This window comes from Periplaneta americana, chromosome 2 (genome assembly GCF_040183065.1).
Source record: "Periplaneta americana isolate PAMFEO1 chromosome 2, P.americana_PAMFEO1_priV1, whole genome shotgun sequence".
NCBI lineage: Eukaryota > Metazoa > Arthropoda > Insecta > Blattodea > Blattidae > Periplaneta > Periplaneta americana.
The window spans coordinates 85,118,510-85,190,598 of record NC_091118.1 but is presented as its reverse complement, the minus strand read 5'-3'; positions in this window follow the sequence as shown (position 1 = coordinate 85,190,598).

Here is a 72,089-nt window from a genome sequence, read left to right as displayed (position 1 = left end):
GGAGTCTTTGAGTGTGCAAATATGTGATTTGTTCCGTAAAAATCAATCAATTTCCGCATAGGTCAGGTGAAATTATATGTGAAGCCGGTAGTTCTTGTGATATTAATAAACATGAATCAAATGAAAGTGCGGACAGAGAAAGTGATTATCCCAGTATTTCTTCTAGCAGTTCTATGGATACAGTGCTAGAAATCAGTAATATTGAGGAATTAAACAAGAGTTTGATGTCAATAGAATCCTCTATCAAGATAAGAAAGATACAACAAAACGATATCCCCGTGAAAAGTTTCAAAAGTAAAAGACTCCCTAGCATGTTAAGTTTTTCATGTAGAAGATGCATCATCATCCATTCAAAAGTCAGCCATATTTTATTTTTGACGGAATGCAAAGAAAGTACAACCTGAAAATTACATAGTTATTGCAGACTTTTCTGAAAATTATTCATTTGTAATACAAGATTCAATACAAGGTGTGCATTGGAACATATGCCAAGCCACAATAAAGTACAATTTTAATTTTACTTCCTACTTTATTTTATTTTATATTCTCTTATAGGCCTATTAATATTATATCTGAACTGTGACCGAACACGAGCGCTGCTCATTCGATCTCAAATTTTGTTAATACTACTGCATCTCCTTTTTTTACATTGATTGTATTATTTTATTTCTATTTCTCTTATTTGTAATTATATACTTTATTCTGTATAAATAAATAAATAAATAAATAAATAAATAAATAAATAAATAAATAAATAAATAAATAAATGAATAAATAAATAAATAAATAAATAAATAAATCCTTTCGTAGTACATTTCAAAGAAGATACAGAAATTCGTTACAAAAGTAATGTCATCTCAGAAACCATGAAACATGACACCGATCCCTTTCACTTTTTTCAATCCGAAGTAATCAATTTCTTAAAGCAAGAATTCAACGATATGAAAAAAATCATCTACTTTTCAATGGATCAAGTTCACAAAAAAAAAAAATTAAAAATAATTGCTTACATGAAGACGATTATGGAATTAGTGCTGAATGACACTTCTTTGCAATGTCGCATGGTAAAGGTCCATGTGTTGGCATTGGAGATACTGTTAAAAGACTTGCCACGAGAGTTAGCCTATACAAGATCCTATAACAACACAAAAAAAAACTGTTTGATTAGTCACAAAAAACATTTCTAACGTGTCATTTATATTTTGTCCATTCAATAAGCACAAAAACCACACTGAAAATTTGCAGGCCAGATACCATAATCTAAAACCAATAACTGGTACATTAAAATTATATTCTTTCATTCTGTTGTCAAAAACTGAAGATTTAGTAAAACAATTTTCTTTCAAGAAAGAAGGTAGGCGAATGAAAATTTAAAATGTGAATGGAAAGAAACATTTGAAAAGCATAATGTACAATTATTTGAAGATATCATAATAAGTAAATTAGCAGTGTGTCCTCGAGTAACTTGATCCGTATTGGGTGTAATGTTGCAACGTTCAGTCAATTATCCAGCGCCGATAAACCTCTTAGCGCTTTAACGCTTCCCGTCCACTGCTGCTGCGCCGACAGCTACACATTCTGTCATAAGTAATTAAATTTCCATTAAACTATTGGAGATCCCATTCTGATTTTTTCTGGAATTATTAAGAATACTTCAGTGCACCTAGTAGGCATTTTTTTAGATTTTTTAATAGGGCTATTTCACATTGATATATATGTTTTAAAAATTGAATTATAAAAAAATATTTGAAATAATTATATAAAAATTAGTTAGTAAATATTTAATAAAAGACAGTACTTTTAGCTTTTAAATGCATTTTTCAAAAAAAATTTAACATCAATATCGTCAGAAATATGACGCTTTAAATGTTGCATTGTGCGACATTTTTAACGTAATGTAATATTTTAAAAACATGTGGACTTAGGAGGAAATAAAAATACACTTGTTGGTTTATGAGACCCATAGAGTTGGTAAAAAAAAATATAAACGCAATCAGAAATATGAAGGTCAAAATTTGTATAATTTTGTGCGATTTGACGTGGAATGACTCATGATTCCGCCACTGTTAACTGAACTTTCTGCCCACACCAACGAGCTACGAGTAGAGGGGAAAGGGGAGTAAGACCCTTATGTCAAACAGAGCGATAAGCATTGCGAGAGCTGTGAGACATTAATTCTCAAGTGAGTCACGTTTACCCATCTATGCTCTAAATGTGGTACAACGCTGTATTACATGTAATATTCAAGTAGAAGTCACTATCGAAAGATATCTTTCAAGTAAAATAATAACAAAAGAAACTGCAACACTGATGACAAAACGCAGTAGGCCTATTCTGTTATTTTCATATTATATTAAGTCTTAGTTAGGCCTACTCGAAAGTGGGTAGTAGTTAATTGAGAGTAAAACTTATCTCCGTAATAATAATAATAATAATAATAATAATAATAATAATAATAATAATAATAATAATAATAATAATAATAATGGTATCGTTTCGTTCTGCGTCGTGCGTTCAGCGATACGGAATGAGAACTAGATTGAGCTTCATGGGGAAAAAAATTTCCTCACAAATTTCGGCCAGTTTATAGAACCGCAGTGCTCACCCAGCATCGTGATAATTTTGAGAAGGTACAGTTGAGTACCAAATTCCGATATCCTAAGTCAGCTATAACGGCTGAGGACATCATCGTACTTATCATACGTTATCTAATTTACATGCTGCAATCTTAAAATTTTACGTTAGCTATTGATCGGATTCTTTTTAAGGAAGATTAACTACCTTACCGCCAATGCGTCAGTAAAGTTGCTTATTTTATGGCTCATTATCTCCGGAACAACTGAAGATATCGTAATGAAATTTTTATAGGATATAAATACAAGGTTTTTAAGCAAGCTGACGCAGATTTATCAAGAAATTCATATTGTAAAAATACTTGAATTTTGTAAATAAAGTAGATGTTAATATTATTTTTATGCAAATGCTCAATTTTCTCAGGCACTATGAATGATATAAGCATGAAAAACATATGTTGATAACAATACAATAATGAAATGGCAGCATAGTAGGTTATACGTATATTTGATCAGATGAAAATATTTTTACATAAAATACAACAAAATGAAATCATTAGCCTATATAAAAAATATATTTATTTTACAACTTGTATTCTTCTATAAATCTGCGTCCCCTTTGCTTAGAAACCTGGTACTGATATTGCGCGTTTAGCCAAAAGTTCCGGGTTCGATACCCGGCCCTAGAACACTTTTCCCTTGAAATTATTCAAATCAGCTTCACAGAGAGTTAGGAAACTTGAAAGCTAGATTTGTAATCTGACACTTCTCCAGCACTGAAAATAGTTTCTTTTCATTAGAGGTGCCATAATCAAAGAAAAGCAGACGAACAAGGGAGACAAACAGACAATACCACTGTGAACACGAACAGGTAGACTGAACTGATGGGCTAGTGTCTAGCAGGGTGGATATTGACACTTTTTGGTCCAGTACCGAGTCCTGGCATCAATTATGCCAGACCGCATGATATTCTCCTGGAATTTGTCATTGTACTTTTCTAAGAAATTTTAAAGAATAAATATTTTAGTTGAGTGGTTGAGTGTTAGAGAAGGCCGTATGGCCTTAACTCTGCCAGGTGAAATAAATAAATAAATAAATAAATAAATAAATAAATAAATAATAAAAATAATAATAATAATAATAACAATAATATTTATTATTATTGTTGTTATTTTATAGTGAAAATAAACGTGATTTTGTTGAAAAGCGCAGATCCAGATCGTCTCTAAACTACAATGTAACTAAATAACATCTGTGTAGCAAATATAATTGACCAACCCACTTATTTTTAAATAATCACGAATGTTTCAGGCTTAGAAGCCTTTAAACATTCGGTAAAGAAAATACCGCTGTTTATGCCCGGTTATAAAAACTGTCTGTAAACAAGCGATTAAAACATTGAACGGTGAACCCTCTGTTCTCAAAACTGAACGAAATAAAATATGTGCAGGTATCAGTGACCGATTAACTGGGAAGTATGAACAATTTTTCTTTTAGAATAACTCTTCCATCTTCTAGCAGGGCAGAGCTAGCCACCGAAAGCTTGGAAGCAAATCTCCAACTCACCTGGCTGAAAACCCGAGAAGAGTTATTCTACATCAGACGCCGGGAAAGTCTCAAGTCATACAATTTTTCTTTTGTCTAAATTGAAGATAAATACAGTTTGTATTCAGTTCTCGATACTGAATAGTCATAGTGAATACTGTCTCTTCGCAGATGCTCATTGCAGTCTGTAAGTATTTGTTTCAAAACCCGAGTGTCGTGTATTTTTTTTAAGCAATAGGCATACAGATTTAAATATTGATATGATCAAAAGACAAGGGAATTTGCTTAATTTTTGTATTAAGAAATATCATATTGAAGGTGTTTGTGACGCAACAACTAGTGATGTGTGCACCTCAAGTCCACAGAGTGATGTCCTGGATAAGCAAAAGAAGGGAAAAACTACAGCATATAGAAGAAAAAGTCTGCATTCATTTGTAAGTACATGAACAACTACTTAGAATTTAGTTTTGTACAATATCCTGACAATGATAATTGCCACGATCAGAATGTGTCATTTGTGCTACTGTTCTGGGAAATGAAACTATGAAGCCGTAGCGACTCATTAGACAACTCAACGATTCAGTCAACAGATTCATCGAATTCTTCAGGTGTATAAGAGATGCACTTAAAAGAGAAAAGAAAATTACTGTACTTCAATTGTACTCATATTATAGAAGCAGACGATTTAAATTCACTGGAATCAGTTCACATATTAATTCAGATCACTTGCAGATGTTGCTATCGTTTGAAAAGTACAATCCCGAACATGAGGGTTCCCGAAGACAAAACATGTGAATTGTGAACCCTTTTGTTGAACACAAGGAAAAAGTCCTTTTCCATGAAGAAACCATTCAACTTCTTGAATTATCATCAGACAAACGACTACAAAGTACTTTTAAATCTATGAGCAATTCGAAATTCTGGATAAGAATGAAAACTGAATATCCAAATTTATATGAATAGCAATCAGATTTCTTCTTCATTTTTCCATCACATATCTCTGTGAAACTGCATTTTCTGCCACGATTACGTAGAACGAAACTGTCCGTTTTTCTACCACATCAATTCATACTAGATTTAACATGCTGACAGACAGAAAACAGCAACAAAAGGCTCACTAGCATCACTAAAACCTTAAAAATTGTCAGGTGTAATGAAAAATAAAATAAACTAAGCACTAGCCTAAGATTCACTTCTTCAGTAACTTATAATAATTCCTGCGTTTTAAAATTTATAATTAATAATGTTGGAATTAATGTTTAGAATTGAGAAATTCATATATTTTTATACATAAAATTATCTACATTGCATATAAAAACATTTAGAGTGGGTATGTACGATAAGTGTTTCACCGAAATGCTGGCATCCTTCTGCTGCTTCCCCTGCTCAGAAGACTTCTGTGGTGAGTTACAGTGCATAATCATTCTTCTCATTACCTTTTTCTCCCATCTATGTCTCAGTCTCCCGAAAGGTCTTTTTTCCTCCGGCCTCCCAACTAACATTCTATATGCACTTCTGGATTCGCCCATATACGCATACATCCTGCCCATCTCAACCGTCTGGATTTATTGTTCCTAATTATGTCAGGTGAAGAATACAATGCGTGCAGTTCTGCGTTGTGTAACTTTCTCCATTCTCCTGTAACTTCATCCCTCTCAGCCCACAATATTTTCCTAAGCACCATATTCTCTGTTCTCCTCTCAAAGTGATAGTCCAAGTTTCACAATCATACAGAACAGCAGGTATTATAACTGTTTTATAAATGCTAACGTTCAGCTATTTTGAGACCAGATTGGATGACAAGGTCTTCTCAACTGAATAATAACAGGCATTTCCCATATTTATTCTGCTTTTAATATCCTCCCGAGTATCATTTATATTTATTACTGTTGCTCCAAGATATTTGAATTTTTCCACCTCTTCAAAGGATAAACTTCCAATATTTATATTTCCATTTCGTACTTGTTCTGGTCACGAGACACAATCATAAACTTTGTCTTTTCGGGATTTACTCCCAAACCTACCTCTTTACAAGCTTCAAGTAAAATTCCCGTTTTCAGTAATAGATGGTGGATTTTCTCCTAACAAATATTCAAGTCATATGCAAAAAGAAGCAGCTGATGTAACCCGTTCAATTCCAAACATTCTCTGTTATCCTGGACTTTCCTATTGGCATATTCTAGAGCAGGCCTGCACAAGGTTTGCGCTCTCCGAGCCGGCTCACAGCTCATGAGCGGAATGCAGATATTAGCTGCTCTCTGTTATGAGGGTGGACTGGTAGAAGGGGTCATCTCGTATAAAATGTACACAAAAGAAAGTACTATTACGAGTACTTATGAAATAAATTCCCGTTCAGTGTTTGCAAAACTATCTTGGACTATTATTAATTGACTAGCCGTACCCGTGCGCTCCGCTGCACCCGTTAGAAATAAATATAAAGTAATTACATAATTAAAGTAGGACATTTGATCCAGGACATATTCGTGTTTGATAGAAGGATAAATCGTTTAATATGTTACTTAATTTAAATTATATTTAAATAATAAAAATGGAATCATTTTGGTCCAGAGAGCACTCATTTGGTGCAATGACAATTCATTTAACATGTTTCTTAATTTTTATTACATGCATCCATAGTTCAATGAACATTGACATAATTTACATTTAATGTGTATACTTTATTTTACTTGTTATATGTTTCCATTGAATTATAGTAATAACTTAATTTTAACTCTTGTTTTCTACGTATTCAGTAAATGGCGCTTGGCCCACTATGGTTCTGAACCCGTCAAATAACTTAAATAACTTATATTATGTTATGTTATGTTATGTTATGTTATGTTATGTTATGTTATGTTATGTTATGTTATGTTATGTTATGTTATGTTATGTTATGTTATGTTATGATGTTATGTTATATTATGTTATATTATATTATATTATATTATATTATATTATATTATATTATATTATATTATATTATATTATATTATATTATATTATATTATATTATATTATATAAAAAGTGTGTTGATAACGGATGTACCCCGATAAGTAAGTTTTCAATTTGTTATGGGGGCTCTTGAATCTCAGGAGGAACAAATTTTACTTTACAACAGGGCAACATAATCTGCTTCGCTCATTACCCAAATTTTTTGCATTGCATTTATTGCATATGTATTTTATGTATTTTAACTCGATTCAATTGAGCATAGTTAAAATTTGGATTATAAAATAATGAAATGCTAAGCTAACATATTATTACTGCATACTAAATCAATACACTCTCGTTGTTCGTTAATTCTCTGAGATAAACATTATTTTAAGAAATACAGGAAACGAATATACAGAATAGCCTATCAAGTTTTCTCTGCATAAGAAGCTATTTTAATCTTACCTGTCCTCAATTCACTCAGAAGTTACTGTAATAACATTATAGCATTATGTCCATACAGAGAAACTACACTTTCCAATGGTGAAATAATAATTAATTATACAAATCGGTTAATTTAGCTTCCGATATTGCTTCATACAAACACAGAAACATTTTCTGTAGGCTATGATTCATAGCTTTCGATTGTTGTTGACCAAGGCCCCTTATAGACGAAGTCATTTGTTTATTTCATTACACGGCCTTAGATGGCAGTTATTTTAATTTTAAAACTCATTTATTTCATTAAATATCAGTCCTATCAAACTTTTTCAAAGGATAAAACTTATCGGAAATGATTTTTAAAGAAATTTTTGTTATGTAACATTATTCATAAAAATCAATAATAAGCGAGATTTTTCGATTTATTTAATTCAGGCCCCCTTATAACCCCGCTTTTAAATAATGTATTTTGAATGCCATATAGCCTAAAATCTAAGTTACAACGAACTTAATTTATATTCCAATTTTCATCGAAATCCGTTCAGCCATTATCGCGTGAAAAGGTAACAAACATACAGACAGACAGACAGACAGACAGACAAAAATTTCAAAAAAGCGATTTTCGGTTTCAGGGTGGTTAATTATATATGTTAGGACCAATTATTTTTGCAAAATCGAAAATTACCAGAAAAAGTTCGGCTACAGATTTATGATTAGTATAGAAAAAGAAATATTTATTTTACAGAAGTAATAGAAATTCTATAGCTACTTAAATGTACAATATCATTGTATTATTTTTTTATTTATCAGTACATCAAAACGAGGTTTTATGCTGTTGGCAGCTGAAAGGAACAGTAGCCTACTGATCGTAATGAAACATCAGTTAAAGATGTTCGATGCTGCCTTTATTAAAGTTGATAACAGAAAACAGTTGCTCACAAATATAAATGTTGAGCCAAACAAAGCAATCATTTTCACAGCCAGCCTGTGTAGTCGTGTATATTATTGCTAATCTTTAGTCTTGTAAAACTCAACCAGGCTAGTAGTATTATTCAAAAGATCTTTAGCTCTTAGGTCACATTGAAGATCAATAAGTTCGAGCTGTAAATCGTTAAATGTTAAACGTTATGTTCCGTCTTTTTGATTCCTCCATACTGTACTGTAGCAGTAGGTAAGCAACGTGAAAAGTCCACACCTGCGGAGTAACGGTCAGCGCGTCTGGCAGCGAAACCAGGTGGCCCGGGTTCGAATCCCGGTCGGGGCAAGTTACTTGGTTGAGGTTTTTTCCGGGGTTTTCCCTCAACCCAATACGAGCAAATGCTGGGTAACTTTCGGTGCTGGACCCCGGACTCATTTCACCGGCATTATCACCTTCATTTCATTCAGACGCTAAATAACCTAGATGTTGATACAGCGTCGTAAAATAACCCCCCCCCCCAAAATACCGTGCAAATTAATTTATGCCGGCCCGGATGGCTCAAGTGGTAGGGGCACGGCATGTCCCTATCGCTTGGTCCGAAGGTTTGTGGGTTCGAGTCCCGCCTCGGGCATGGTGTTGTGTTTGTATTAGTGTAAGTAAAACAAAGGAAACAAATGAAAACGAAAACAGAAAACAAAATAGATAACTTTGGTAAACGGCCTCTGGCCGATTTAAATTATAAAAAAAAAAACAGTTACTGAGAATAGGCCTACACACTGCACTCCACTAGATAGCTGAGTGGTCGTTTCCCTCTCCTCTACCTATAGCAGGCCTGTCATTCTGACGTATCTTCCTCCCCGTTTCGGCGAGCAGTAAACACCGCTCTCCCGCTCTGAAAGAGCTCGCGCGCTCGTTGAGCGCTGTTTGTGCAGGCCTGTTCTAGAGCAAAGTTAAAAACTAAAGGTGATAGTGCATCTCCTGGCTTTAGCCCGCAGTGAATTGGAAAAGCATCAGACAGAAACTCGCCTATACAGACTCTGCTGTAGCGTACGTTTCACTCAGACACATTTTAATTACTCGAACTAGTTTCTTAGAAATACCCAGTCCAATAAGAATATTATAGGCTATAAAACTTCTCTCTTAACTGAGTCACATACCCTTACACTCCCATGTTTTCTCCTATATCTCTCAAATACAAAAAAATCTGATCAATATTCAATCTATCACGCCTAAAACCACACTGATGATCACCAATAATTTCATCTACATAATTATGAAGTTAATCTTCTCAAAAGAATATTGGACAAAATGTTGTACGACGTGAACAAAAGTGATATTCTTCGAAAGTTACTACAGTTAGTCTTTCCCCCCCTTTCTTAAGATAGGTACAATTATGGAATCCTTCCATTGTTCTGGTACAATTTCCTTTTCCCAAATAGCAAGTACAACCATATAAATTTCGCTAGATAACGCGCTTTCATCCCTTTCTATTAATTCTGCTGGAATTTAATCGATAGCTGGAGAATCGTACTTTTTCAGATTTTCTATCGCAATTGCGACTTCAGAAAGTATGGGTTCGGGTATAAATTGCTCAGCAATTTGTAGTTGAATTTTGTCCCTATTATTTCTATTTGCCTATGTACATTTAGTAGTTGTCCAAAATATTTTTTCCATCCGTTCAAGATTGAATTAGAGTCTGCAAGCTGTTCACCATTCTCATCCTTGATCACGTTTACCCTTATGTGATATTCGTTCTTAAATTCCTTTATATCCTTAGCCTATAATATATAAATCTCCAATGTTTTTATTATTACTAAGTTATTTCTTTCTACCTCATTGAATTTTTCCTTCAAGTAATCTCTCTTTTATATTCCTAAGTGTACGACTTGCTTCTCGTCTTTCATTGAAATAATTATCTCTATTCGCCTCAACTGGATTCTATAAGAATTTCAATTTTGGCTGTTTCTTCTTTCTACTACCATGGAACAATCTCCATCAAACCCGATTCCTTTTTGTTAGTTTCATAATAACCTATGCTCTGCTCAGCTGCAATTTTGATACTATTTCTGATCTTTTCCCACACATTATTAACATAACTTCTCAAATTCGTCGCAAGTTGCTAAAACGGCAAATCTATTTGAAATTTCGAAATGATAATGTTGCTTAGTTTCCTATTCTTTTAATTTCGGAATATTGAATCTCCTAATATAAACTTGTTGCTCTACTGGCTTGGCTACTGATACTCTTTCTCTTAATTCTCCAATTCCAAATAATGGTCAGAATTACAGTCTGCCTCCCCTGAAGGTTCAAATGTCTACTATACTAGGCTAATATGTCGTCGTTTATCTACAGTGTCAAGATGTGATCAACTTTGTTGTGTGTCAATCCATCTGGAGAAGTCCGAATATATATTTATGCATATCCTTATGAGGGGTTGTTGTACTTTTGAGAGTTAAATTTTTTGATGTGACAAAGTTGACTAACCTAACTTCATTATCGTTACTAGTTACGTGTAGGCTCTCTTTTCCAATAGTCGGTTTAAAAATATCCTCCCATTCTACTTTAGCATTGAAATCCCCCAATAAAATTTTCATGTGATATCTAGATAACTGATCAAAAGTGTGTTCCAATTCCTCATAGAATTTATCCTTTAGATCATACCTGCACAAACAGCGCTCAACGAGCGCGCGCTCTCCTTCGGAGCGGGAGAACTGTGTTTACCGCTCGCCGAATCGGAGAGGAAGATACGTCAGAATGACATAGACTTGCTATAGGTAGAGGAGAGGGAAACGACCACTCAGCTATCTAGTGGAGTGCAGTGCGTATTCTCAGTAACTGTTTAACGTTGCTTACCTATTGCTATAGTACAGTATGAAGAAACCTGTAAGACGGAAAAGTGGTGATCAGGAAAATTCTTTCAATGTTGCATGGAAAAATGCTTATTTTTCATAGCTGCTGGAGTAAATACTCAGTGCTTTCTCTGCCACACATTTTGAAAGGTAGAAAGAAACGTAACATAATGCGCCATTACGAGTCCAGACATAAAGATACTAAAGATATTAATCTTCAAGAATTTAAATATCTCTCTTCAGGGAAAAGGCGAGCTCAGTGTTGATATGTTGAATAAATTACGGGATTTCAGTCGTAAACTTACACTTTTCCTAAGTCAGTTTCGGGAAGGTAATAAGGCTTACTTTCCAACGATAGAAACTGCTCGTGATGAAGCCATGTTAAACGATTACGTGCGAATATTAATTGAAATTCAAAATGAATTTAATTCTAGGTTGCAGATTTGTCTTAAGGTCCACACCTGTGGAGTAACGGTTAGCGAGTCTAGCCGCGAAATCAGGTGGCCAGAGTTCGATTCCTGGTCGGGACAAGTTACCTGTTTGAGGTTTTTGCGGGGTTTTCCCTCAACCCAGTATGAGCAAACGCTGAGTAACTTTCGGTGTTGGACCCCGGACTCATTTTACCGACGTTATCACCTTCTCATTCAGACGCTAAATAATATAAGCTGTTGATAAAGCGTCGTAAAATAACCTACTAAAAGTCTTGTCTTAATTGGAAAGAAGTTTAAAGTTATAATAAATTCCTTCAACAGCAGTTGAAACAATGTCATATAAGTTACAGGTGGGCCTGGTTGGCGCAATTGGTATAGTGCTGGCCTTCTATGCCCGAGGTTGCGGGTTCGATTCCGGGCCAGGTCGATTGCATTTAAGTGTCCTCATATAACGTCGGCAGTTGCGAGCGTCGTTAAATAAAACATAACACTTAACGATTTACAGCTCGGACTTATTGATATTCAATGTGGCCTAAGGGCTAAAGATCGTTTGGATAATACTACTAGCCTGGTTGAGTTTTACAAGACTAAACATTAGCAATAATATCCACGACTACACAGGCTGGCTGTGAAAATGATAGCTATATTTGGCTCAACATTTATATTTGTGAGCAACTGTTTTCTACAATCAACATTAATAAAGGCAGGCATCGAACATCTGTAACTGATGTTTCATTACGATCAGTAGGCTACTGTTCCTTTCAGCTGCCAACAGCATAAAACCTCGTTTTCATGTACTAATAATTAAAAATGTAACAAAATGATATTGTACATTTAAGTACCGTATTATTTCTGTAAAATAAATATTTCTGTATTAATTAATAAGTTCAAGATAGTTTTGCAAACACTGAACGGGAATTCATTTTATGAACCTCGTAATAGTACTTCCTTTTGTGTATATTTTGTACGAGATCACCACTTCTTCCAGTCCACCCTATACAGAGCGTAGCTAATACCTGCATTCCGCTCATGAGCTGTGAGCCGGCTCGGAGAGCGCAAACCTTGTGCAGGCTTGCTTTAGATAGTCGTCTTTCTCCCCTATAGGAACGTGAGAATTTATAATTACGTAATTATTAATACTTATTTTAGTTAAATGCATAAACTTAAAGGAATTGGAAAGGTATTTACGAGTAAATTTGTTGGGACCGGGCCCTCGTCTTATATAAAAAGAATTTACCGGGCCACGGTCACTCTAAGGTTGAGAACCAGTGTTCCAGGGTTTTATGGATCGAAATGTTTTGCCTCTCCCCGACGATTTCCGTATTGTACAGACCCACAAACAAAATTTGAGCCACCTGACTTTTCTAAGTTCCAGTTATAGGCCTAACATACTCCTCAGCTTGCGCAGTATGTTATAACTGGAACTTTTTTCAAGTTTCTAACAAGATTATACATTATAGGACGAACTTCGACACCTAGAGAAGTATCTACTAACCGTCTTTGCACTCGTAGGGATAAGTCAATAAGTATAGAGGAATCATAAATAAACACCCGCAGCCGTATAGTAAACAGAGAAACATTCATTTCAATCACAAGATTACCACAAAATAGATTCGCTCTCGGTTGGTATAGTATTGGTAGTTTGTCGCACAGACGAATTTTTACATCATATACTTCAATGAAAAGTTACGTTCTCACTCAATGTGACAATCCCGTACAAGCTACCCCTCTAGTCCGCACTCACCCCTTGTCCATAGATATACTTCCTGTTTGTCGCTTTAAAACAACTGGTTTAGGCCTATCAACCTTAGTGGCGCGTGGGCGTGTGGGGATGTCGCTTCAGAATTTTTGTGCCGTATACTTGCCACTGTGACCAAATGCAATACACATAGTTCGTGAGCAAAAGATGGCCACTATACAAAAATTATTTTTGTATGGAATCATAACAGAAACTACTCACACTCGGGAACCTTCGGCGTCAACACAATAATCTGCGAAGTATCGGACTCTTTTGTGCCTCAACTATTTCTGACGGCTACGATTCAGTCAATGAAGTGTGTATATCGTTAAGCTTCTCTTTAAGTGACACTAGAGAATGTCGGCCTGGGTGGCGCAGTCGGCAGAGTGCTGCCCTTCTGTGCCTGAGGTTGCGGGTTCGATCCCGGCCGAGGTCGATAGTATTTAAGTATGCTAAAATGTGACAGGCTTGTGTCAGTAGATTTACTGGAATGTAAAAGAACTCCTATGGGACAAAATTCCGGCACACAGGCAACTCTGATATAACATGGCAGTTGCGAGCGTCGTTAAATAAAACATAATTTACAATTTTACACTATAGAACAAAACCCAACGCATTTAAATCGGGTCATGAAACGGTTATTATGGTCGCCAGTAGGCTTATTTTCAAAAGTTGCAGTATTTCGTCATGACGTAGCGCTCAAATGATGCCTAATCTGATATGCGTGCTTTATACAAAAAGGGATTATTGTCCTAGAAACAAGCATACGATTTTGTAACATTTGGTCTAATACAGCCTGCACAAATATCAGTGCGGCTTATATGTTGTTCATTGTGATGTAATACATGAAGACAGGACGTTATATTGACTACACGTGATGGGAATTCCACTCACTACATGTCTGTGCTATGATTGAGGTTAGAATTACATACGAACAAAAAAAGTAAAACTCTGTGTAAATGAAATTATATTATAAATAACTAGTGTAGTTGAAAAATAGGTCCGATTAAATGGTAAACATTTTTTTCTACATTTCCTTTTTTTTTTTTTTTTTTTTTTTTTTTTTTTTTTTTTTTTTTTTTTTTTTTTTTTTTCGGTTTCACGAATTTAGGTAAGGCATGTTTCCACATCAGAAAAATTTGTGTTGTTAACTGTACATCTAATATCGGGCAGTAGGCTACATCTCACTTGATGATATGTGTCAAAGGAAGAACAATAAAATTGTTTGTATACTGTACTTCTGAAGTCTGGTTAGGGACTACATAGTTAGTCAGCGATGTATGCAACGGAGAGGAAAGAACTAGCCACCCTACCTCATTTTCTCCTGATTTAGTTGCCTCATGAGTTATGCTTTATTAGTGTCACTTATGAGATTCAAACCTGTGTTTGAACAATTGACTAAAGAAGATCTCGTTAAGAGGCGTCCATCCTTATTTGGGGTTAAATTTAATAAGATGGATGATACTCTATTATTGTCCATTCTTTGAATATGTTGATTTTCTTGATACGGTACATGTTCTTTCTGAAAGATTAAATATTCCAAGGGAATCAATCAGGAGTCTAAACAGAGATTCAAAAGAAGAAGTAGGCTATTATCACATTGCGAATGAAAATGAGTGTTAGAGAAGGCCGTATAGCCTTAACTCTGCCAGGTTAAATAAACCATTATTATTATTATTATTATTATTATTATTATTATTATTATTATTATTATTATAAAAAATATGGGTCTTTGTACGACTGTTTTTGGAAAATATGTGGCGTTGCCGAAACTTGACTGACAGGTGTTCCTGTGTTATACGGCGATTCCCTGTGTTGAGTTCATTGACATGATTCCGATGAACGTAATCATTTGCGGTTTGTGGTCTTCCACTGCGTCCTTTGTCAATCAAGTTGAGAGTTGCATCAGGTTCATTACGAGCACGAGCAGACCAAAGTCACACAGTACTGATGTCTAACATTGATCACGATAAACAATCTTCAATCTCCGATGAATGTCTATCGGGAACACATTTTCTGCTGTTAAAAACTCGATCACACCACGCTGCTTCAGACGCAACGACTACAGTGCTGGTACACCCCGCCATGTTTCAGACTATAACTTAGAGCTCTCTACTGGCAGAGATACGATACTTGCGCCATTGATAGCAGAAAGTTCACTGAATACAATGTACTATCACTAATATTTTAACTATATTCGCAGCGACTAAAAAATAGGAGACATTACTCGTCAGCATACCCTCGTAAAAGATTCAACGCATGAGTACGTCAGACACCAGTGAATAGAACTATCATCGGTTACACTTTACACGAACACTGTGGCGAATAGGCATATGTGGTTGTTTGGGAAAAGGGGTGCTATCTGTATCTGAAAGATGACTTTAAAGTAGGTGTTAGTGAAACCTAATAAATGATTATTCATAATGTGTACGAACAATATATTTTAGCGTAGATAAGAGTAATATAATTTTCCTACTAATAAAACATACACACCCTTTCTCTTCTTTCGACTTTTCAAAGATTATTTTTTTAATTATTGGAACTGGGCTTTAAAACGTCACAGAATGATAACTTGAAAAATTAAATATAGGCCCTACCTGTGGGGTTTTCACTGAAATAATTATTTACTCTGCGGCTACTACCACAATTATTTTGTCGGCCTATTTTTGAGATATATCCTGTATAAATCTGTGAGATACGATAGTCGACTACCAGACTTATGGTAATGGATTTGATGGCTGAAAAGGAATCCGTAGTTCGGCGCATAGTGAAGCCCGATGAGCAGTTCTATACAATTGTACATCTATGTATTCCATTACTCCTTATGAAGTTTCAGAAGTAAACAGGTCTCCTCGCGAATATTTTCAATCAATGCTAGTACTAATGACTTGTAGTTTTCGAGATCTTATTAGCCTGGTTCTTGAGACTTACGTACAAATGGTAGCAATAAAATTCCCATATCAAGAAAAATTTCGAACTTTGATAAGCTTCACCGTATGTGTTTGTAAGGCGATGAATTCTTTCGAATGCGCCGTAACTTTTTTAACCAGACACTTAAGGGCAAATTAGATAAATACAAAAAAAAAGTTCCTTATCAAGAGCTCGATATGCCGTAGAAAAAAACGGTTGGAATAATGACGTATCGATATCTACTTCTTCGAATGGCCATTAACTTAGATGTGCAAAATATTTACACTTAGTTTTCTGTTATTTAATGTTTTCACTTGGTTATTTAACGACGCTGTAGCAACTACTGGGTTATTTAGCGTCAATGGAATTGGTGATAGAGAGATGGTAATTGGCGAGAAGGAGCCGAGAATTCGCCATAGATTACCTGACATTCGCCTTATGGTTGGGTAAAAGCTCAGAGAAAACCCAACCAGGTAATCAGTCCAGGCGAGAATCAAACCCACACCCAAACGCAACTCCGGATCAGGAGACAAACGCGCCACCACATGAGATACGCCGGTAACTAAATTCGTGTTTACTGCTCAGATTTAACAAGAATATGTCCAGAAAGGTGCCGGTATATTTTCTAAGGTGCTACGCCGTGCCGTGAAAAACCTTGAATATGGTTCTGTGGAGTTGAGAGAGATGTAACCCAGATATTATGCACAACCTTCAATTTGACAGGCACGAGTTTGTTCCGGAAAATGCGAAAGTTGTAAGAGATACATCTAAGATATGCTTTAATAACAAAGGAGATACCGAGATACACAAAAGTCCATCGCGCTACGCGAAGTACACAATTTTTTTTAAATAACTGTTAGGGCCGACTTATTTTTAGTAGGCCTATTATCTCTTTGTAAATAAACTTATGTTATTTGTATAAATGAATATGTTTTCTTAATTACACGTCTAAGTTTTTTTAACCCGCAATTGGTGAACGGGAGAACAGTTCGGGAAAGAAGAAGATACCAGATGATAGAAGACATTAAGATATGGATCATATGAGGAAACAAAGAGGAAGGCAGAAAATAGGAAAGACCGGAGGAAGCTGAGTTTCAGTGAAAGACCTGCCCTCGGGCAGAACACTAAATGAATGAATGAATGAATGAATGTATTAATGAGATAACTTATAAAGGTCGTCTTCATTTACATCAGAGCGTGCTCACTTCTTAACTGTGACTTACTTTTCAGTAAAATTGAACAAAAAGGGTATGTTTTTAGCGACCATATCGTTTGTAGCTATAAAATTCACTTAAATTTATTGACCGAATCAGCAATAAGCTTCATTATTTTAGTCTCGATCAGTTATTTACCAAAAGCGCCAAAAGTAATTATTAACAGCCCAAAAACTCTAAAGTAAACAGTGCACATGCGCGAAATCCAAAGATGATAAGAGCACCAAAAATAAAATGTAATGAATTTAAAAAAAAAAGCGCACCTTTTTTTTTCCATGACATGACAACGCCTCTATTTTTGTGAGAAGATGTTTGAATCCCATTCTTCTAGTGATTACTCGCAAAGTCACCCAATGCTTTGGCTAAGAAGTGTTCTTTCTGCAGTTGTTGCTCGTTTTTCCTATTTGATTGTTTTGTATTTTCAAGTAGGCCTAAGTTTCAGTTTGCAGCTCGTTTAATGTCTGCGCTAATAAGTGAACCGAAGGATGAGCAATGTAAAATAAGTTTTTTAAGTGCCGGTGATAGACTGCACTGTTTGTGGTGCGAGGGATCTTTGCGGCAGGTTCATCCCACAAATGAGGTGGAAATTTACAAGTATCACTGTTAACATATGTTTATAGAATATATTCAGCAAATTCTGTTATTTTATAATAATTCAAAGCATTACTAAACAGTTCACAGAAAGGATCTTCAACTTCATCTGAGGGCAAGAAAAGTAATCCGAAGAACATTTTTAACCAAAGTGAAATGTCTGTTTTCATCGTCGTAAAGCTTCTTCAACTCAATATGACAAATATGTCCACGCCATGTCTGGCCTAAATGAAAACGGTAACATTTTACTACTGGCTGAGGAAACATTTTCTGAAATGGTAGCTGCTAATTCGAAGTCGAAAAGAATCTGTTTTGGAGCAAATCTAATCCGGAAGGAAGACACAGTTATTTTACAAAGCGCCACATCAACCATAACACAATTCACATTTTGAAGGTAAAATACAATATGCAATCTATAGGCTACAAAATGTCCCATATTGAATACGTGAATAGTGTATATTGACTATTACACTTTTACTATGTCATACTACTTTTGGCAAATAAAACGGTATGTAACGACTTTTTCAACCATTTTAACCAATCATGGCTGCTTATCCTACAATTTTTATCACCTCCCTAGCATTTGTTTTTATCACCTTCCTAGCATTTGTTTGTTTTTATCACCTCCCTAGCATTTGTTTCTTTGTTTGCCTACATTGTACTTTCAATAGTAATTGTACCTTTTAAATTGATTCATGTATATTTCATCCTTAATCCTTAATTAAAACTTTTCTATCGTTTATCTTGTTTATATTATTTAGGTTATGTTACAGCTTCCGCTTTATGAGATTATGGATAGTCACGTATCAGAGATTGTTTAATATAATATATTGATAATTGGAGTGGAATGCATCTTACTGCTTTAATAAAAATGATACTGAATCAAAAAAGTCTTCTCGACTAGTAATTGCCCATAGAGTTCAATGAAGATTATATTGTTGGCACAACTGGTAACAAGAGAACAGCTGACCATAACACACTACTAATATCTAGCGGAATATTTGTAATGATGAGATTGTACAATAACACATTTTAAATACAGTTTAGTATATTAGTAAGTCACTATTTTATTGTACTAGAGTACTCTATATCTTCTAATCTATATATACTTTCCTGTGATCGTGTAATAGTCAATTAAATCTCACTCGACTTCTGAATTTCTCTAAATAAATCAAAACCTCTAGTGAGATTACTGTAGATAAAACACCTTCGGACATACCAAAAAGTGTCATCCATCAAAACTACTTCCGAGTTTTTACGCAGAAACTCCAGGTTTGTTTTACAAGCATAAATTACTATTTTGTTTCTGTTCAATATAACAAGACGATTCATTCTTTGTTGTTAAAATGTTACTATTCCTAAGCTGTATTACAGCTTCGCCAATACTTTTGGGAATAGGGGGTCACAACCCTTAACCGCAAATTTTTCAGCCCATTACCTGAGACCCAAAGCGCCAATTTTTCGGCGCTTAATGGTTGTCACATAGTAATTTTTTCTTAGCCTCCCCCCTTATTTTCTCCCTTTAAAATTTCCCATTATTTCATTGGCTTCTGTTAGATCTATATAGTGATAAAGAAGTAGTTTTAGTCTGGAGCCACAAATACTTTAAACATAAAAATCGTTTGATACTTACCTGTACGATATGTTCTTATGCAATATTTCAGTCCCCTCAACTTGTTACAAATATTACACTCGAGAGGTTCAGGACGCAATACTGGGGAAATAGGCAATTTCCCTAATATGTCCTGGATGTCATGTTATCTTGGTAATTAGTAACAAGCAGTGGGGAAGTGTCAACCCAGAATAAACAGGTAAGTATCAAACGTTTATTATGTTGAAAGTATTTGTTTGCAAACTAAAATCAGACATTTATCACTATATACATCACACAGAAACCAGTGAAGTAAAAGAAAACTGCCTCCTTTGGTGTAGCTTTTCTGGAAAAATACCACTTTTTTATGTGGTTCTGGATTTCAGCACTATAGAAGTGGACCATTTATGTTTATGAACATCAAAGAAGATATATTAGGAACTGCAAAAGATGATATGAGATCAGTACGTATCTCCATGCAAAAATGTAATCTCCATGTACAAAAATTAGGCACACATACACTGTATGGCTCCATATAGGCAAAATTTTCTCTTCCCCATACGATTCATTAAAAGATTCTAGGTTCCCATACAATGCATGGCCCCGTATGGTCTCCATGACAGCACTAGTCACTATTTTATGTAGTTCGGTGCTTGTATCAGATACGGTCTCGATCACGATAGTCCTTTGATGTGACATGTCATACTAAAAAGAGAGCTGTGAAATAACATAACGGAGTCACTAAATCGTCATGTGACAATTAAGAAAATATACCTACAAAGTGTAACAATTATGCAGAAAAAAAAAATTAACAATTTTCGTTTCGTACTAATGCGACATGATGCAACACTGAAATGAAATATTATACTTGTAGGCCTACATGTAGCGACATGAGTAATTATAGTTTTAAAGGAAAAGATTGCTACAGCAGCTCATTCTCCTGCAGATACATTCAGTTCAGGCAAAACGTCTGTTTCTGTCCATACAAAACATTCTGGCTAAAACGTTTCGGCTATCAAGTAACATGTAGGGTACGATAAAACGTTAGGTGTAGACAGAATATTGTCTGCTCTCGCAAAATAGCGATGTAGAATTATGGCCATGAAAGTGTACGTGGGTAGATACGTTACATGCAAAAGAGTACTTAAGGCTACTGCGAACGGCTAATGTTTGTGCGTTTAATTTTTTTTTCCTGCGAAAGAAATATTTCGTGATTATTATGATTTATATTTATTTACTTGTAATCTTTCATCGAAGCAAATCATTACGACCAATTATTGCGACTTACAGGCCTATCCATAGTTTGTTCCTGAACGTTACTTAACAAAATACCTCTTTTATTCAACTACAATTCTGACATTTTTAAGTACTCAAGGCCAAATAGTATTCGTCTAACTCTAAAGTCTATACATAAATATGGAAGTACATACGTACACTCTACATGCATGCATACATACATACTCGTACGTACGTACATACATACATACATACATACATACATACATACATACATACACATACAGTCCACATCTGTGGAGTAACGGTCAGCGCGTCAGGCCGCGAAACCAGGTGACCCGGGTTCGTAGATGGGAAGATAATATTAAAATGGATTTGAGGGAGGTGGGATATGATGATAGAGAATGGATTAATCTTGCTCAGGATAGGGACCAATGGCGGGCTTATGTGAGGGCGGCAATGAACCTCCGGGTTCCTTAAAGCCAGTAAGTAAGTAAGTAAGTAAGTACCTAAGTTATTATTATTATTATTATTATTATTATTATTATTATTATTATTGTCTCATATTTTTGTAAGCTACGTCTCATTTTTTGACTTACTGTTCGCATTTTTATTATGCATTTTCCTTTCTTTCTATGTTATATATTATGTCTCTTCTACTGACTTCTTGTTTACATTGTACTATGATTATCTACTTCAGTTTGTGTGTGTGTGTGTGTGTGTGTGTGTGTGTGTGTGTGTGTGTGTGTGCGCTGTATTTTGTAAATTTGTAGTGTTCTTTTGTATCCCAGTTTTACTTCTCGTTGAGTGTTAGAAAAAGCCAAATGGCCTTAACTGTGCCAGGTTAAATAAACCATCATCATAATTATAATTATAATTATAATAATAATAATAATAATAATAATAATACTTATTATTATTATTATTATAAATACATACATACATTACATTACATACCTAGTGGGTTGCACAATAAGCCTCAGGCTGAAGTGCTAGTCTTCGGACCCTTCTCCGAAAAAAAGACTATGTTATATTCCTGCGAAATGTCAAATTATTTTTAAATAAATAAAATACTTAAAAGAAGGCTATATTAGTTTCCTGCGGAATGTCATCAATTATTTTGTAATTTAAAAAAAGCTTACTTTGACAACGAAAACAATGGAAGTTCTAAAAAATGTTGTCGGAGAACTGATCACTCAATGGAATGGATTTAGTACTGCAATGGCAGCTTAAAGTGTAGGCCCATATTTTATTACATCATCATCATCATCATCATCATCATCATCATCATCGTGAAGTTGGAAGCTAGACTTTTCGAGCTACTCATATTTCGTTTTCATTCGTGCTCCAAAAGAGGGTGTTGTAGATATCTCAATATGCATTGCGTAGTGTTTTTTTCTTCATCTATTTCTCAGTAAGTTGTTTTTGACACTTAGCACATTTAGAATGTTAGGTTCTCAATTGTGTAACTGATTTCGTAGTCTTTTGTTGGTTCCTCCAATACATCTTTCATTTTTTGCCTGCAATAGTTCTTATTGTAAGTATCGTAGGGAAACAATCAATACGTTCTGTCATTACGTTATATGTTACCATTTTATGTCAAACTGTTCTTTATTATTTACCTCGCCACATTGTCTCCTCCACTTTTATGAATGAAAAATCCGTATCCAACGCATACACTTTCATGGCATGCGTTATAACCACATAGTTCAACATTCTGCCGCTGAGTGGTGCTATATTGCAGTTAAGCAGCGCTACACTGTGTCAACGGAAGTACTTAGGAAAACAACAGAAAATCAATGTTTATGGCGGGCTGTGTCTAAACACTGACGTTACGTAAGATCTCCAGAGAGAATGGAAAGAATAAGAATGAATGGATGGTAATAAATACGTTAATAAAGTGAGTCGTGAAACAACACATCCTTCTTTTCATTCTTGGCTTTCGTGAATACAAACACCACCCAAAACGACACGAAGGCGTATTTTCCTGCGGGGTATGAATGAAGAGAGTTCGCCGAGGATACTGTTCTACCTACGTTGATTAAAATATAAGATACCGCCCTTTTGTGTATGTACCTATCTGATTTCGAGGTGAGATAATTTCCTTCTTACCGATTTGCGTAGGCTTGAAGCCCACAGCTTCGCATAATAATTAACTTTTATGTTGTGTTTTAGTGTGAATACATTCTCGTGTCAACATGCAACTCTTTGTTCTTGTACGATGCATTATATTACATGAGTCACACGTGAGTAGAATTTGCCATTCATTTAATTCATTTATTCATCAAAATAATAGGCGTACATCTAATGACAAGGCTCCATTGCATTTATGGAAACAAGCTGTGTGGTATAATGGTGCAAGGCTGTGATTAACCAAGAATGAGAACTTGATTCAATGAAAATATCTGCGAGAAGAGGATTATACCTATAATGAAAACTCATTTGTATTCACATTGCATCACAGCTCCTCAGTGTGGTGGGTTATTACTCGAGAAGTCAATACTCTTCTCTTTCGCAGTCTCATAACGTGATGCAAAACCAATTTAGAAATTTAACATCTTTGTTATCGAAAAAGTGGTTTCAACATGACGTCTTTTCGTCTATGTACAACGATTTCTTCTAGGTTACTGGACGAATTTTGTACATAATTATTCGATATCTATAAGTAAATTTATCCCGGATTGATGTAACAATATATTAGATATAACAATTTTTAATAAAGCTGAATAGGTCTTTATTTTAAATCAATAAGACATACTGACAAATTACTGTAAATCAAGGCCACTTATTCTCTTCATAAGTTTTCATTCAACAGATGTAAGAAAAATGAACTGGGAAATAAAATAGCAAATTTGTAACGTTGTATAAAAAGGAGGGAATAGAAAAATTATTATTTACAGATTTTTTTAACTAAGACTGTTATATAAATTCTACCACTTTTGTTGTTGAAGAATCAGAACAAAAGACACGCGGAATCTACTGTAGATAACCATAGTCAAGCAGGAGAAAAATAATTCGAGTTCTTTCTTAAAATGGTCACAAGTCCTAGATCCTCATGGCATACATGGATGAATGTTCACAAAGCAGTTAGGTTTATAACTTCCCCTTCACCGGCCCGATTTCACGGTATTACTGGTTATCTGACAAGAAAGTGATGTATGTCTACTTAAAACCTCATTGTACACCATTATTACACTATAAAGAAGATAAACGTGCGAATTTGAAATGAGACAGTGGAACAAGTGGACAGCTTCAGTCGAGTGTACAATAAGTACTAACATGTGCTGGTACCAAGAAGTCAAAAGGAGGGTAGCAATTGCAAAGGACGTTTTTAATAGGAAAAAGAGCATTTTCCGCAGACCTTTGGAAAAAGAACTAAGGAAGATACTACTGAAATGCTTTGTGTTGAGTGTGGCATTGTATGGGGCAGAAACATGGACATTAAGACGAAGTGAAGAGAAATTACTGGAAAACGTGAGAAATAAGAATATGGAGAAGAATGAAGAGTATGAAATGCACAGACAGAATGGGAAATGAAACTGTGCTAGGATGAGTGGATGAAGAAAGAATAATGATGAAACTGATGAGAAAGAGAAAAAGAAATTGGGTGGATCACTGGCTAAGAAGAAACTGCTTACTGAAAGATATAGTGGAAGGAATGGTGAACGAGAAAACATTTTGGAGCAAAAGGAGATATCAGAAAACAAGATGCATATTTGGATAGTATGCGGTGACTAAGAGGAATGCGTCAAAAATAAGGAAGATTAGAGAATGCTGCTTTTGCAGTGAACGACCTGGCCATGAGCAGAAAAACATGAATAGGTATGTGAATACAACATCACCTTTCAATATTGATTTTACTTAAATAAAGAATGTTAGAAATGATTAAACATGATTTTACTTAGGCCCTACGTACAGTAAGTTTAATGGTTTCTATTTTATATTCTTTGAACAATATTTGAAGAAAATAAACTATGAAGGTAATTAACTTATCACTGGCAGCATGGTAAGAGAGCTTATTCGTTGCGACACATTCTCTTCACTGGTCTAACGGTTACCCTTTGATCCAAGGTTCACGCATTCAAAACCGAGTCCACACCTGTAGAGTAACGGTCAGCGCGTCTGGCCGCGAAACTAGGTGGCCCGGGTTCGATTCCTGGTCGGGGCAAGTTCCCTGGTTGAGGTTTTTTCCGGGGTTTTCCCTCAACCCAATATGAGCAAATGCTGGGTAACTTTCGGTTCTGGACCCCGGACTCATTTCACCGGCATTATCACGCTAGATAAAGCATCGTAAAATAACCTACTAAAAAAAAATCAAAGCCGAACGAGAGCTATGGATTTTAAAGGGCAATAAAATCATTAGCGTGAACAGCATGGTTTACTGCAGAAGGACAGTAAAGCTAGGAGGCCTGTATCCTTGATTTACAGCACGTAAAAAAAACCTGTCCTTAATAGAGGGCAGACTTGCTACAGTAGCGAACTTGAGAATGTTATCTAAAGCTGTCTAGAAGTCACCAAACTCAAAGTCAAAACTCATTAAAATGTCGCTAAATCTAATTCACTTATATCATGAACAAGACAGGTGACAGGTTTGATGCTAGTAATTATCCTATTTTTGTTCCTTGTTTCTTGTATTGTTACATATTCTTCTCTCCCTTCTTCTCTTTTTTCTCGTTGTAGTTTTTCTGCTGTTAGTTCTACTTCTCCTATATCTGTTCCTTCTTAGGACCCTTACACACGAGCAACTTTTAGCTGCCAAGATCGACTACAAAAGCAGTCGACTTTAGCGGCTTGTCGCGGAGATGCAGTCGGTAATGTATTTAAATGGAAAACGCAGAGAAGAGATAATTTTATTCTACACTGAGGGTCGATGTTTCAGTTTTTTTTATTTTTGTTCCGCGATTTTTAACATTTATTTTAAGAGTTATATTCAAAATGCAACAATATCACTACCTAAAATTAAGAAATTTAAAGGAAATCAATGCAAAAATAATAATACGTATACACACACACACACACACACACACACACACACACACACACACGAGCGCTCAACCCGACGGCAGACAGACTGCAGCCGTTGTCAAGAAGTCGATCCCCGCGACCGGCGACAGCGGTTTCTGCTTACACACGGACGACTTTAGCCGCCAAGATCGGCGACACACAGTGGTCCAAAACGTTAAATCTAGATGGACAAAATAACTTTTCTTCTACTTACCAGATTATCATGTAACTTTGTAGAGTAGTTACTAGTACATTTTTTTGTATAAAAATTCGGATTACGTTTGTATAAACGAAACTACCCGCTATAGGAGGTCTATTTAGAGAAAATAATAATTTTTCTACTATTTAACATGTTTTCATGAAACTTTGTACAGTAATTCTGCAGTGCTTGGGAAAAGTGACATAAGTCAGTTTCCACAAACCTTTTTTGATAATTTATTGACAACTTACGGAACATCTGCTCGCTTGGAAAAAAATACATAAGCATTTCTCCCATTACAATAATTTATACAGAAGAAAATCAAATCGACATAAACCAGTATAATTTGTCAATAAATTATCAAAAAAGGTTTGTGGAAATTGACTTATGTCACTTTTCCCGAGCACTGCAGAATTATAGGTAGTATATTTTCTATACAAACTCTAATAACGTTTTCATAAGGGAAATTACCCCTTATGGGTGCATCTAGAGAAAATTAATAACTTTTTTCCTATGTAACAGATTTTCGTAAAACTTTGTGCAATAGTGTCGGGTAGTAACTTACATCTGTTTTGTATACAAACTGATTACGTTGGTACAAGGGAAGCTACCCCTTACAGCAATGGTCGTCAGCACTCGCTGAAATGGGTAGAGTGCATGGTGGGTAAGGAACTCTGCTCCGTCGTGCACAAGGGATAGAGAGACAGGATACCCGCCAGCAGCGACGATTGCACGCTAGGGCGTGTCTTGTCCGCGGGTAAGATACGCTAGCCCGAGCGTGCAGTGTTTTGATGACCGCTGCCTTACAGGGGTGTATTTAGAGAAAAATTGACAACTTTTCTCCTATCTAACAGATTTTCATGAAACGTTGTACAGTAGTTATAGGTAATATATTTGTTTTGTATACAAACTCTGGTTATGTTTGAGGGAAACTACCCTTTATAAGGAGTGCATTTAGAGGAAATTAATAACTTTTCTCCTATCTAACAGATTTTCATTAAACTTTGTACAGTAGTTATGGATAGTAGGGTAAATTAGGGTCTGTTGGACAGTCGGGCATGTTGAACACTTCGTACTTTAACGTGTTACCTCGCCACTTGTGGGCACCACATTCTGCTAGAAGTCAATGACGGAAGTAGCCACGAGTGGGGCTACTTCCGTCATTGACTTCTAGCAGAATGTGGTGCCCACAAGTGGCGAGGTAACACGTTAAAGTACGAAGTGTTCAACATGCCCGACTGTCCAACAGACCCTAATTTACCCTATATTTGTTTCGTATACAAACTATCATTACACTTGTGTAAAAGAAACTGTCCCATTGTAGGGGTGAATTTAGGTAAAATTAGTAGCTTTTCTCATACGAAACAGATTTTCATAAAAATTTTACAGTAGTACAGGGTAACTTATTTGTTTTGTATACAAGCTCTAATTATATTTGTGTAGAGGAAACTATCCCATTATAGAGGTGAAGTTATATAACTTTAATAAGTTTTTGTCTATGTAACAGATTTTGATCAAACTTTGTACACTAGTTAGATGTAACACATTTATTTTGTAACAAGAGACAAAGCTATCTCGGGAGTTAGTGGAATAGGCTTTATGGCAGCTGACATGTACACTCTTTTTATTTTGTGGCACGTCTTGGTGTAGTAATTGTAATTTCCTTGACAAAATTAGCAGCATCTCTTTTTCCCTAATCTCTCAAGCTTATCTGTGTTTTGAGACTGCAATGTGGTTGATATATCAACTACTAGGTCATTTAGCATCGATGGGATTAGTGATAGCGATATGAGAACGAGGATTCGCCATAAATCACCTGATATCGCTTTATTGTTTAGGAAAAAACCCAACCAGGTAATCAGTCCAAGAGGGAATCGAACTTATGCCCGCGCGCAACTCTGGATCGACAGGCGAACATCTCAACCGACTGACGCCGGTGGCTGCAATATGTTCCTAGTTTTCCTTCTCTCATATCTTTCAGAAGATTCAGAAAAAGTTTCCTTGGTCTGCACTGTCTGTCACTTTTTCCAACAGATGATCGAATTATAACCCTGGCATTCTGAAGTAGTGAAAAAATTATCTTCATGGTCTCGAAGCTCATGAAAAAGGCAGTGAAACTGCCCACACTGCGCTCACTGAATAAGAATCCGATGTATCCAATAAGTTCTATGTTTAACATGTAATAAATATTAAAAGCAGTTCTTCCTTGACCTGCCTTATTATAATGCGAGTGAATAATGACACACTTTTTGCAGTTCGACTGCCGCCGGAAGCTAGGACACAAAATGCTCGTATCGACTGCAGAGTCGCTCATGTCGACTGCTTCTGCCGTCGAAGAACCGCTCATGTCGGCGGCAGACCAACTGCTTTTTGCAGTCGACCTTGGCGGCTAAAAGTCGCTCGTGAATAAGGGACCTTACTTTTCTTGTACTATTCCATTTTCTTCTTCTGTTCCTTTTTCCTTGTTGTAGTACTTCTGCTGTTTGTTCTCCTTCTCCTGTTCCTATTCCTTATTGTCTTTCTTGTTTTGTTCCATTTTCTTCTTTTCTTCTTCTGTCCCTTTTCTTTGTTCTAGTCCTTCTCCCATTCCTGTTCCTTGTTGTCTTTCTTCTATTGTTCCATTTTCTTCTGTTATTCTTCTGTTCCTTTTCCTTCTTATAGTCATCCTCTGTTAGTTTTCCTTTTCCTATTCCTGTCCTTTCTTGCCTTTCTTGTATTATTCCACTTTCTTTTTCTTTTACTTTTCCTTCTTACAGTTTTTCTTTTCTTCTTATAATCCTACTGGTGATAGTTCTCTTGCTACTACTCCTGTTCCTTTGTTGTATTCCTTGTATTGTTCCATTTTCTTCTGTTGCTTCTTCTTTGGTTTTGTCCTTGTTGTAGTCCTTATGCTGTTAGATCTCCTCCTCCTCCTCCTTGTTCTTTCTTGTATTGTTCTATTTTCTTCTGTTACTTCTTCTGTTCCTTTTACTGCTCATAGTTCTGCTGTTAGTGCTTCTTCTCCTATATTCTGTATTATTCTATTTTCTTTTTCGGTTTCTTTTCCTTCTAGTACTCCTTCTGCTCTTAGTTCTCCTCCCCTCCTCCTATTCCTGTTCCTTGTTGTCTTTCTTGTGCTTTTGTCTTATTGCGTTCCTTCTTGTCCTTTTTCTTTTCCTTCTCTTCCTTCTTATACTGTCTTCTTTTCTTTTTCTTATCTTCCTTCTATATTTCTTTCTCCTCCTTCTGATTCTTGTGTTCTCTGTCTTTTTTAGATTTTCTTCCTTTCTTTTTCCACTATCTAGATAATGACGATTAATAACTTCTCTTGTTTCGAGTCCTAATTTCTCAATTCTTCTTTCCTATCCCTAACTCATCCTGAGTTATCAATAGCTATCATGCATTTCACTGTGTGTGCTTCTAAAAATGCTATCAGATCTCTAAAAAAAATCCGATATGAACTTTAGTAAATGATATTCTAGAGCGTAAGTGCCACCGGAAAAGTGCTCTTGAAAGAAATATTTTAATGAAAATAAGAACATTCAATAGAATACAAAAATAAGCGTAATACATAAATTAACAACCAGCAAAGTAAAAAATGGTACATACCGTAATAATTTCAATGTTTCCTGCCTTCAAAAAATTCAACAAGGAATCTTTCAATTTTTCGTATAACTACTTGTCAATGCACTATTACAGAAATGTTAGGTTAAACCCGAAACAATCAGTTCTCCCCACAATCTAGTATGTACATAAAGCTTCCCCAACCTTTAAAATGCATTGATGGTAACACTATACCAGCAGATCTTGAAGTCTAGTTATTTGGATAATGACAGAAATTTGAATATCCATTAAAATTCATTAGGGACCTTGTTATCATAATGTAGGTATAACAACACGGTTAATCTTGGAAACATGACTATCATCATCTTCGTGAGTGTTTGTTTTGAGGCGGCATGCTGTTTGTACGATTAACACGAAAGAAGAATTAATTATGGTTCTAAGCTTTCATTGTAGGTACTCTCCATTACATGGTACCTCTACGCTTTGGATTTCGATCAAAGACGCTTTTCTTAACACTAGACAAAGCAGACTAAAGTGTTTACTGTACAGCAGCCGTCGGCAAATCTATACTGACGATGACATCACTGGACGCAAGCCACAATACATAAGACGTAATATCAATCGAGAAATATAGAGCACTCCGTTCGGATCTCAGTGGCGGACTCTCAACACAAGTATCTGACGTAGACAACGCAATATTGATTTAGGCCTATAGATGGACAGATTATACAGGGACGTCATTTTATTTTTACTAACAGTTTTAATATTAACCTGGCTATATCTTTGGATTAACGGTTGAGAACCGGAAACACCGTTTGCTACCCCCTTCCACGACTGGAGTTCGATGATACTGGTGTAAAATACAAACAAATTACTTTACTAGGTAGGAGGAGGGAAGAAAAGTAGTTCATCCATTTATGTAAACTAGGAAATATCTCGATTTTCAGTTTGATAATTTTCATTAAGTTTTTGTTTGATCAAAATACAGTAGTCTATTAACAATAAGTGTTTTTACTCACGAACTGAGCTATCCATTCGGACGTATTCAATATGCAGTGTATATTATATTTTCTACAGCACATTAGCATACAATATAGAGAATAAAATTAAATTGAAAAATAATCATAATATGGATATTTAAACACATTTTTGAAAATGGTGGCCGTTCATTTCGATACAGGCTTCAGTTCTTTCGTGCATATTATCGCACTATAGACTACTGTACCTAATTCCAATTACCAATTTCGTCCTTCGTACTAATAACTCGTGTTGAAATAATTCTGTTCCTAATCTATAAAAGAGTACTTTGCGCACTGTAAATTCAATCTTTACTTCTGCCCGATCCGAAAAGATAAAATTACTCAGACATGCTATCTACTGACCGTCCAGTTTTGTCGCAGGGTCGTAGAAAAGGGGGAAATCACGTGACAATTAATTACTTAACGAGGCCCTTTTATTTAAGTTATTTTAAACATGTGTATAATATTACGTAGACGTCCAATTCCTAACAAAAATTAATGTTTTCAGAAAAGAGGACAGCCCAGCCACTAGCCTTTACAAAGGGCGAGCAGAAGCGGGAGGGGGAAACCAGGATGCGATGTAGGCAAACGGACGACAGTACCTGTGCGAAAATATGATTCAATATTGAAAGATCTTCCGTCACTGGAAAACGCGAACATTTTTCTGGAACGTATTATACTCACTAACTTTGATTCTGAGGACGGGGAGTGAAGTACATTCAAAAACTCAGATGCAATAAAAATTGAAGTAAAAGTAAAATGATGTCCCTGTATTTTAACTCACCTTTATTTTTACTGTGCTACAACAACCTAGGAAAATACGTCACAAATTGCCACTCTTAATACAACTCGCTAGTCACGATCTTTGTTTAGGTATTACAAGTTTTCGTTCAGAAAACAAGTGTTCCGAAATATATTGAATATAGAGCCAAACACAGCAGCTATGTAGGGTAGCGGCAGGCGATCTACTGTCTGATATGACTAAACATATTTTCAACGAAGAGCATTTTAAATAAATCTAAGCCAGTCTGGTGTGTTATGCAGTGACAACATTTTGTGTCCTCATTTATTTCCAATTCTCTTAATAGCACGTTACTCCACCTAGTAAACTTTTTTAAGTCTTATTTCGAGTCCCAGGTACAAATTATTGCTTTATGTACAGATGCATTTTTTCTATATATTTTCTTCATGTTTGGAATAACTACTCTCCTGTTGTATTTCCTTTAAGTGCAATGACATCGAGCAAATACAGGACCTCACAGGAACTCACCGACAAACTGATAGTGATGATAGACCATTCAGAGAGAATCTTTTTTGTTAAGGAATATACTTCCAAACTCTTCGTTTATGAGTTATGCGCAGGTGAATTTGGTCGCCCGTAAGGTTTGGAATTTAATACAAACAATGGTACAGAAATACTATTTTATTGAAAGATATTTTCTCACAATAAATGTTCAAATAGTCGGCCCTGTGCCTCATTGCATGCTTCATACCGTCGTAGCAACGATCGCCCAACTCTGTCGAGCATGGCAGGATTCTGTTTGACGTTGTGAAACGCAGAATTTATTCGGTCAATCAGCGAGCTCTGGTAGCAACTATAGTTACGTAGACCATACTCTTGACACACACCAAAGACAAAATCAAGGACCGTTAAGTCGGGCGAACGCGCTGGCCACGCAACAGGTCCTGCTCGTCCAATCTAGTGTTCCCCATAGTCGACTGTTAATTGTGCTCTTGCGTCGACACTGAAGTGTGCTGGGGTTCCATAATGCTGGAACCAGAGATTGCGGCGCACAGCAAGCGGTATACTGTCCAGCATATCCGGAAGTGTGGTATGCAGGAACTGTAGATAAGCTGCCTCAGTTATCCTTGCTGGCAGAATTACAGGCCCCAGCAGATGAGTACCAACAATTCCAGCCCAGATGTTGACGGAAAACCTGTGCTGGTGATTGCGAACAGCAATTGCATGTGCGTTATTGTAATCCCAGATGTGACTATTCCTATTATTGAAATATCCGACACGCATAAATACGTTTTGCTATGACAGAGTGAGGGCATACGACGCAGATGAACAACGTAAGGGTTGGTTACGGTGCGTGGCGTGCGCATCTTTATAAATGCGCATAACTCAAACGACGTGTAAGGGAGTATAATGCCCTAACATCTCTATCAGTTTGCCGATCAGGTCCTGTTACACTCTGTATTCTTATACAGAGAAATCCTTCGTAACTCTGCGGGTGAATATTACCAATTCTACTGTATCAATACCACCTAAAACGAGAGATTAGACCATTGTTTATGCATCTTTGATATTATATCTCGTTCAGTTAGTGTTTCAATATATCGCCGATTTACTACATATTACACTAGTCAGACTTCAGATGCATACAAACAATTGTTCTTCCTCTGAAACATATCGTCAAGTGAGATGTACTGTCTTGTAATAGATATACATATCAGCCAGAACTTCAATCAGAGGTACATATAGGAGTAACGATAAGTATATAATGTTTATTTAATTGCCTAGTATAACAGTAATTAGTTCATCTGCCGATCGTATACCGGTAATAATTTGTAAAGTAATATAGGACTCGAAAACCCAATAAACAGCTTCAAACGTGTCTCCTATGTGGAATATTTTCCAGAAAACGTTAATCTCTAATGGTAGCCATTCAACTACCGAGAACAGTAAGCCATACAATACTTCCAACAGCTTGCTAGCCCTGAATTCATTACGAGATGTTGAGAAGGCAAGAAGTGTCCCATTACAGAATATGTAGTATCGACACTTCAAATGTCATCACCGTGACACAGTGCAAGATTCTCTGAATCATTTCCTCTTGTTTGAAGAAGGTTTTGCCAACCGTTACCCTATATGGAAAAGCAACAGTTTGTGCTGTCAGGCACTGTGACGCTGAGCAGGCTGCGCACGTGTTTTTGCATCCATATGCTCTCGGACCGTTGACCGTGCTCCTCCTTACTATTAAAGCTCCAGCACAGCGTAAAACGTGACATCGCGTTTTTCTCATACCGGCTCCATGACAGGAAATCACATACTCTAGTATGTATTTCCTCTCTCCTCCCACCGCTTCCTCCCCCTCATATCATCGCACAGGTACAGGTCAAGTAAACTGTTGTCTTCATTTCTGCGGAAAGTTTTTAAAACCTTTGTATCCCCAAAGATCATCAATGTTTCATAAGTTGCAGTTATATATGTACAGTAGTGGCAAAAAAACCGGACCGACGGAATAATCAGTCCCCGAAATGACCCACTGCGCATGCCAAGCCCGCATTCACAAGATAGCGAGTAATCTATTGATATTGTTGTAGTTTCGACTGCTGACGTAGCCCATTTCGAAAGCCAATAGAAAATAAGCTGGTAAAATTCATGTTCTGGTAAAATATCGCTGTAATCGAAAAGTATTGGGAATAAATCTGAATAAGGAACAAAAAGAAGTTTCCTTCCAGGCAGGATTCGAACCACGAAAGTCTTAATTACCAGTCTATCACGCTCTGGAGTGAACAAGGCTCTGAAATCAGCTACAAGGGTCGGTCCGGTTTTTTTTTTTTTTGCCACTACTGTACATAGAATTTAAGATTATGTTGTTCTGCAAGGTTCGCAAAGAGTAGTGAATTGCATTTCATCTCCAACCTTTCGTACCCTATTTCCACCCTCACCTTCACCTATCTGTTACTTTCACGTGGTGCATCATTTTTTTTTTTTTTCACAAACAACCGAAACACATATTGGTAACATCTGTATGAAGGAAATGTCATACCACGCGTGCCCACAGGCTCTTGAAGGTGGCAGCCCCATCACTGGACTTGTAAATTATTCTGAGGACTATTTTATTACAGTGAAGTTTCAAATGGTAGAGTGTAGGATTGTGAGTGAAACCATGGAGACCGCAAAGGATCATTAGGCCCAAAGATTTAACGTGATGATGATGATGATGATGATGATGATGATGATGATGATGATGATGGTTTTTCTACAAACAAGTTGGACCTAAGCAGGAGACAAGAGTTGTCTAATGTAGAGGTGCCAAGTATTAAGGATTCTCCCACTATTACAGCATTTCGGAAATAGGTATACCAGGTTAAATCGATGTAGGTTAACCCAAACTACATCATCCTAAAGTATTTTACATTGCTTCTGAGACACTATACAAAGAGACACTGTTCAAAGAAGGAATATACAGGGTGTAAGAGGTATAAGTGCCGTCCTTTTAACAGTCGTCGGGGACGGTCTACAGCAGCGATGTCAGACAGGGACTAAACGGAGCGGAGCGCTCCACTAGACTGGTTGCGTGCTCCGGTGTTTCCACAGACATAAGCAAGTTCAAGCTCCGATCTAGCTCCACAACCGGTATTGGAGCTTACAACTCTGACACTACTGGTCTACAGGATCAACAAATGTCCATACAACATAGAGTCAAAACTCGATAGTTTTCCCAGAAAAAATATTTCTTTCCTTATTTTATTTGCGTTATATTATTTATATCGTTAATAAAATTACCAAACAATTACATCAGTAGATACATCTAGCAAAGAGTTAATATTAGTTGAAATAAATATTTGTGTGTTCTATTACGTTTTCGTGAAATTAAATAAAAATACAAGTTTCAGTTTGTTAATATTCTGGCGTGAGAGACTTGGCAACGTGTTCAGCAGGCAGTACTCTGGACAGATGTTAAGTACGGGTCAGCTGAGTTCAAGTTCCCTGCCCATAGCACTACAGCCGAGCGAATGGTAGTACAGTACAGGGTATTCGACAATGTCATTCACAGTTTAGGAATATCATATGTTATTAATTTATGGAGAAAGTCGTCGTAATTCAAGTGAGGCAAGAAGGAGGTACCGTCAACCTTTTCCTCAAAGAAGGTTACTTAATCGGCTAACTTTTGTAGCAGTTTCTCAACGATTATTAGAGACTAGAAGTCTCTTAAACCGTTTCGAAAATTACACAACCAAAATTTTGTTTTAAAATGATACTGGTTTACGGAAGCGGGAGAGATTAAAACGTTGCATTAGAAAAAAAGTTCGTGTGATCTTGTGAAGTAAACCATTATTGTTTACTTTTTAGTTGTACAAATTAAAAAATGAAGCAATATTGTAACATAAAATGTAAATTTACCATAATGTTCTATTAATAAGATTGGAGGTTTGTATTTGCTGCTCGTTTTATGTAAACAGCAGTATTGTCGTGATCCGCTCCTGCATTACAACAGAACATGTTTTGTACCGGTATATCTGTACCCGCTTGTACTGTGCACTTCTAAATCCTGTCCTCCCCGCTTGAGCTGTACTGTATACTTCTAAACCCCCTCATCCCCATCTAGCAACGTTGCCAAACGCCTATTATTGTAAACGTTACTAATTAGTTAAATACTGCAATTACAAAAAAAAATTGTAAGGACATTTTTTCCTTCCTTGTGGCATGAATAATCATGAATTAAAATAATGGCACTTATACCCCTTACACCCTGTAGTGATGTAAACGTGCACGTGATCTTGAAATTTCTGCATTGGCAGTGACTGTTTTGGTTGTTGTCATGTGAAGAGATCTATTAGTGTTCTATGGTCCAAATCACTTCATTCTTTTGTTGAACAGAGTATATCTAAGTATATAAAAGTGAATATGGGTATGTATGTACGTATGTATTTATGTATGTAGCCTATGTATGTATGTATGTATGTGTATGTATGTGTGCATGTATGTGTGCATGTATGTATGTATGTATGTATGTATGTATGTTCTCTATACAAATGTACACACTTTGACAGATATGTGCCAAAGTTTGTACATTTAACCTTCATATGTAACTAGGAGAAAAACATAAGCTACATTAAAATTGTGCAAATGGACGTTAATGTAACTAAAAAAATTAAAACGATCAAACATTCCTGCATAATGTTAAAATGCAATCTTATATAGCAGTCAATTGTTCTTTAATATATATATATATATATATATATATATATATATATATATATATATAATAGTAATATGCGTTACAAGAGCGGTATGTTGATATTTTCATGTTCGAGGAAAATATTGAAAAAGCGAAACGTAGTTGAGCTTTTTTAATTTCCCAGAACATGAAAACAAACATACCGCTCGTGTATCGTATATTATTTTGTGCGAAGATCGTTTATTACATACCTGAAAGAGGAATTTCTAATTAGTTGCAATGAAATCTCCATCTTGGTTTCTGTTCAATGACGGCAACTTTTAAAAACCAAAATATCTATCTTCAACATTGTTGCTATAAAATGTTTGCTGTGTTTAATATATTCCAGCAGGCCGTGATATACGTCTGTCTTTTTTTTTTCCCCCCCAGTCTATAAATGCGAACTTAAAACAAACGGTAAGGTTATTTAATGATTTATTTTTCATTTTAATATTTTAACAATATTATTTATATAACATATTGCAGTAATAACATCGGCATCTGGAATCTTGTTGATTTTTTCGCGGCTTCCTTAATGTTACTTGCATTACAAATGCAGTAACTTTTGTGGTGTTGTAGAGTTTACTTAATTTTTGCAAATATTTAAAAACAATAATTAACAGTGCAATTTAGGTGAAATTGCAGTGGTAAGTTTCCAATTTATAATTATTACTATGTTAAACGTCTCTAAAAATAATACGTTAAAAGCCTAAAGCAGTAAAATGAATATGGCGCTTAAGCGGTAAGAAGAGGGAAATTGTTATGTGTGTTACGTTTTGAATACTGAATGTGGTATTTCACACTTACCGCGTATTGGTTTTGTGCGGAAAGCAAGCAAATACGCACGATCTCGCACAATAGTAATATGCGTTACAAGAGCGGTATGTTAACGTTTTCATATTCGAGGAAAAGATTGAAAAAGCGAAACGTAGTTGAGCTTTTTTAATTTCCGAGAACATGAAAACAAACATACCGCTCATGTATCGTACATTATTTTGTGCGAAGATCGTTTATTACATACCTGAAAGAGGAATTTCCAATTAGTTGCAATGAAATCTCCATCTTGGATTCTGTTCAATGACGGCAACTTTGGAAAACAAATATATCTATCTTCAACACTGTTCCTATAAAATGTTTTCTGTGTTTACTATACTCCAGCAGACGGTGATATACGTTTTTTTTTTTTTCCCCCCAGTCTATAAATGCGAACTTAAAACAAACGGCAAGGTTATGTAATGATTTATTTTTCATTTTAATATTTTAAGAAAATTATTTATTTCTGCACATTGAAATTATAACAAAATTATTTATTTCTGCACATTAAAATTAATTGTCACATTTGTGCAGTTATTCAGAGTCACTGGAGCACCACCACCAGTTTTTTCTATTGTGAAACTTTTTTGCATGAATATTGATTTTCCAGTTTCCGTCGAAGTTGAAGCATTAGCACTATAGATGGCAGCATTTGATAAATCCTCCGTCTGGCATGAAGTCGATGCACCGGAGACTGTGGTTGCAGTTTTGTGAATCCTAGTACCAATGTTGCTTTTGTCGTGCAAAATATTTAAAAACAATAACTAACAGTGCAATTTAGGTGAAATTGCAGTGGTAAGTTTCCAGTTTATAATTATTACTATGTTAAACGTCTCTAAAAATAATATGTTAAAAGCCTAAAGCAGTAAAATGAATATGGCGCTTAAGCGGTAAGAAGAGGGAAATTGTTATGTGTGTTACGTTGGGAATACTGAATGTGGTATTTCACACTTACCGCGTATTGGTTTTGTGCGGAAAGCAAGCAAGCAAATACGCACGATCTCGCACAAAATATATTTTCGTTGTTCGTAACTCTATAACTGCTAACAGATGGAGTTACTTGTCAACAATGTGACGCTGAAACGCGTGTTCAGATTACTGAACCAGCGACAGTCCTGATGTATTTTTATATTTGTGATGATTGGTTAATTAATATTAACCCGGCACACTCACATTCATACAAATTTCCAGACTCTAGACACCCAGGGAATTTTTCTTCTTCAAGAAAAATTCACCGAGAGCTGAGCCCGGGAATCGAACCCGGGGCCTCCTGATCTGGAAGCCAGCATGCTGACCAACAGACCACGGAGGCAGTCTGTTCTTTAATATTGTCTGTTGTATTCAACATCGACTTTCATGAGGCCATGGAAATTATAACACGAAATATTTTGTTTATTTATTTTTTTATTATTTTAGTAGGTTATTTTACGACGCTTTATCAACATCTCAGGTTATTTAGCGTCTGAATGAGATGAAGGTGATAATGCCGGTGAAAAAGAGTCCGGGGTCCAGCATTTGCTCATATTGGGCTGAGGGGAAAACCCCGGAAAAAACCTCAACCAAGTAACTTGCCCAGACCGGGAATCGAACTCGGGCCACCTGGTTTCGCGGCCAGACGCGCTAACCATTACTCCACAGGTGTGCACAATACGAAATTAAATAACATTGCTGATACATCATGAAGGCTAAATCTAGACATTCATGATCTCTACGCAGTCCAGGACCGTATTGTGAATTTCTCGATGCAAATTTTTGCGTGTGCATAACAAATGTTTCAATTTATTTGTATTTTTTAAATAATGGTTCCAGACACTGCTGCCGTTTTGCGTACCCCTGCGGTCGAACAGTGAACGGCTTGATTCCCGCTTTCGGTAAGTTCGCCAAACAATAACATCCGTGTTGATTCCGCTCACTTCGGGGCCGACTTTAGTAGTAGTTCTAAACGGCCTACCAACCGCTGTGAGGCATTTCACTCTAAACTGAACGCTCAATTTTACTCTTCCCATCCCAATATTAAAGGGTGTTCAAACTAAAACTTACGTCAAAATGAAGAGCGAGAAGAAAACTACTTCCATAAAAATGCGGGAGAAATAAAACCATATAAAAGAACAAAATGGAAAAGCTATTTGATCACACCATTACACGGTATGAATATCTTTAAAAAAATCTGCTACAAGTTTCTCCCATCTACATAATTTTATTACTCATGCTTGGCAATTCCAACTTTGCATGCACATTATGAGAATAACAAAAAGCTAAACATTTTTAACCATACCTACTGCAAGTAGACAGTCCTAAGTCTGTGTAATACGGGAAGAGAAAAATATTATGGCACTGTTGTTAACTGATGGGAATCAACACGTAGGCTACGCTATGGGAGAAATAAGGTGACAGCTAATGGGAATCAACACTTACGTTTTGGAATCAATTCGGAGTCAGCTGTTCAAGGCCATTCCAACGATAACCTTATGGTAAGCTTGAAAAACTGGTTTCATTTTTCGCAGCAAAGACAAGATGTAACGGAAAATAATTTCGTATTTATGAATTTTCTGATTATATTCAAAAGCTGACACTGAAATTTAACATTTGTGTCAAATTATTAAGGATGATTATTTTACTGCATTATGCAAATTTTAATGAACGGAATATAGCTAGGCTATCAGATTAAATTATATAAAGTGTTTTGGGGTCCGCCAAAATGAAATATGGACTTCAAGGTGTTATTGACACTCAAATGGTTGGGAATCACTACTCTTGATGGAACGGCTTCTTGTAGGCCTACCTGTAGAAATTACTCATGAGAGTATGTAAATTTACAACAAAAAGAGATCGGCGAGCAACTGCTGAACAAACCTGTTTAATAAGAGAATATCTTCTCGTATACCGCTTACTTGACATTTCTGTGACGATTGTTCTCCCCTTTTCTTCTTTAAGTTCTTCCTATGATAATAACATAGGAAGATATATAAAATGAATTGCAAAATAGGAAGATATGTTAAATTTCGAATTATCGCCAGGCAGAAAAATTAAACTGAGCATTGTTGTAGGTCTTCACATTTCATTGGTAATGTATATCTCAAAATAAAATATACCATTCGTTGTAAAGAAAAAATGGGTTGTAAAGAGACTTTCTGGATAGCATAAAATTAATTTTTCAATTCCAAAATTTCTGGACACACTCCATGGGACTGCGCGACACACCGGTTGGGAACCACTGCGTTAATGTATGGCCGCTTTGACGATAACGGCAGTTGTTGCGTAAAGATGTGTCGCCGATATATTCTTTTCAGGTTTTAACATATTGGTCAGTTTCAGTATATAGTACGTGTGGGCGGGTGATAAACTACTTTTGATCAAATAGTCACACTATTTAGATTTTATCATGGACAAAAAATTTTGAATTCGAAAAAGACAATCTGAATCGAGTTCTGGGTCAGATGACAGCAGCGTTAATTCAAAAAATGTGAGTGAAAATTCCCTCAGGGTTCACAAAAACGTACTGCGTTTCGTAAATATAATATGTAGTGATGAATACTTGCAATATGGTTTTACGTGGTGTGGAGATGAATATAAACAAAATCCCGAGTGCCATAGGCCTATGCGGAAATGTTTAGTCAAATCAATCGATGGTGTCTAATAAACTAAAAAGACATTTAGAACTGCCGTTTCCAAAGTCATTGTGAATCAGCATTTTCTACCATGAAAATAGTGAAATCCAAACAAAGGAACAGACTAAAGATGATTTACGTCTTGGTCTGTCAACCATAAGGCAACGTAGTATAAACTCTGTGCAACCCACCAAGCGCAGACATCACATTAATTTATACAGATGAGTTTTCAAAAACGATAATAAAAATCTTTTATCGGGCATTCAGCATAGATAGGTTGGGATTTTTGACACATCTTTGTTTTTTTCTAATGTCACTCAAGTTGCTGTTTGTTCTTTTTTTTTTTTTTTTCTTTTTTAGAATTTTCGATTGCATATTAACATCAACCTATCTACAACACTGGATGTCCGACACCACATAGAAGTTGTTATCAGTAGCCTACTTTTTTTCTACAGGAACGCGCTGGAACGGCGTTCCGGCACCTTTCTGTTGCATTTTTCATCATGGAACAAAATATGTGCGAATAACTATGTTTTCAATAATTTTTTTCTTTGAATTCCGTTTACACTTTAAAAGTCTTAGTTGGACAAAAGGAGGTTAAAAAGACAAGATTCCCGTGCAGTGAACAGTAATCAGCTCCTCGTTCGCTATAAAATATTCTACTCAGAGTTACACCACCTTCTTTCCAGAAGGAAAGCACTGGTTGTTTTTATTATACTGTATTAGTATCATTACTAATAAAAACAAATAAGTGTGGTGCGATATCGTGGACGTTCCGTAAAGTGTGTCGTCAGTCAAAAAAGGTTGGGAACCACTGCATTAACGAACCAATACTGAAGAAATAGGCATATATTCTTTTCCCAGAATCTCTTGTTATGAACTTCAATTCCAAGAAGTCTTCTTATGCAACAAAAAATTATACAATCATTACTAACACCCGATCAAATTTTGTGTTGCTTATGGGTAATACGAACTGCATATGACCATACAAATTTTATGAGCGGCAAAACGTTGAAGTACTTCTACGCAATGTTATCCAAAATTGACAATCATTGTTCCAGGGGAAAGAGCTGTAATTACAACAGGAAATAACAGAGCTACTACTTCTGAGAAAATAAAACACACGTTTCACACTGTTTCCGGCTGACACCATCTTCACACTTGATAGCAATGTGTAGCATTAATTTTCCCGTCATTCTGAATTACAGCTTGTCCGGAAACGAATATTGAGATGGGCGCGTATTTTAATTGGTCTCCTTTTAGAGCAGGGTAGGATTTGTAATTCGAAATTATTCAAGCAACAACCTGTTTTTAATTTAGGCCAACACGTGGTTAGAAGTAAGTGGAATATGCTACTAAAATTATTTGGAATCCTCGTTGCAAAAAGAACGTTCATTCTATCGAGTTGATACAGAATAAATTCCTTAAGGTACTATATTATAAGATATTCAAAATACCTTGTCCATTCAGTTCCCAACTAGATTATTTTGATGAATTTTTGGTTGTGGATCATATGAGAAAACAAAGATAAAGGCAGAAAATAGGAAAGATTGGAGAAAGCTGAGTTTGCAGTGAAAGACCTTCCCTTGGGAGAACACTAAATGAATGATCTCTTCTGGTCATACAAGATGGCGCATTTTCAGTGACTCAGTTTTAAGTTAGAAGTACGGATAAATTTTTGAGAGAATGAGGAATATGATGCCATTCATTGTTGTATAGACATTTATGTTGGAATTTTGTAGCGGTATATAGGTAGCCGATGCACTAACAGTTTATATTTTGCACAAAGTGTTTAGTAAGAACCAACAATTTTGCTCATATCCAGAGTGTTTTTAGAGGAGAGTTTGGTTATGGATGTGGTCGGAGAAGAGCTCCTGTACGCATAACGATACGTCGATGAGTGCAAAAATGGCGACAACTGGATTAATTATAAACAAACAACATCAACAGTCGAAAACTGTCGGAATTCCTGAGAATATTGAACGTGTACAAGCGTGGCCTCCTTCTTTATCACGAAGACCATGGTACAAGTCGCTATGGTGCGGAGTCCTACTCGTTCTACTCGACACGACGTCATGCCTGCAGTTTACAGCTTTCTCGCAGAAGTTGCAAAACTTGGAATTCCAACAGTATGGCGCCACAGCTACACTGCGCCTCAGAGTATGGACACGCTGCGAGAATTATTTCCGGAACGAGTAATTTCTCGTTTCGGAGATAAACCCCGGTCGTCTCGATTCCCAGGTCTCATCCTCCTGATTTCTTTTTATGAGGCTATTTTATGGCACTATTTGAAGGAAAGGTTTCTCTCCGGTAAAATCCGCAACACTGATCACTTGAAAGCATGCATTCGCGATAAAATTGACAACGGTCCCCAGTATTTCGAGAGGATAACGAAAAGCTTCCGCATGCGATTGACGCAATGGTTGTCAATCGCTGTGGAGTAACGGTTAGCATGTGTGATCGTGAAACGAGCGGGCCCGGGTCCAAACCCTGGTTGGGACAAGGTTTTACCTCAACCAATTGTAAATGATAACTTTCGGCGCTGGACCTCGGACTCATCTCGACATCTTAATTTAGTTACACTTCCCTTCTTTCATCATCATCATCATCATCTGGCTTGCGTCCGATGTAGGATCGGCTCTGGGCCGTCGCTGACCTTGGATCTCGTGGTTTGCTATATACAGGAAAAATTCATTTACACGTTGTTATGGGGTCTGAAGAAAAAAAAAGACGTGTAACTGAAATAACATTTAATTACATCAGAAATTGCATTAATAATTAATAACATGCAATTATATTAGAAAAAAAAAGTCAGTTACAAACATACTTTCTCTTTCTTCCACTCACTGGAATTCAAAAACCAGTTAACAACCTTCTCGTCGTGTCAGGTTGAGTCTAGTGTCAAAATATTTTCAGTTTGGAGGGGTATTAGAATAGTTGTATTCAGTGCGGTCACAGCTTTGGACATGAATTCGCATTGGTTAAAATGTTCCATTTCTTCCCTCTCCACAGACTTCTCTCCCCTCTATGAATTATTCTCCTACTGACGCAAAACCAATTTACTGAAGGTAGCACGTGCGGAGACAAGAGTGGGCAATTCCGAATTTCTACGAATTTCAAAGCCGGCCACACATAATGAACACATATTGTACTGTATTTACGTGATACACATCTTTTTTTGACAAAATGTCGTCTTCAAAACTGGTGTGCGTATTATAATCGCACTCAAACACTCAGACTCGAACGAATTAAAATTAACGCTCTATTTATATTACGAGACATGATGGGAAACAACTGACAGAAATGGCCACTGCGAGTTCGTGTTTTCTCGTCCTTTGCGCACTTATCATTCGTAATTTCTTGTGCATTTTTTACAACAATCAGTAATAAGAATAATACTTTTCACTACTGCAATACCTAAATATTTTTTCTTCTATTGTGAAATTGTATGAATACAACTCTCAACAACTTCTTTAATGAATCCAAACGAATTTACCAGTAATTACTGACGAAAGAGTAGCATGACGTTAGTCATTATCAATGTTCCGACCCCAACTCAGACCTGCTGACCGGAAGTTCCAGTTCTGATACTCCAAATGAAGATGAATGTTATGTATAGCTAGAGGTAAGGGAGTGCCTTTATAACCTGTCTTGATAACATCATTTTAATCTTAAGTGATTTTTTTAGCACAGATGCGTATTATATTCGCCATTTTTTCCTGGATTTTAGAATTGCAAAAAATTGGTGTGCATATTATATTCGATGGCATAAATACGGTATTTTCGCAATTTTTTTTTTCACGGCAAACCTAATTTCAGCAAAATTGAATTAGAACGTATAAATGAAGTTTTGTACCTCTCAGGGATTAAAATACCATCAATCGTATAAGTGTGAAAAAGTATAAACGAAAAACGTATAACTGAAATAAATTAACGTGGAAAGTATAGGAATTTTGCCGGGACTTCAGAAAAATCGTATAAATAAAGTTTTACTGTATATAGATAATTACATAAATACCTTGCCTATATAGAAAATTCTTAAATAATTACCCAAGATAGTTATGTTTTACTATATTTAAAATATTCATCGGAAAGAGACCGATCGATGGAATATAGTAGAGGAGTGGAAAAAATCCACGTGTACTTTGGTCACTCATACGGACCTATTGTACTACCTAGGCGAGAAATAGCAAAATGATACATTTGTTTCATTTATTTTCCTTCCGAAGGGAATCATGCTAAGAATTCTTAATGAACTTCCAAATATATCGCTTTCGAGTCTGAATCCATGAACCTTGAATCCAGCATAATGACCACTATGTCACAGAGACTCACATCGCAAAGAGGTTGTGATTTTGTGAAACATTATACGTTTTCAGTTTTGTTATGTCTAGACCAGGGCTGGGAATTAATCCTCAATTGCAGTACTCCAGATTACCCCTTAACTCCCCACTCCACATTTCCCGGCAGAAACAGTTATGTATCGGACCGATACGAGTAAACCTGAAGGCAAGCATTGCTGAGTGACGGTTTGTACAGGGACATCATTTTATTTTTACTAACATTTTTAATATTAACCTGGCTATATATTTGGATTAAAGGTCTAGAACCGGAAACACAGCTTGCTCGCCTTCCAAGACTGGAGTTCGATGATACTGGAGTAAAATACAAATCACTTCACTAGGTATAGGAGGGAAGAAAAGTAATTCATCCATTTATGTAAACTAGGAAATATCGCAATTTTGAGTTTGATAATTTTCATTAGGGTTTTGTTTAATCAAAATACAGTACTGTATTAACACTCAGTGTTTTTAGTCACGAATTGTGCTATCCATTCGGACGTATTCATTATGCAGTGTATATTGTAGTGTTACAGCACATTAGCGTACAATATAGAGAATGAAGTTAAATTGAAAAATAATCATAATATGGATATTTAAACACATTTTTGAAAATGGTGGCCGTTCATTTCGATACAGGCTTCAGTTCTTTTGTGCATATTATCGCACTATAGACTATTGTAACTAATTCCAATTACCAGTTTCGTCCTTCGTACGAGTAACTCATGTTGAAATAATTCTATACCTATTCTATAAAAGAGTACCTTACGTACTGTAAATTCAATCTTCACTTCTGCCCGATCCGAAAAGATACAATTACTCAGAAATGCTATCTACTGTCCGTTCAAGTGGTTTTGTCGCAGGGTCGTAGAAAGGGGGAGGGATAACCACGTGACAGTTAATTACTTAACGAGGCCCTTCTATTTAAGTTATTTCAAACAGTTGTATAAAATTACGTAGACGTCCAATTCCTAACAGAAATTAATGTTTTCAGAAAAGAGCTAAGACAGGGCATGTAGCACGTATGGCGAATCCAGAAATGCATATAGAGTGTTAGTTGGGAGGCCGGTGGGAAAAAGACCTTTAGGGAGGCCGAGACGTAGATGGGAAGATAATATTAAAATGGATTTGAGGGAGGTGGGATATGATGATAGAGAATGGATTAATCTATCTCAGGATAGGGACCAATGGCGGGCTTATGTAAAGGCGGCAATGAACCTCCGGGTTCCTTAAAAGCCAGTAAGTAAGTAAGTAAGTAAGTAAGTAAGTAAGTAAGTAAGAAAAGAGCTAAGACAGCCCAGCTACTAGACTTTACAGAGGGGCGAACAGAAGCAGGTGGGGGAAACCGGGATGCGACGTAGGCAAACGGACGACAGTAACTGTGCGAAAATATGATTCAATATTGAAAGCTATTTCGTCACTGGAAAACGCGAACATATTTCTGGAACGTACTATACTAAATGAACATTTCATCAGTCTAAATGAACATTTCGTCACTGCTCCACCTGAACCACTACATAAACAAGAGACTCTTGACTTTCTTACCCCCAACCTGCATGGGATAAATTCTTTTTTAAATACATTAACCCGACTGACGTAATGAAGACGCTGCGACGTATGAAATCTCAAGCCCAAGGTACAGACAATATAAATATCATTTTCCTGTATAAAATAATAGATGTGATCCTGCCGACCGTCACTCATATATTCAATGCATCTATTATGACTGGGTCCTATCCCTCACTCTGGAAAAAGGCTTCAGTGAAACCTTTACCAAAATCTAACACACCTTCTACAGTAAACCAATAGAGACCGATATCAATTCTTCCCACTCTTTCAAAAGCATTAGAACATATTGTATACAGACAACTTACGAACTATCTCGACGAACACAAACTCCTTGATGACTATCAATCGGGTTTTAGGCCTGGGTACAGCACTACTAAAGCCCTAGTTAAAGTGACTGAGGACATCCGTGAAGCTATGGACAGGGGTGAAGTAACGGCACTAACTCTTCTCGATTTCAGCAATGCCTTTAGTTCTGTTGATATCGACCTGCTTCTTGCAAAGATGAAGACTTTGCACCTGTCAGACAATACCTTGAGCTGGATGGACTCCTACCTCCGTGACCGCCAACAGTGTGCTTCACTTGGTAATCAGTTCTCCCAATGGCGATGCACAAAGGCGGGAGTGCCGCAGGGCTCCGTATTAGGACCACTACTCTTCTCTATCTACATTAATGACGTATCAAAGAACTTACAGTATTGCCGATATTACCTCTATGCCGACGATCTACAACTTTACATACATTCCAGATCCAATACGATCAATGAATCAATTGACAAGTTGAATTGTGATCTAGCCACTGTCTCCACTTGGGCGGCCAATTTCGGACTCGCACTTAATCCAAGTAAGACTCAAGCTATAATTATTGGCCATAAGCGTTTAGTTAACTCTCTTAATAACAGTAATCTTTCAGTTGTTATACTTAACAACACGCTAATCCCTTATTCATCTGTCGTAAAAAATCTTGGCTTCTTTTTCGATAATAATATAAATTGGAATTTTCAAGTTAAAGAAAGGATAAAAAAAATCTGTTCCTCCATTCACTGTTTGAGTCGCTTAAGAATCTTCTTGCCCCAGCAACTAAAACTTACCCTAGTACAAACCCTAGTAATGCCGCATTTCGATTATTGTGACGTTTTGTTAAGGGAACCCGTCTGTTAAAATTGACCAAAACATCGATTTTTAGATTTTTACTTAATATTATTCCTTATTCAATTCTGAACAGATTGATATATACAATATTAGCGGTAGGACCTTTTTCAATGACTTTTTATGACTAAATGGCTGAGTGTGCGTGGGTATTTAAATGCACGCTAGCGTCACGCTGGCACTTCTGTAGTTCGTTCGACCACAGGTTCGACTGCAGTCTGTTTCTATCATTATTTTCTCCTTGAATTCATGTAAGAAGAAGAAGAAGAAGAAGAAGAAAACATGTACAAGACGAAAATTGTGTTGGCTACTCTGTTCTGCAATAGTGAAGACTGTATGGAAATGTTTGAAAACATTAGTTCCAGGAGAGGGTTGGCAACAAAAATAAATTTACATTGCAGTAATTGTGAAAGTGTAAAGGCCACAATGACATCTGCAATGAACAGAAATAGGCTGTACAATGTAAGTACAAGACTTGTGTATGGTATGCGAAGCATTGGTAAGGGCAGACAGGCTGCACAAACTTTTTGTGCTATTATGAATCTTACTTCTACACCTGCTAGGTTTGACAGAGAAGTTTTCTTCATAAAAGAATTCCTCTCTGAAATTGCAGAAGCCTCAATGAGACAAGCTGCAATGGAAACTGTGGAGTTGAATGGTGACAATAGAGACATATGTGGGGCTTTCGATGGCAGTTGGCAAAAGTGAGAGCATATGTCACTCAATGGTGTTGTCACTGCAACATCATTACTCACTGGCAAGGTGTTGGCAGTGGAAATATTGACAAAATATTCTCAGATATGTTGACAGGGAAAGGGAACTGTACATAAATGTACAAAAAACTATAAAGTTTATATTGGAGGACTGGAGGTGCAAGGTGCATTGAACATTTTTAGACAGTCTGAGGATTCTCTGAATATTCGGTGTGTGCAATATCTTGGTGATAGTGACAGCAAGGGTTTCAAAAAGGTACAAGAAGACAAGCCCTGTGGGGAAGGGGTAGAAATTGAAAAACTTGAATGCATAGGCCACGTCCACAAGAGAATGGGAGCACGACTGGGGAGACTCAAGAAGGAACTAAAGTGGATAAAACTGGATGATGGCAAGACACTCGCTGGAGCGGGTCATTTGACGAATACAAAAATTGATCTCTTTCAGACCTACTATGGCTTAGCCATTAGAAGGAACACAGGGAATGTGGAAGAAATGAGAAAGAGTGTATGGGTTACATACTTCCATAAAATTTCAACCAACGAGAAACCATACTATCAACTCTGTCCCAAAGGTCTGGATTTGTGGTGCGGTTATAATAAGGCACAAGCTCAAAATGTAGTACATGATCACAAACATTCCCTACCAGAAGCTGTCATGTTGAAGGTAAAGCCAATATTCAGAGATCTTGCTGACAAGAAGCTGGTAGAGAAATGTACATCCGGCTGCACCCAAAACCCCAATGAAAGTTTCAACAACTCTATATGGGAGAGATTGCCAAAGACAGTGTTTGTGGGCCTGAATGTCCTCAAGACTGGTGTCCTGGATGCTGTTATCACTTTCAATGATGGCAGTAGCAGCAGAAAGAAAGTTCTGGAGTTGATGGACATAAAACCAGGATTCAGTATGGAACATGAGCTATATGCCATCGAAGTCCGAAGAGTAAAAGAAGGTCAGAAAGTGGTGCAAACCCAATCAAAAGAGCATAGGACTGCAAAGGGGAACCAGAAAAGAAGACGAGAAGAAGAAGAAAAGGAAAAGGAAGATGATTACAATCCAGGGATGCATTGAAACTACAGTAACTGTAAGTTTGAACTTTATCCACTGTTTTCTCAAAACTACATTTTTTTATAATTTAGGTACACTTTTCTAAAAAACTATTGCAGCTATCAGTCTGAAATTTGGAACAGTGCTTTATTATTGTATTAGTAATTGTTTGCTACCACAATTACTGTTCTAACATTGTTAGTTCCATTATCAGTGACACAGGATTGATTGTTTTTCTATGTAAATTAATTATAAAAAATGAAATTGATTTAAATAATGTAAGAAATAAGTCAGCAGTCTAGCAGAGGTGGCAAATTATAGCCCAAAGCGTTATTACTAGGCCTCCAAAGTTTCAAGTCTCTAGCCTTAATATATTCTTTGAAAAGTGTACCTATCAAATTGATTATGTATAATTAATTAGCATAATTTAGATCTGAATTATTCCAAAACTACTACGTCGTTTTATATGCAATTTTAAATTATGTTTTCTCCTACTTTGAAGAACGAGTGTTCAAAATTTTATCTCATTATATGTAAAAACAGCCTAGTTACTTACAAATACGTAAATGCATGAAAATCTAAAATTTTAACATATGGGTTCCCTTAAGTGACCTAAGTTCTGAACTCTCAGTCAAGTTACAGCGAGTTCAGAATATGTGCGTCAGATACGTATGCACCATCCGACGATATGATCACAAATCACCGTCCTTCGCAAGTCTTTCGTGGCTCCGACTTAAAGAACGTAGAACTTTACACTCCTTGTCATTGCTCTTTCGAATTCTGCACACTTCAACACCAAATTACCTTTCGTCTCGTTTCTCTTTTCTATACTCTAACCACGACGTAAATACCAGATCACTTATCTGTGGCGCGTTAAGTATACCTCTTCATAGAACATCTCGTTATTCGTCATCTTTTACAGTATCCACCTCGCGAGAATGGAATTCCCTGTCACAAAGTATTAGGGGCTGCATGACAATAAACACTTTTAAAAACAGCTTAAAAGATAACCTTCTTAGCATTTCACTCCAATCATACTGACTTAAACTATCACTGTCTACATTGTTACTCCTTCCTTTACACATGCATCCTCATACTGCTGTATTTTCAAAATTGTCTCATAATAATCTCTTTCTATTATATGACATTATTTGAAATATATTAACATTCTATGTATTTTAGCTTAATTCTGCTACATAGTTTGTATTTCAGTGTTTAATTAATAGTTCATAGTATAGTAGTTCAATTCGTAAATAACTCTTGTATACATGTAGCTCTTATCTAAATCAAATTGTTGGATTCTTTGTAAGTTGATACATATGTATGTATACTTTTTGCTGGTTGAGTGGAAGAGAAGGCCTTACGGGCTTAACTCTACCAGCTAAAATAAATTATTATTATTATTATTATTATTATTATTATTATTGTTATTATTATACTCACTAACTCAGTACTGCATACGCGGCCTTGGTTCTGTGTGGAGAACGGTTGGAAGTTAGTAGTAGAGGGGGTGGAAGTGAAGTACATTCAAAAACTTAGGTACAATAAAAATTGAAGTAAAAATAAAATGATGTCCCTGTATAAGGCATGCATCATAACCATAGGTGGGCAACTCGTGCTCTGAAACTGTCAACACAACCTCAGTGCACGTAGAATGGACTCTGTACGGACTCTGTACTGTACTACTGTAGTGTCTTTATGCGGTTCTTGCGTCTGCAGTAAGTGGCGGCTCGTTTTAAGTGAAAAACAATATAATCCCCAGATCATTTCCCTTTAGTCATGAGTGAAAGAGAAAGAGATATTTTATTAAGAAGCTTATATTATGTTCTATTACACTTTCTTACGCACCACATTTTACGTTACAAATAAACACAGTGAAGGTTTTAGTAAAGAAACACTATCTGGATCTACTTTAGAACAGCTGAAGGTAAAAATGGGATATCAACAAGGTGAGGCTGATATCAAATATCGTTAGCACGTTGTGCGTGCGAGTTACAGAATTACACGACATATGATCGACTAGCTAAGAGCACTTATGGATAAATTTGAAATGTGGCAGTATCATGTAGAACATAGACAACTTCACTTTCCTTGACTATAGACTATCTTGGAAGATTGATAAGAAAATCTGCTTATCAAATATAAGACCTGACTGCAAGACCTACAGCAGAATTCACTGGTAAGTTTGGAGAAACAGTGGCAATTGACAAGGAATCCGGATTTTTCTGAAACACTTTTTGCTTACACCCAATAAAAGATACTGAAACTTTGTAGCTTGAATTGATCAATCTGCAGAACAGCACGCCACTCAGATTCCAGCGAAATTAGGAAGGGAAGTGTTCATAATGTCAGAATTTCCAAATATACTCCTTGCTTCCATATATAATGTATGTGCTTGAGGCAGAGTTTAATACAAGAAGTATAAAAGCTCTCAATGTACAGAAAGAGCTCAGAAGTAAGTTTATTTCATTTGCCGTGACATGTAAAAAATTTCTTCCTTGAATTTGTGATTGTTTGCGAATACAGACTATTACCGTCCTGAAAACAGAGGAATACTCTTAATGTATAAAGACTTGTAAATTCTTGCATTCTATGTTTCAAACAAAACATATAATAAAAGTATTAACAAATAATGTATTGATAAATAAATGTTGCAGCTCTGTTTGTTGTATCTTGAAAAGGTTGTATTCAATTTGTGTTTCCAGCATATAAACACTACGATTTCTGTAGTGAGCAATACCTGTATGGAAGCGAACATTGTTAATTGATTCGAAGTATTTATCCTCTTTAAAAACAGTGGGAAAATAGATAATCTAGGTATTGTCGTCCAGGATATAGAGTCTAGCATTTAAAAAAATCACATTTTATACTATAATTACTATCATTGGATTCATTGTGGAGAAATTAGTACGAAGATATGTACATGGATATGAATTTTTATCCTAATTACACAGAGTACGTTGTTGTAATGGAATTCCAAAGTACTGACGCATATTTTTGTTTAAAAATAAAATATTGAAAGTAAATTAATTACCCAAATAATAGGGATCGTATTAGTTTTGGTATTTTAATACACAATTAGATGAGGAACATGTTATTGAAAGGAAGTTTACTATCCAGAATATATGTTTGTATATGTTACAAACATTAAGAACGTTCACAAGAGCAGGTCTGTTAATTTTGTTTCGATTTAAAAAGCATTTTTTAGGTTTACTGATATGATAGTCCCCTTAACTGCGAAGTCATACGACGGCTATTGGGAATGGCACATTGCTGACACACCGAATTTGCAATTTTATTGCTATCTGACGGCCAGTCCATAGAGATGTTGACGTGTCATCTACGGGCATGTAGGCTACTCAGCGCTAGAGTTCATTAACACTTTTTAATAGCCTATATTTTGCGTTCTAGCGGCCTATACAAGAGTCTGCAGACATGTCCACCGTGTACAACTATGGCTTCAGGGAGCCAATTCAACATTCACATTTGCAATAATTAGATTTGTATAATCAAGGAAAGAACTACAAGTACCCCACGATTACATTAGCCATAACAGGATTTGAACCCGGGATCTCTTGAATGCCACTCTAGCGTTTTACCTCTTAATCACCTCACTGGGTCTCATTATACGGGATGTAAGGAGTATAAGTGCTATCCTTTTAACAGTCGTCGGGGACGGTCTACAGGATAAAAAAATATCCATACAATACAGGGCCAAAACTTGATAGTTTACCCAGAAAAAAAATGTCTTCTCTTATTTTATCTGCTTATATCGTTAGTAAAATTACGAAAACAATTACATCAGGTATATCTAGCAAAGAGTTAAATATATATTTGTGTGTTCTATTAAGTTTTAGTGAAACTAAATATATATATATTTTTTTTTTATTTTAGTAGGCTATTTTACGACGCTTTATCAACATCTTAGGTTATTTAGCGTCTGAATGAGATGGTGATAATGCCGGTGAAATGAGTCCGAGGTCCAGCACCGAAAGTTACCCAGCATTTGCTCATACTGGGTTGAGGGAAAACCCTGGAAAAAACCTCAACCAGGTAACTTGCACCGACCGGGATTCGAACTAAATAAAATTGCATGCTTAAATTTGTTAATATTCTGGCGTGAGAGACGTGGCAACGTGTTAAGCAGGCAGTACTCTGCACAGACGTACGTACATGTCAGCTGAGTTCAAGTTCCATGTCCATAGGTCTACTGCCGAGAGGATGACAGTCTGTACCAGGTATTCGATAAACAATTTACAATGTCATTCACAGTTTAGGAATATCATATGTTATTAATTTATGGAGAAAGTCGTCGTAATTCAAGTGAGGCAAGAAGATGTATCGCCAATGTTTTCCGCAAAGAAGGTTACCTAATCGGCGAAATTTTGTACCTCTTCTCAACGATTATTAGAAACTAGGGGCCATATTCATATACATTCTTAGCGCGGGCTTCTGGTGGATGATCAGCGAACTAACGTTTTTCGTATTCATAAACCAGTGTTAGCGATATGATGTCATATGAATCCTGTACAAGTAATCAGTCGATAGCCGGGGCTAGTTTAGCATGCTCGTAGCGCGCGCTAGCGTAATGTCTATGAATAGCACCCTGTGAGTCTTTTACCCCGTTTCGAAAATCACACAAACAGACATTTCTTTAAAACTGGTACTGCTTTATGGAAGCGGGAGAGATTAAAATGTTGCATTAAAAAAAAGTGCGTGTGATTTTATGCAGTAAACCATTATTGTTTATTTTTAGACGTAGAATAAAACAAGGACCAATATCGCCAAAATTGTTAAATAAAATGGAAATTTACCATAACATTCTATTAATGAGGTTGATAGTTTGTATTTGCTGTTCGTTTTATGTAAACAACGGTCCGCCCCTGCATTAGAACAGAGCATCTGTTTTGTATATCTGTATCCGCTTGAGCTGTACTGTTTACTTGTAAACTCCCTCCTCCCTCTCCAGGAACGTTGCCAAACGCCTAATATTGTAAACTTTAATATAATTAGTTAAATATTGCAATTAAAAAAATTGTGAGGACATTTTTTCTTCCTTATGACATGAACAATAATCAGTTAAAGTAATGCCACTTATACCCCTTACACCCGGTATAATTGAATTTAACGAAAGTAGTTTTCCTTCTTCATATTATGTTATACATTGGTTTATTCTGTGAAAACTCAATTTAATGGTATTCTGATCAGGCCATATTGCAATCAAGTACGCGCCACGTTAATAAAACTAAAAAGTGAGAATCATAAGAACAGCATTTTGGTGTCTAAGACGGAAGGAAAAAAGTTGGGGTATAAAATAACATTGCAATTGAAGTGTGAAAACAGGTTCTAACAGAATTTAAAAACCTTTGAAGAGCCTACATATCTCGAAGATTGGCACAAAAATGCTAAAACTAAGAGGACAGATACACATTTCTGAATTGCGAGATTGCATTATTTCAAATTGTTCGCATCATTAACATTTATGCTTATTTATTTATTGGTTATGAAACAAGCCTATTGCTGAAGTAAACCTCAAACTGTGCCAGTTACTAGGAAGCTGAATGTAATTTGGGGTTAATATTCAATACACAATAGACTATTATTGCAATATCTTTCGATCGTTTGTCCACCCATACGGCCAAATACTTGCCAATCCATCCACTGATATCTATTTCACTTAACAAGGTGAATCTGAGATAACAGATAACATCTTACGAACTTATTCCATAAACGGAAAGAAAGAAAAAAGAAACCTTTTACTTCACAAGTCGTAAAATTATTTAGATTTTCTTACTCCTACTGTAAAGTAATTGAAACAGAAAGAAGCATGTGTTATACAAATTTCGTTTTTCAGGTAAAACTCCCTATAAAGCAGATTTGAATAATTTCAAGGAAAAATTTGTTCCGGGGCCGGTATCGATCTCGGGACCTCTGGTTGAACGCACCAGCGCTCTACCGACTGAACTACCCAGGAACTTCACCTGACTCCGTCTCAATTTTTCCCTTTATATCTACAAAACTCGATGGGCTGATGAGACGCTAGAAACCCACATCGCGTGCACACTAACTGTGTGTGACTTGGAATGTGGTTTTCTGTTAACATACCTACAGTAACGTATATATTATGCAAATCTAGTTTTTCAGGTAAAGCTTCCTGTAAAGCAGATTTGAATAAATTTGAGCTTTACCTGAAAAACTAGATTTGCATAATATATACGTTACTGTAGGTACCTTAACAGAAAACCACATTCCATGTCACATAGAGTTTGTGTGCACTCAATGTGGGTCTCTGGCGTCTCGTCAGCCCACTCGAGTTGTGTGGATATAAAGGAAAAATTGAGACGTCGTCGGGTGGAGTTCCTGGGTAGCTCAATCGGTAGAGTGCTGGTGCGTTCAACCAGAGGTCCCGGGATCGATACCTGGCACCGGAACAATTTTTTCCTTGAAATTATTCAGAAGCACGTGTGACTACTAAACAAGAATTAGAAGCTTTTTATAATCAGTTCACACAAAATTACATAAATTTGTTTTGTTTAGTTTCGATTCTTAATTACAGGGGCAATAACAGACAATCTCAGATACTTAAAGTCGCATCTGTGGCTACAACGGCCTTCCGTCCGGGCGGCCCGGGTTCGATTCCAGGTCAGGTCTGTGGTGGACAAAACAGAGGGGTTCTTTCGGGGTAATCTCGTTTCCCTCATACATTTCACAAACACTATCCACTTTCCTATCATTTCATCTATCATCTGCAGTAAAAATAGGCTGGAGTGATATCTACGAGTAGTACGGGTTTCTGATTCTGAAGTAGATTCTAGGAACTTGGGATTCCGGGCTCTAGACTGGGACTCGTCAGTAGGAGATAGGACTTTACCTACAAGACCCAGGAAGAATGGTCCGCATGTCAGCGTCGGATTCACGAATCCACTCGGGCCATCCATCGGACTAGAAAGTCATCGCATATAGGGCGTGCAATGGGTCTAAACGGCCTAAGTGCAAGGATCCATCCGGATCCAGCCCTAGCAAAAGCAATCAATCATTCAATCAATGAACTTAAAACCCATTTTTATATATATTCGTTTTGATTCATAGAAAGCATATCTAATATTTGTATTTATTCACATTCAGCCTGTGCATCCAATCATCAATCCATCAACACACGTACTAATCCCATCCATCCATCCATCCATCCGCTAACCTCATTAAATCCTACCATATATTAGCTATCTACAGTAGTTTATAGACTTCCACCTACTAACAGATATCTCTTAATTACGCATAACCTCAGGTTTTATATGTGCAGTACAGTACCGTATTCAATTTTATTATTGTTGAGGTATGTCGACTAGGAACTTCAATCTCTTTAGATAGCCTAGAAACACGAATACACGTTAATCATATCTAATAATTGATTTTATCTTTATTTTGATATTAAGAAAATACGTGGAAAACTATAAGCAATAATCAATGAAATGAAAAAAAAAATATTTTTAAACATTTGGCAATACAACTGACATACCAAGATCACTTATGTAAACCAGAAATCTCTAGGAAAGAATAATTTATGCTCATGTATGCATAAAATTGTTTACAAAAACTGGTGGAGGCCTAGGTGGCTGAGTGGTCACATCTTCAGGCTGTCAAACAGGCGGTCCGATCAGACCAGGGATTTTTCTTTAAAAAATCCAAGAAAAATCCATAGTGTATGGCGGACAAGATCGCAGTTGGGAGTTTTCTTGGGGTTCTCCCGTTTACCCATATCGGGGGACGCAGATTCCCTACCAAAAATGGGGTTCCGATTCTCTCCCTAAAAAGGGTACAGCCCTATTTCCTCCGATTTTTTTGTTATTTTAATTCACTGTAGTCCGATTCCCTCCACGCCTTAACCAGGCACACAATTTTCCGCCACACTTTACACAGACTTCGGACTGTTCCATTCCCTTCACTTAACCAGAGACACAATTTTACGCCACATATTACATAGACTTCGAACTGTTCCATTCCCTCCATGCCTTAACCAGACACACAATTTTCCGTCACACTTTACACAAACTACGGACTATCAAGAATATAACTGAAATAACCAATCCATACCCTTAGTGTGTTTAATCTTCTACATAAAACATTGGGAAAGGCTTTGTAGCACATGGTATTGCAATACTGCGAAATATTGATTGTTCAATTTTATTCTTTAAATAGTTCATTTTTCGTTTATAAGTCTTTATAGTTGTACCTGAGTGGATAACGGAAGAATTTATTTTAATTTTGGTATCTGTCTGTACTTTGCATAAAACATCTAAAAACACAAAAATGTTGGGTGTGACGTGTAAAAGTAACTGTTAAATGTTACATGTAAACTTTCACTATTTACGTGTATAAGAAAGTGCAAATATTGTTGGAAGTAGTCGAGAATACTGTTATGAACCAATGTTTTCTACATTTTTCTTAGTTAATTCTAAATGAAAGCATTACGATGTTTTTAGATTTACTAACAGATGGACTGCTTATATGGACACTAGTGTACCTAGATCATTCATGTCCGCAACGATATGTAACCTAAAACAGACCATGACATATCCAGCCAGCCAGACTTTACGGGAGGGAATCGGAGATTTAATTCCAACAGCTCCTTTTTGGCGCGGAGGGAATCGGTATATTTACAATTAGGCTACTATAGCCGCGGGAGGGATCCATAGCATTCCCCGATCATCGGTAGGCGAGAATATAGGGGGCTGGCCTAGTGCTGCTTATGATTAGGTTTTTCTCCGGAGCGGTTGTTTGTGCGCTTTCAATCGGAGACCTCCGGTTACCTCCGATTGATGCCGCGCAGGCTGTATATGTGCTGACCGCGTATCTTTTAAAATAAGTGTGCAATATTTTGTTCTCTCTCTCTCTCTTTTTCTTCGGCTCTTCTTTTTTTCTTGTTTTGCTTGAAGTACTATGTTAACTGACAGATTTTTTTTTCTAGTTTTGAAATTCATAGTATATGTGGCAAGGCGTATTAGTTTTATGTCATTGATCAAATTAGTAACATTAAAATTAACTGAAAACTAACGCAGAAGTAAAGCGTTTCAGTACCTAATGTAAAGGTTTGTAATTTTCCTGGAAACACTCGTTTATTCACAAACAGTAATTTTTGTCAATTATTATTCTAATCGGTTTAGTTTAACGTAAAATATATTAAGGGAGTTTCAGAATGGAACAAAAGAAACGTGTAGTATCAATGGGTTAAAGTTTACTGTCCAAAATAATTTATTAAGATTCTTCGCCAGACAGGATTGTGATCATTGTGTTAAAGGGTGTTAGTATTTGAATTGTATTTTCTAAAACGCGTCACTCTTTCTCTGTAATAAAAGTATAAGCGGATATCAACTTAAGGATAAATTGTAATTATATTATTACCACACGTTTCTTTAGTATCAGAATGAAACTCAATATTTTAATCTAATAACTCAAGTTGCCTTTTAAATATTCCATATAAGTTATGTATGATTTATTGCCTCGAAAGTTACGTTTCTTAGAAATTTCAAGACTTTTTTTCTAGACTGTGGACCTTTGGAACAATAGCACTAAAGCAGTTAAAAAAATCGTATCAAATGTTTTGTGTAATTTTAAAACTACGAAAACGATTATATCACTAATTAACCGTCAATGTGTATCTGGTAATAATTTATTTTTGACAGCAAGTACGAGTACCACAACCGCGGTTCTTAATGTTAGCTTAAACACTTACATACCTACATTTTAAAATTTAGATCTACTCAGAGAATCTATCTAACCTGGTCTACGCCATAGAGATTTCCAAATACGGACCTATTGGCGTCCTAGGAGCGTTTGGCTTTTCTGGCAACATAATCACCAACTCATATTTCATTTCAAGTAAGCGGCTCATCACTGAAGTTTGGACTTTCATCTCGTAACAATATGCTGGATCAATCTTAGAGGGTCCTTTTTTGCTGGAATTCTTCTGCTTTTCAGTTTTTCATTCTCAATGTTACTCTGGCTGCACACAAAACCACGAAATTATTTATTAGAACTTTTATATATAAATCAAAGTAAACACGCTTTTTAAAAGAGTTCAAAAGTGTTCAAGTTCGCGATTGTGCGATCGCTTCAAATGGTGTAACAAATTCGAAGTACCACCACCCTTAGAGTAAATTCGCCTACAAAGTTCACAGCGTACTTATTTATTATTATCTTCAACTAAATTAAAGAATTTCCATGCGACGGATATACGATTTGGTGCCATTTAATTCCATTCACAACTATCGTCAGTCCGCACGCGTCGGTCGTCCTTGAGCTAACTGTCGCTTCGCTCCGAACCACCGCATCCCTCCGTACGTCCCCTGTTCCACCTACGATAGTACCGGAGATCACCAGTGGAGAGCTTTATTCGTAATCTCCGATTCCTCCACGGTAGTAGTCACTCCGATGAGCAGCACTAGGCTGGCCTAGAACGAGTTGAGTTGCCTACTCGAAACCTGGATACGCATGCGAACCTTAATGTAGTCAGCTGATGTGAGTTGGTGAATGCACCTAGCTTAAGCGTTAGCGCAATAGATCTTGAAGGGCCGCAGTGCTGGTTCCTAGTGCCTCTTCCCGAAATTCAACTCAACGAGAAACATGTCAACGCACACGTTACGATTCGGTTTTTACTTTTCTTGAAGAACGGTCCTTCTGTCCTTATTGAGACAAATTCTGCAAGCATTCCTCATAATTGAAATGTTCATGTCCTGCCCCTGTGTCAATACGCCCCCATTGCGCCAGAGATTCTGCGGACATTCCTCACAACTTAAGTGTTCATGTAAGTTGTTCAATATTGCGTGGGTGATGGAAGAGACTTCGCTTTTCAAAAATCATCGTTAAATCTGAACATCTGGCGCTCTTCCCGGAGATGACAAATAGCGATTGCATGGTTTTAAGTGGTGTTGTGGCTCTATGCAAAGCATCCTCATCCTGTTGCAACCGCAAAGTGATTCTCGTCTAGATCTGTTTTAAGAATTGACTCGTTTCACTTCCGACATAACATTCCAATAAACCACAGTCTGGTTGCTGTGGCTGGCTTCACATTTGACAATGATCTCAGATTGATCCCCGTGTAGTGATATGCCATGACGTTTACGTCGAAAATTTCTTTATGTTCTGTGGGTTCATATTAACCCAGTATGTGAAGTTGAAAGATTTTTATTTATTTTAGTAGGTTATTTTACGACGCTTTATTAACATCTTATATTATTTAGCGTCTGAATGAGATGAACGTGATAATGCAGGTGAAATGAGTCCGGGGTTCAGTACCGAAAGTTATCCAGCATTTTCTCATATTGGGTTGAGGAAAAAAACCGGAAAAAACTTCAACCAGGTAACTTGCCCCTACTGGGAATCGAACCCAGGCCACCTGGTTTCGCGGCCAGACGCGCTAACCGTTAATCCACAGGTGTGGACAAGTTGGAAGAAAACCTTTTGTTGCAAAATCAGAAAAACAAGGAAACTATCTTCAACAAATCTTGTGGCATTTAAAGTGAATGAAGGACATCAGAATAGAATTTCGTGCCCTCTGTCAATTTCGTTCCACTATTTCGCCATTCTCATCGTATGTCCTCACTAATATTATCACTAATAACAGAGTTCCTCCCCTTAGAGAGCCACCGGAAATTAAAAAAAAAAAAATGTTGGAGCAATATAAATGCAATAGTTTAGCGGCATCGTGAAAAAATAATAAGCAAATTAATAAGTAACAACAGAAATAAATAAATATCAAATAGTATGAAAAGATTTTCTCTCCAGTTACAAGGACTGCGAATGCCCCTTGTATTGTGTTGTTCTTGTGCCCTGTTAACCAGGAGGTCAAGTAGAATATCTAGCAAATGTACAGTATCTTTAAAAGTGTGTTGGTGGGGCGAATCAGAAGGCTCAATCGATAAAAATATATGATATATGTATATATAGTACTGGAAAAGAGAAAAATACAGCAGGTTTAGAATTGCAATTATCTTTATTGTTTTATTTCGTACTCCAAGGTTAATGGCATTGAGAATGGAATGAATAAATCCAGATTAATTTGATCACAATTAAACGAATCTCTTGAAAGGAATAGTAAGCACTCATAAATAATAGCATTGGGAAAAGTTTTAAACGCTGACAAATATAATTATACACAATTAAATGAAAGGAATTAAATGTAAGGTAAGGTCAGGTTACACTTTACTTCAATAGCAAGGAAATGAGGGATACGAAATCAAGTATTACAAACATTACGCTCGTAGATACAATTGCAGAATCTAGATTAACATAGGGTAAAATTTGGTAATATTGTGATATGAGTAATATTGTGATAGGTCTTTTTGAGAAGTTATTACAATTTTACTGAGCGAGAGGAACATCGAATTTTTGCGTCAACGCATTAAGAGAATGTTCGTGGACAGATTTCTGCACAAAACCTGTCCTTCTTTCGCTCAGTAAATTTGTAATAAATTCTCAAAAAGAGCTATCACAATATTACTCATATCACAATATTACCTAACTTTACCCTATATTGAAAACGGAGCCACATCGGGTCCCTTTTCAGACCCAAAATTACAGGCAAAATAGAATGTTAAAAAATATTATGTTTTATTTAACGACGCTCGCAACTGCAGAGGTTATATCAGCGTCGCCGGATATACCGGAATTTTGTCCCGCAGGAATTCTTGTACATGCCAGTAAATCTACTGACCTGGCCCGGGATCGAACCCACAACCTTGGGCATAGAAGGCCAGCGCTATACCAACTCGCCAACCAGGTCGACGGCAATATAAATGAAATACTGGTTGGTAGACGGAAATAAAATCCGAAAGACTAATTTTAAATCAGTCCTAATTATATTAAGCCGGAACAGATCAAATAGCCCAACCCGGGATTTTCACGACAAACACACAAACACAAAAATACACAAACAAACAAACAAGCAAGAAAACATTACAAAATATACTTACTTACTTACAAATGGCTTTTAAGGAACCCGAAGGTTCATTGCCGCCTTCACATAAGCCCGCCATCGGTCCCTGTCCTGTGCAAGATTAATCCATTTCCTACCATCATATCCCACCTCCCTCAAATCCATTTTAATATTATCCTCCCATCTACGTCTCGGTCTCCCCAAATGTATATTTTCATCCAGTCTCCCAACTAACACTCTATATGCTTTTGGATTCGCCCATATGTGCTACAAGCCCTGCCCATCTCAAACGCCTGGATTTAATGTTCCTAATTATGTCAGGTGAAGAATACAAAGCGTACAGTTCTGCGTTGTGTAACTTTCTCCATTACATAATATACTAACATACACAAACAAACAAATACATAAACAAGTAAATCAAGCTCATAAATCAGGTTCAGACAGTATATACAACACTAAATGCAAATAAGAAAGGTTTTCGAAAAAATCCTAGGTGTCAAATCAATTCGATAATTCTGAAAATAGAATTTTAAAACATGATGAAAAATAAATCGGGCTGTTTCAGTATTCTTTCTTCATATCAATAAAGCGTATGATCACATAAAATTGACCATACTGCTCAAGGCTATGCCAAATAAACTAAGTTACAAGATGTCATAACAAACATACAGCAAGGTAATAGAATACATATTGAAACTAAAAATTAGCGTACAAAGTCTCTTTATTTAAAACGAGGGACGATGCAAGGAACACTATTATCACATATTTCATATAAAGGTAACTTAGCCACTGATCATATTCTAAATGGTCGGCCTGATTGGCGCAGTTGGTATAGCGCTGGCCTTCTATGCCCGAGGTTGTGGGTTCGATCTCGGGCCAGGTCGATGGTATTTAAATATGCTTAAATACGACAGGCTCTTGTCAGTAGACTTATTGGAATGTAAAAAAAACTTCTGCGGGACAAAATTCCGGCACACCGGCGACTCTGATATAACCTCGGCAGTTGCGAGCGTCGTTAAATAAAACATAACATTTTATTATAAATGAATTGTTTGAACACAACATTTCAGACAAAATATGGCTACAACTTACAACGTAATTTACCCAATGCAAACGTTCTTGGATCCGCAGATGATACAGTACTAGTAGTAGTAGCAAACATTAATAGTGGTTTAGCTCTTTTCTCAATGGTTCAAACAAAATTAAAATAGGACCTGCTTTAAATTAAATAATAAAGCTTAAGCTCTTCACGTTGTTTTTTTTTTTCCTTGTACGGAGGAGGGACCCGAAGGCTTGCACTGCGGCTTGAGGTTTATTGTCTTTATCACTCCTATTCTGTGAATTATTGGGTAGCCGAACGGCCACTATCTTGTACAAGTACAGCACGCCGCACCGTGTATGGATGGTATGGATGATGATGATGAATTGTGAATTAATGAAGGCGAAATGAGTCCGAGGTCCAACGCCGAAAGTTACCCAGCAATTTGGTTGAGGGAAAACCCCGGAGAAAACCCCAACCAGGTAACTTGTTCTAACCAGGATTTGATCCCGGGCTTGTTCGTTTCACGGTCAGACGTGGGAATGCTCACGTGGTTAAAGATAAAATTTATCCAGTTACCGTTAATATCGGCACAAAAGTAGGGTCGATTTCCAAAGATGAAAAAATGAAATCACTGGGAATCACAATGAATGATGAAATTGTAACTAACACTGCCAATATAATGATCAGCTAAAAGACAAAATAAGAAATATAAGTCACCTTATTATTAAGAGCAGAACAAAACTTTTAATATATCCAATGACTACCCATTTCATTTGCGTGATTTGGATTAAATTTCATATAATATTCACAGCTTCAAATACTTGGGATGTACCTATTATAAGCAGTAACATGAGCTGCAGCCAGGAAGTCAAAAGAAGATAGCAATGGCCAAAGAAGCTTTTAATAGAAAAAAGAGCACCTTCTGCGGACTTCTGGAAAAATAATTAAGGAAGAGACTAGTGAAGTGCTTTGTGTAGAGTATGGCATTGTATGGGGAAGAAACATGGGCATTACGACGAAGTGAAGAGAAGCGAATAGAAGGATTTGAAATGTGGATATAGAGAAGAATGGAACGTGTGAAATGGACAGACCGAATATGAAACGAAGCTGTGTTGGAAAGAGTGGATAAAGAAAGAATGATGCTGAAACTGACCAGAAAGAGAAAAAGGAAATGGCTAGGTCACTGGCCGAGGAGAAATTGCCTACTGAAGAATGCACTGGAAGGAATGGTGAACGGGAGAAGAGTTCGGGGTAGAAGAAGATATCAAATGATAGACGACATTAAGATAAGTACATAAATCATATGCGGAGACTAAGATGAAGGCAGAAAATAGGAAAGATTGGAGAATGCTGGGTTTGCAGTGAAAGACCTGCCCTTGGGCAGAACACTATGAATGAATGAATTCTTATATAAGCTCTGCGATAAACTTGCATTCAGAATCTACTAGCTAAATGTCTTAGCAAATTTAAAATTCAAGAAAATCAACTTAAACCTGAACTGATTCACAATGAAATACAGTAAGGGGAATTTTAAGAACTGAAGAATGTCATAACTAATGCAACCTAAAACATAATGGGGAAGGAGTCACTTCATTTCAACAGTACACAGCAGCTAATAATGGATAAAAACAAGATATGGACCATTCAATTATAAATTTCAGGATGTAAGACGAGCAATAAAAATGATTGGACAAGTTGTTAACATCAGGTTGATTCCTGTCCGATCTCAGGATGGTAGTACCCAGTGTAGACCTGTACTGAGATAGAAACTCTACCTCACACTCTAGATCACTGCCAGCAAGGAAAGAGGCTGCGGAATTCAAAACACTATATCGTTCATGAAGTACTTTTGAAGGCCCTCTTAGACTGCTATGAAGTCAACCAAGAAGTATTTTGTATTGCTTAAGATGAAAGCTCTCGCCGCCTGCCCGCCGTGTCGACATTGTCGCCATAGATAGAGCATTAATAAAGCGATCATTATACAGTAAGATCTGAAAGTCTTGTCACTCCCCCCCTTGTTTGTATGTTGATGTGCATCCATTTTGAACATGTCGTAGCAGATGTTGACAATAGTTGATACTTTACGTTCCAGCTTGTTTAGTGGTCCAGAACATCAGTATGGACCATCATTGTCGCGGCACAAAATGATGCGGCGCCATGTCCTGTGTGAAATTTTCCGCAGCAAAGGCGGTGTGATTTTCCTTTGGGAAATAATTAAGCAGCATATCTCGAAACATCGATACCAGACAATTGAAGATTTGAAGCAAGCTGTTAGGGAGGCATTCAGGGAAATCACACCGCCTTTGCTGCGGAAAATTTCACACAGGACATGGCGCCGCATCATCTTGTGCAGCGACAATGATGGTCCCATACTGATGTTCTGGATCAATAAACAAGCTGGCACGTAAAGTATCAACCATTGTCACACATCTGCTATGACATGTTCAAAATGGATGAACATTAACATACAAATGGTGAGGGGGGGGGGTAACAAGACTTTCGGACCTTACTGTAGATCCAACAGTGCGGTTTGAGACAACTGATCAACCTCAGCTAGCAAATGAGGAAAAACAACATAAAATATATAAACCCATGTCTCATTATTTCCATACCAATTGAAGTGACTGGATTAATTTTTGGAGTAAGGGAAACCATTTCAAAATTGCTAATTTGTAAATTAATAATTTTAATATCTAATTTAATTTAAAAGATTTACATAAAAATAAGTTTATCCAAGAGTGTAGCTGCAAGCCCGAGAAGGAGAAACAGGGGGAAAATTATATATATATATATGTCCATTTTTCAAACCATGCATTATATTAATAATTTTACAAAATTACTTATACGGTAATATGCTGTGTCTTATGGCAACTCTAAATTAAGGACAGCCACCCTCATGGATTTCTACTTAATGATGCGAGTAGAGGTGAAACTACCAATTCTAGTCAGAGATGAACTAAAAACGAACAATATCAGGACACTCAAATTAATTATCTTACAATTAAAAACAGAACAATGAAATATAATAATCGGGCACTGGGATGTAGATAAATGAGGTCTGCAGTTTGTCACAGAAGGGAATATGAATGTGACAGGGATTACGTGATGTGAAAAAAGTGTGACTCGATAACGAGTGGAATCTCTTATCTCTGTAATGTGTGGACTATGATCCATCACCATCAGATGCCAAGTTGTACGTGGGTCATTTTAAGACAGAGTTCATGTTGTTTCAAGAAAACATACACCGTTTACTAATCTATTGTTCTTAAAAGCAGCGAAAGAAGAAGGCGAAAAAATCTAATGAATGGTGTCGATCCTTATAAAAAAAAAACAGCAAAGACAAACAAAAAAAAACAAGATGGAAATTAATCTTTATATCAGAGTAAAGCCAAGATACTGTTACATTTAAAGGATTCATTTTATGTCATCATAATGTAAGATTATTGGCAAATTCTATTACAAATTTTACTCAACCAGCTGTGGTTCAATATTAAGAGTTTTATGATAAACATCAGACAAATATAATCGGATACTCACAAAAAATGTATCAATAATTACTTTACGCATTTTAATACCCATCATTTTCCTGAATTATTATACTGTAAATAGATTTTTTACGATACTGAATGAAGTGCAATTGCACGAACTGTTAGCAGTGTGTGAAGTGCGTGAAGTGAGAATAGTATGCGTGAAGTAAGCAAAGTGTGCGTGAAATAATAATTTGAGGCTATCGAAGAAAAAACATTGTATGGTACACATTTGTGAAGTTATATTTTGACATTCGTGTATTTGAGAAATTCGGCAAACCTCGTTTCTCACACCTACACTCCTGTTAAGAACTTAAGTCATAAAGAACTATTTTTAGTTATAATATATTCTTAACACGTGAAGAATGTTTCCAACTTTAAAATTTATATAACATACAGTAAATAAATTACCTTCTCATCGGTGAATAAAATTTAATAAATATTTTTTTAGTCCGTGTATAGTATTATTAATATAGCAGTTTTCTGTCACTCTTACGTATCATTGTCTTACATTTTGACTATGTCAAGGCTTTCAGTTACAAAGCCCTATTGCAAAACATTGTTTATAAGGAATACGCAATTTTGAAAATATGTATACAAGACAAAGAATTTTAATGTATAATACCAAACCCTCGAAGTCTAAAATTTCGGCATGAATTATCGATTCAAAGTCTGTTAATGTAATACTTTTCTACCATTGACTAAATCAAAGACATTGTAAATAGCATGGTATTGTATGATAGAGTTAAACATGCACCTAGGGCGTCAATTATCATGTGGAATTTTGGTAGTAATTCGACGATGAGATAGGATTTTTCATGTCACGCCCGTCTCCTTTTCCCCCTTATACCGCTATAAATGAATATGCACCACTGGTCCCTCAAAATATTTCCACTTGATTTTTTGGCTTTCCTTATAGAGTTCTTCTTTTCATTATTTCGCTTCATATACATAGATGGCGCTGGGTCATAACCAGAGCTAGGAAGTTCGTACCAAAGCAGTAGACTTCAGTTGAGTACAGCAAGGACTATAGATATCACCCGCGCCTCGTCCTGCTGCCGCTCGCTACAGATGATACACAGTATGTTCACAAAAAACACATAGGCCTAGTGACATTCTGTGGAGCTGTGTAGAGTCGTGAATAGTTTGGAGAATACTGTTAATTCATATTAATACTTTAGGTTCTGAACAAAGTGAGCTATTCTGTTAATATTATGCACGAATCCAAAAAAGTAAACTCATCTGTTATTAAATAATTATGCAAACAGATGTGCGTAACACGTTTAATTTTTTTCCGCATTATTCTTCGTTAAATGTTGACATCTCGTGCTGCTATGCATTCGGTTGCGTTACAGTCCAAGTTCAACATCGGAATTACGATACGAACTTCCTAGCTGCCATACAATAAAAACGAAAAATTTTCTTGAAAACAATTATGGGTTTAATATTATGTCCCACATACGCGATACACTATTAGATTCACAAAATAGTTGTTCACCTGATGATAGTAATAAATACTATAACATATTTCAGATTTTCTCCAATAACGTCTTATGACGTAGAACGAATATTTTCAGAGTACAAATATTGTTTTTTTTTCTGAACCTAAAAGCAGTATCTCTTTTGATAAAATGAAAATGTTCATTGTTATTTGTCATAATGAGGCTAGAATCATAATTGTATACTTTGTATGTTATTTTTATATGAACGGGTAAATTATATAGGCTAATTAATTATTTTATATAGGGAGTTACGAAATTTATACTACAAATTATTGTTTTTTATATTATTTTCTTGTTCTAAGGCTGTGGGCGATTGTAACACATGTTTGGTTACCACCCGGCTGCACATGTTAGTCGTTCTGCTTCACTGTCACCGAGAGACGCTCTATTACTTTTCACTCGATAGAAATATAGTCCAACATCACACAGTTTTGGTACCAACTTCCTAGCACTAGTCATAACATACAACGTTGGCCTTTCTGATGGACTGAATACCAATGCACAGCTTAATAATGCTTTTACTATCTTCTTTCACGGGAAGTTCAAGAAATACGATGCAGAATTACTAGTATGCTATGGCAATAGTATAGAAATTAGCTAGACCTGACTTATTTATAACATTTACTTGCAATGCATTGTGGCTAGAAATTACTAATAATAAGGCGATGTCAGTCTGAGATATGACACAATGAAATGAGAATGCTGAATACTAGTTGGAAAATGAGGTTATTGTGACATGCTAAGTTATTATGTCAAATTGTAATAAATATATAGAATATATAACGCTTTATTTTGAAGCTAGTATTATTTATTAGTATTTTAAAATCAAATATTGTACCGTATATTTTATTGTGAACTCACTTTAACATGTCTAATAATTAGTAGTAGAACTACAAGTTACAATTAATGACTTTTTATGTTGATCTTGTGTGCTTGATGATTACTAGCATTTCCTCTTAAACTTTCCACTATGGTGGAATAAAAGAATTTAACTCACTGGGGGAGGGGGGGGGGAATGGTCAATTATTAATTTTGAGCAGCACAAAACTATCGATTCAATTCCATTGTCATTAGTCAATTCAGCATCAATAAGGTAAGTGATTGACTGAAAAACGTTAATATGGCATTATTACCTGCAGTCGAAATGATTTCGGGTGCACGTACACAAGGTCCTAAATCCGTCCCTGAAGCGGATCCCATAAAGTAATAAAATGCTATGTCCAACGTAAGTTGACAACATTATCTTTATTTTTCAAGACATTTTACACTAATTGACGCCGGTTCCGGAAGAACGGCACATACACATAAAGTGCATTTTAAGATAATGACCTGCATAGGTGCTGTGTTGCCAGTACGAATTTCAAACACAATTTTGATTTAGTTCCTTATATTTTATAAATTCATCCTTTGTTAATATGCTAATATGCATATATTACATTTGTAAACTACTGATATTTTGTCACAATAGTAAGTACATAGGTACGACCTATTGTAGCCCTCAATAATGCACGATATCCCTACAGCAATTCTGTCAATACGAGAAAAAATGTAAAAATGTCGCATACTATGTCAACAAAAATAATTCATAACTTCTCTTCTAATTGAGATAGAATCTCAAACTTGGGCTTATTTTAAAGCTAATGGATCATACGTTTCAATAAAAATAGGTTTGCATCAAAGTAATGAATTCTTTATTGAATAGTCACGTGAAACACATTTTAACATTGAATATCTATAAATGCGGGACATAAATTATTTCGCGAAAAATGTATGTTATAGAGGTAAGAGTATTCTCCCCTTGGTGTAAAGTTTCATTTTGGAAACGTTTCAGGAATATCAGTAAAAAAATATATCAATGTATTGGTTTGTAGCACTTAACCCCGTCTTACACCAACACTGCATGCGCACGAGTTCCTACTTGTCTGATAAGCTGCGTCATCGATCTGTCAGGCCGTCATGAGTGGCAGTTTATACACTATTCAATTTATACAAAACGTGCAATCTGTTTCAAGTGCAGTGTCGTTAGTTTTCGTAGTATGTGGTAATTTTGTGCGATGTAATGGAGTCGCGTTTTAAGTTATAGGCCTATGTTTGCTGCAATCCCTTCGAGAAATCAGGGCACTGTAATTAGAGGAAAAATTTAAGTGTTATATTGTGGATGCTTAATATATTTCCTGATTTAAAACAGGAACAAAAGGTGTGCGCTATGTGTCGCAAAGAAATAAAAATATAATATTATGCTATTACGCAGAATCCTCATAATGACTCTAGTAATGAAGAATACGTCGACTCTATAGCAAATGTAAGTTCATTAAATACAAGTCTTTTTGACCAAGGTGTGTTCCTTATTAAACAAGAAAGGCTACAACAAGAGAAATATAAGAGACAGAAATTTGAAAAAATTGTAAAAGACAAAGTCTTCGATATAAAGATGCCGAGAAACCAGGACCTTTCTGATTCTGAAATTTTGTCTCAGTTGCAGGAAATCACCATTTTAACACTACTACCTAAAATCTGCAGCGTAAATAATATAAAAAAAGAGTTTCTTTCAGCTTTCGAATACATAATTCGGAAAACCAAAGTCCTGGCAAAGGGAAAGGGAATTTTGTGTTCACCAAATCCGAAACCTGGAAAACCCTTGCTCGCGGCTGTTGCCGGTAAAGTTAAAGAATTCTGTTGTTCTGACGAGATAAGCAGAATGATGCCTGGTAAGAAATATTTGTTGTGATTAAAGAATCAGGGAGTAAATCACATGAGCAGAAATTAATTATATGCAGTGTTTAAAAATTCTAACCCTGACCAAGAAATTGTATTCTAGCTGGAGTTAGTGGACTATACTGTCTGTGTTTGTGTCCTATCAGAATGTAAAACTTATGCCGGAAGCAATTTATTAAAGTTTCAGGTCTACGTGGATTTCAAGAAAATTTTTCTTTATACTTTCCAACTTAACATTTCTTGGCTACTATGGTGTGCAATCCTCCTCATATAAATTGCTTGTTTAGGAAATGTACAGGATGTCCTGAACCATTCAAAATAAGAGAGGGTTTAGAGAAATGTTTCGTATAAAACTGCAGTGAATCAGTGACCTACAAGCAGTGGATGACGACTAACCGATCAACGCTCGAGACTATAATGAAACCCACAGACAAATTTTTCGACTGTCT